Source organism: Sinohyriopsis cumingii, chromosome 9, assembly GCF_028554795.1.
Source record: "Sinohyriopsis cumingii isolate HCF-2022 chromosome 9, ASM2855479v2, whole genome shotgun sequence".
NCBI classification, from domain to species: Eukaryota; Metazoa; Mollusca; class Bivalvia; order Unionida; family Unionidae; genus Sinohyriopsis; species Sinohyriopsis cumingii.
The window spans coordinates 27764159-27836247 of NC_142969.1; positions in this window are offsets into that span (position 1 = coordinate 27764159).

The window sequence follows — 72089 nt, forward strand, 5'->3', positions numbered from 1 at the left end:
GCATGAAAATGATTTTGGCTCCGTTCAAAGTCACTTTAGGACGCTCGGTGCCTTGTTCCGTATAGTATCTGAGAAGAAACTGTCCATCGTATCCGGAAAAATTGTGAGCCATCACTGTGGCATGACGATGACAATCTCGGTAACGTTCGATGTCCTCTTGGCTCCACGTCTTGTCGACGGGGTCTAAGACCCATTGGGCAAAATCGGCTAACGTGTTCGGTCCTCGAAAGATTTTTTCACGTCCTCCAGGAATCTTGCTGCAGTGAGGGCAATGACTGAAGATAGGTTCTTGAATGCACTTCTCGCACGCTCGATGAGCCACGCAGAAATTAGGGATGTGAATGCCAGTCTCTTGCATGCATTCGAAATCGAAAAAGATGAAATTGCCTTTCTTCTTGTGACCGTCCTCTTTCTCTGGTGGGGGTTGGTATTTTTGCACGTAACATTGGTGTTCCAAGTCCACGATGTGGTGACAAATGTGACATTTTTTCTTTCCTCGACATACGTGTGCCTTGGCATTGTTGGTAAGTATGCCTTGTCCACACGTAGAGCACAATCTCAGGAGTTGACAAGCACATTTCTTCTGTGAACCTCGTGTTTTCAAATGTTGTTGGTAACAGGTAGGGCTGACAAACGTGCGCAGACAAGTTGAACAAGGCACTGGTTCTTCGCTCAGACAGGGTGGAGAGGCCAAACATCCTGGGCATTTCGATCCACAATGCTTGTGTTGCTCTCGATTGTTATAACCATAATCACATTTCTCACAATAATAACCGTATCCTAGGAATCCAGTGATACTGGTAATGGTATCGAAATGGTCATCGTGATGATAAACGTGAATGTATTTTCCGTCCTTAAAATCTTGCCCTCGAAACAACAAAGACCCGCGCACTTCTTGAGGGTACACTTTCAAGGTGTATCGTGGAGCTAGGGCATCTTGCAATTTTTGCATCTCAGGTATGCCACAGGGTGTGTCTTTGGACATGCCAGCTTGTCGTAACAGGAGTTCTGCTTCACTTCGTTGTTTGGCTCGATCGGATCGTTGAATAGTTTTCCAGGTTCTTTTCCATTCTACCGTGTCGTTCTTGTTGGCATAGGTTCGTCCCACCACGATGGCACGGGCTAAACACATCTGGTCATGAGGATTGTGAATTTGGACAAGGCTACGCTTAATGCTGCGAAGGTCATTCACCAATAACATCTTTTTGCGTCCGGTTCCTTGAGGAGGAGAGACGTGGGTCATGTCCAATGTGGCTTTTCCATCGGTGATGTCAAACTGGTCATTAGATTGTTGCACGTGTTGAATCTTGTCCATGACTTTGGAAGCGGTCAATTCTGCAGGGGTGCTAAACTCGATCCAAACAGGGGATTTCAAACCGTCGTGTTGTATGGAAAGTCTCAAGCGATCGTCTTCTTTGGGTTGACATTGTCGCTTGAGTGCAGTGAGCAGAGAATCCCACACTCCGGTGATGAACCCTTCTGCTTTCTCTAACGGTACTTCGGACTTGAAATCTTTAAACTTCACCGTGTATTTGTAAGCCGTGGTTCTAAATTTTCTAGAGGAGCGCTTTTCCGTCTCTCGAATGGAATAGTATTTTTCAGGGTTGACTAAGGGTGGTGAACTTGGTTTAGAGGTTTCAAATTCTGGTTCACTCATGTCCTCTTCAAAATCACTGGCATGAATTTGTGCCAAGATTTCAGCCCTGGTTCGAGGCGATAGATCACGTTTCTGCCTCTTACTTTCTTCTTTCTTCTCGAATGAATGGGATCGTTTCATCTTGAAAGCAAAAAGTCAAATGACTCAAGTTCAAACACCATAAACTACTTTATAGTCATAGCAGACCAGCGTATATAAAAGGGTGTGTGTCTTGTCCTTTCACTATTCATTTCACTCTCAAGCCGAGCACAACGATGGAAGAGACTAACCAGATGGAACGTTTCGTCAGAGCTTTGCGAGGGGTCATTAGAAAATTCTCTTCAGACCAGCCTACGGACTACTCTCCTTCCTTTCGAGATAAAAGTCAAGATACTTGCTATATCTGTCAGAAGAAAGGGCATTGGTCTTCAGAGTGTCCAGACCGTCAAAAAACAGGAGCTAAAAAAGACAAAAGTCAAGATACCTGTTATTATTGTAAAGAAAAAGGACATTGGTCTCCAGATTGCCCAAAAAAGAAACAAGAGGAGTCAGAAGAAAAGAAGGATTCTTCAGAAGAAGAGAGGGATTCTTCAGAGGAAGAAAGCAGACAGGTGAAGAAAAAGAAACAGGAGAAGAAAAGAAGAAGGGAAGAAAGTGAGGAGGAAGAAGAGGAAAAGAGTGTGACGGTGAAGAAATTCAAAAAACAGAGAGACTAAACAAGGAGAAAGAAGAAGTCAATGAACTTTTTATTAAAGTGTTGTGTTGTGAATTGTGAATTGGATTGTAAAAAATGGAGAAAAGAATAAATGAATGATATAAGGTAAGAGTCTTTGAGTTATGATTTTAAAATAAGAAGCTACACTCACGCACTCATACACAGGGTAAAATGGGTGGGTTATTTTTTTTTTGAGTTATTGGCAAATTGAAATTGTATTTCTTTTCGAGATATGTGGGTGGCCCTGAAAAGGGCCTTTTTTACGATGTAGGGGTGAGTTTAAGCAATCAACTTTAACTGTCTTATGCCTTTGCCACGGCCAAGGCCTACTTCTGGACTGCGTAATGTTGATGATAATGATTGGGTTGAAATCACTAAGGGTGGTACGGTAGGCTTAGTCACAGGGTTGACGTGTTTAGCTCGGGAAGGTCGTATTCTCTTCGGTCGTGATAAAGAAGTCTGATACATTTGTTTCAGACTTCTTAACTCCGCTAAAATATCCAACAGTACCGTGACCGTTTGATTTTCACCCTCTTGTTTCTTTGCTGCTACTTCTTCTTGCTGTTGTTTTTTTCTTACCTCTTCTTCTTGTTGCTGTTGCTGTAAGAGAAAAGCCTGTTCCGCTTCCTTTTGTCGTTGCATAAATTTCTCCAATTCTTCTTTCTGTCTCTGTCTAAAATTCTCCACTTGCGGTAATGAAGAAGGTAACGAAGGTTCCGGAACAAATTCTTGCGAGGAGAGAAAATCGACAAAATCCCAATTCACCTCTTCTGAAAGTAAGTCCGGGTTCCCTTGGGCGGTCTCCGCTGCTGGTGCACCCCATTGGATCGTTTTCTGAGTTTCCGTCATGTTGAATCACTGTCGCATAGATTGACTGCACACAAGCGCTAGCAGATCTATATTGACTACGTGACGTCACAGACTGCTCTCTTCGGATTGGATGCGGGCTGACTGAATTCTGTAACGCGTGTTCGGATTGGTGAATGAACTCAATCCGTTTCAATCCTACCTGTCCCTATAAATAAGCGCAGTTCAGTGCATTGATTCACCTATTGTAGGAGCCTCAACATGTGGACCGACGTTGAATCTTCAACCCTTGTGTCAACAATGATGTTCAGGACGGACATACTCATGTATGTCCGATCCAAGTGGACCGTTGTCCACAGGACCAGCAGCAGCCTGTGGATAAGAAGAGTCTATATAGAGAGACAAGGTTGCCTCAAGAGGACTCTGATGTATGGCCCTGCTGTAAGACGAAGTTTGAGGACAAGAAGATGTCGCAAATGCCCTTTATGTTAAGGGCATATTAACATAAACCAAAGGCCCTTTTCAGGGCCAGCCATATTTCTCGAAAAGAGATAGTCTTTGAATTGCCTACCCCTTTTTTTATTTTTTATTTTTTTTTAAAAAAAAAATCCCATGTTAATTTCCTTTGTCGCTATATGTTCCCACGATTTTTCTCCATGTTCAAATCCCCTTGTCGCTCAACAGTCCCACGATTTTTCTCCATGTTAATTTCCCTTGTCGCTATATGTTCCCACGATTTTTCTCCATGTTAAATTTCCCTTGTCGCTATATGTTCCCACGATTTTTCTCCATGTTAAATTTCCATTGTCGCTATATGTTCCCAAGGGGTCCTGTAATGCTAATTTTCATTGTCGCTCTATTATCCCACTTAACTACTCACAAGTCTCTCTGTCCTATTCATGGCCTTTTCATAATCAATAAATACTGCATTTAATCTACCCCTACGTTTTTTTTAAAATAATTACAAATTACTATATATATAATACGAATGTAGTATCTGATATGGAACACCTCGATCTAAATCCTGCTTGCTCTTCACCCAGTAATTCGTTTTCCTCCACCCATTCATCTATTCTGTTATTTATAATCGCTGTCAACACTTTGCTTAATACATGCAGTAGACTAATGCCTCTGTGATTGGACGGTTCAGTTGTATCCCCTTTCTTATAAAATTGGTATGCTGACAGCCGTTGATCAATATTCTGGATAATATCCAACATCGAATATTTTATTAAATAATATTGGTAATAGTAGTGTTTTATGTTACTCGTATTTATAAATAAGTCGATAAATAAAGCTTCAATTCCCACAGCTTTGTTATGTTTCAGTTTACTCAGTGTCATGCGTACTTCTTCTTCAGTGATTGTTCTACATAAAATCTCGTGACTTGCTTAAATGATTTCAGTTTCCTGTATCTGGTCAACTGAACTGTAAAAAATTAAATAATTCCGAAAAATATTCATACCAAGTTGCAGACGTGATGCTGTTTTGCATACCAGAACTTGCGTTATTTGCAAGGTGCCAGAAAAGTTGTGTATCATTAGAGTATAATACAGATTAAAGGCTATTTTTTGCTTGTTTTAATTCATATTGCTTTTGCTTGCTTCTTGTAAGCGATTTATACAGTCGTTTTTTAATAAAATTTTTAATCTTCAAGTGATCCACTTGTACGTTTTAATCTTAATTATTTTATATATCTTAAGGTATTGCTTTTGGTTTTATGTGCAATCTGTACCAAACCAGGGCTGACATTTAGCAATTCTTCTTGAAGATGTCACAGCTGGAATTTGCTTCCTATTGAATGTTTTGATTGTGCTTGCTGCATCAAGGTATATATCAGTAATTGTTTCAACGCATTCATTAAGTTTGGTATTGATTATATCATTTATCCATATTTTGAGATAATAGATCTTTTCAATTTTAGATAAAAGATCGACCTTCTTCTTTGTTCCATGTGTATTTATTTGTTTCGTTATTCCCACAGACACGTATAGCCTTTTGCTCTAGTTTACAAATGTAGACAAGGAAAAATATAATGGGCATGTGTATTGATTCAAATCTATCATCGATGTCAAAGGATGATATATTTTTCAAAACACAATCGTCGGCTAAGACACAATATATCATTGAGGCCGAGTTGCCATGGATACATGTAAATTTCCCTGTCCCTTTATCTGATCCACATCTACCATGGCGATTCTCAGTCCAGACATCTGGCACGGTTGTAAAAAAATTATCCATTGTGATTTATCTCCCTTACGTCTTGATTAGCTCAATCATATATTAATTCGTGTTCTGTATAATTAAAGTTTTGAAGTTGGTCAATGATACCATCATATTTGATCAAATCTAGCTCCGTTCCGGTAAAAGCATTAACATCAGCTGCAATTATTATTTTATAGCCAGCATGTTTCATTTTAGGGGAGCTAACTCATTTTCTACCACTACATATATATTTTCTTTTGAATGAGCAAAGGAGTATCCAGGTGACAAATAGACAAAACCAAAACTTAAGTACCACTTCATTATGCTAGCCTTTGACCAAAAATCCAACCAAATAATATTTCTGAAGCACTTTTTCTAGATATATTAAAAAGCTTGAAGAGGGATTAATGAACAAAACCGAGTTCCCCCCTGAATTTCTTTTAGCTGATTGTGATTTAATTCTTACGATATCGAAGGCTTTGTAACCGTTAATAAAAAACTGATCAATAGTTTCGGGCAATGTTTCAACAAAGCCTAGTATATCAAATTTTTCAACATAGTTAATAAAATCAGATCTCTCTTCTCTAGAAAGTTTCTCACTTAAACCAGATATATACCATACCAAACAACCTAGCACAGACGTAGAACCGTTATCCTCATGCACATTTTGTAGGCCTCTAATAGAGTCCTATCTTTTGCATACAAGAACAGCATCATTTCTAACCTCATCAAATACATACGTGTAACCGTCTATTATTAGCATCGTTTCTAACCTCATCAAATACATACGTGTAACCGTTTAGTATTGGCGTCATTTCTAACCCCATCAAATACATACGTGTAACCATTTATTATTAGCATTATTTCTAACCTCATCAAATACATACGTGTATTAGTCTATTATTAGCTTATCATGTTTGTAGAAGGCTTTTTCCCTTGTCCAATGGCTTTTTCAATGTCGGGTGAGATTTGTACGAGCTTTAGCTCACTCTGAATGGAAAATCTTAAGCTACACGTACGTCAACTGGTCTGCTAGCTGCGGATGTGTCTTCATTCTCAGACCTGGTCTCCTCATGGCTGCTTCATGGGCTTCTTTCATTGTTTCTCTATAGAGTCTCAACACGTACTTTTTGTCTTTATAATTTGAAAATTTTACAATCACGTATCTTTAGTTTTTTTTTTTTTTTTATATCTCAGCCTATAGGCTCTTTCAACGTCTATCCTCTCTGAATCTAAACCAAGTGCATCCCTCACATACGCTTTAATCGAATCCTCCCACTTCTCTTCGCGGATTTCAGGCACACCATAAAACATCAGATTCTCTCGACGGGAATACGCCTCTTGTTACTCAAACTTTTGTTCGTTCGCCTGCAATTGTGTTTCCAACACAATAACTTTCTCCGTCAGGTTCTCAAACTTCTTACAAAGGACCATATTCTGATTAGTCAGCAATTCATTTTTGTGTTTCAGCTCATCTAGGGAACATTCAATATATATAAATCGTTCATTAAGTTTCTTACTTCATTTCTTATCTGAGCATTAAATTTCTCAAGCTTAAATCAATTATTTCGGCAGACTCTATAAAAGTATCATCATTCGTGTCTTTTCATTCCCGTTTCATCATACTATTTGCAGTGGCCCGTGAGTTCTGCTGTGTAGTACAGAAACACTAGAGGCCGAATTGGATTTGTCAGATTGGGTTCTCAGAGTTACCCCATCCACGTAAATAATGTGTTTTCCGAGTTTGCCGCCCGTTCCTCGGTAAGATGATGTGGTTTGGCATTATTGACAGGACTGTATGTCGTTTGTGACCCTTGTGGATGTGTTATGCCTCTTTGATTGATTTTTGGAAGTCTCCCCTAGGTCGAGGAGCTGGATGAGTCTCCACTCCATGCACAAATAACAAGAAAAATAATACACATTTCACTGCCACAGATAAACTACTGATCACCAATTTTCTGATTCATGTTAATTCAGGGATTTATGTGGCTGATGAAACACCGAATCCTGCACCTCCACTGCTCCTAACCATTACCTATCTTAAAACTAAACAGATGGCGAACAGTATACTTCAGTTACGCGTAGTGTGACCGGAAGCCGCTTCTGCACGGGCTTGTACATGTATCTAACATTCTTGGTTCACATTTTCCTTCTAAACAGAGTCACCTTTTCAAGCATTCGTCTTAATGTGCACGCATATTTGATATGATAAAGTAGTTATTATCACGTCTACGAAAACTCACCAATGTGTTATCTCTAAAATATGATATCATACAATTTGGGAATTCTAGTGAGCACAATTATCGTGAATGTCACCTCTTGTGTACAGGAACTAAACTAAATAATTAATTAATTAATTAATTAATTAATTAATTTATTAATTAATAATAATAATAATAATAATAATAATAATAATAATAATAATAATAAAATTATTAATCTGAGAGCGTTTTATACACGTTTGACGCTTCTTATCATTGCAAACCACTGGAGGCACTCCTCTACGCTCCTTTAACACCCTTCGCTGTTTGCGATCTGATTTCCTCATTTTCATGAAGACGGATACATAAAGATACGTTAACAACAGCATACTGTAACAACCTCTTACACATCAATGAAAGTGCACGCTATATCGACCAATAAGCGACTGTGCGTGCAAGAGAAACTTTAGTTGCCTCATACAAAAGGTATGAAATGTCATGATGGGTCACAATGGCGGGAACATTTACTCGTTTTCTCAGTCATTAGTGAAGCAGGTTTATGCATATTCATGAAAAACGAAGTAATCTAGCACAGGCAGATACGGGTAAGAAAGAAGCGTAGATGACTATCGTCCGTGGCTTGCGACGATGGATGCGTCCTTCTTTTGATCAACTTTGTTTCACCTCTAATATGGTTCTCCTTGCTGAGCATTGGTGTAAAATGATAAATATCTTTCTTCATTTAAGCAGAGAAAAGCTATAACTATCAATGCGGTAGCCATTTGATTCATTTCACAGATCCACTAGCCATGATTATAGATTTACAGATTTAACAAAGTCAACACCTTCAAGATCTTAATGCTCGAGAAGAAATAGATAGCTATAGAAACGTATAATTATGCATGTAAGCATACATTCATGAGTGTGTAAACTTAGAAAACAGACAAGAAGTGCGGGAATACAATTCAAAATAAACATAAACTTCATGTTGTCTTATTCAGATATTGGGTTTTGGCAGATCATATCCCTGAAAATTTATTCCATCAGGTACATTAACATTATACTAAGGCTAGGAACAAATTGTTTACACCTGCTGTGCAAAACGTTTCATAAGGCCGAAGAAATAGCTACGTTCATGACAAAAGTCCATTCCAGTAAATGAAATTATTAGTTATCGTACCTGTGTATATTTCAAGGGAAGAGGTAATTGACTATACAAATAATGTGGAACAGCAAGCTTGAATGGGTACTTATAACTACGTGAAATTGCCATTATTCTTTTATCATGGGGTTTCGTTTTGGGAGGTTTTTGGTTGATTGGAATCTTTGATAAGTTGTCGGCAGAAATTGGCTTAGGATAAATAGTAAGTGCTAACAAAGTACTGGCATGTGTATAACTTCATGAAATTTATTGAACGTTGTATCAATGTTTTGAAAGCTTTCTCTTTTCTTATCTTTCCTCCCACCTAAATCATTAGTTATCATTTGTTTTGCTCCTTTTAATTACGCCTTCTTGTTCACCTGGATATTAGTCTCTCACTTGCAGCACTTCCTTACCTATATATGTGTATGTATGTATGTATGTATGTATGTATGTATGTATGTATGTATGTATGTATCTATATATATATATATATATATATATATATATATATATATATATATATATATATATATATATATATATATATATATATATATATATATATATATATATATATATATATATATATGTATGTATGTATGTATATATATATATATATATGTATATGTATATATATGTGTATATATATGTATATATATATGTGTGTATATATATATATATATATATATATATATATATATATATATATATATATATATATATATATATATATATATATATATATATATATATATATAAAAATAAATATACATCTGTGTCAGAGGAAGTATAAAATGCAACTGTTGTCTTTTATACCTTTTACACGTGCAGATCCGTCTGTGGGACAGGGTGGTTTAAAGGCGCATAGATATGAAATACAAGTAAGTTTTTTTTTGTCTATTTACTTTTAACTCTCCGTTGCAAGTTGTGATAACCATCGTCTTTTAAACATTCATTTTCAGTTTGACAAAAAGTATATACAAAATTGTAAATAAACAATAGCATGTTCAAAATGGTAAATAAACAAAAATACATATAAAATGGCAAATAAACAAACTGGCTTGTCAATATGCTTGTGTAGAGTTTTATTACCTAGATGCAAAGTGTATAGTTTATAAAAACAAAATAGTACCAGTAACAAAATAATTTCAAAACTGGCATTAACTGAATCAAGTACGACCCCTTTGTGTTTACTAAGATAAACGTTTGTTACCTTAATCTGAAAGCTAGAAATATACATATCAGCAGCGTGGTGTTATTTATGATTTTCATCTATAATTCATGCCAATTAAATGTATAAATGTCAGGTGATGATAAGTGAAGGTATTTTATGAGTCCTGCAAAATTGAAAAACGAAAGGCATGATATTTGATGAGAATGAAAGAATAACAATTTTGCCATGGCAGGTTAACTGAAAAGGGCGATAAGATTGTTATTATATTGGACTGGCTCTTTTTATCTCATGCCGAAAGAAAATTGAAAAATCAACAAAAAATAATCGTACCTCAATTAATGAGAAACGCAGGTTCACAAAATTGTGTGTGTGTGTGTGTGTGTGTGTGTGTGCGTGTGTGTGTGTGTGATTTGGATTTTAACGTAGCTTTAACTATTGTTTAGTCATGTCGCTACGGTGTCTGCATTGTGACAGTTTTATAGCGATGTTTAGCACTGGGGCATCATGCTGAAGACTTGTAGCATGATGTCCCACCCAGTCACATTATCCTGACACCAGGCCGACCAGTCCTAACACTAACCTCTTAATGCTGAGCGTCTAGCGAGGCAGCTGTTAGCACCATTTTGTAAGTCTTTGGGGTTCGAAACCACGACCTCCTGCTTCCGAGGCGGACGCTCTAAACCCTAGGCCACCGGAGCGGTGCTCTAGTACAACTGTTTCCTCATTAGACTGTACTGGTCACTACCGGTTTGACGTTGAATTTTATGTTGTATGTATTAGCCACGATTGTAGAAAAAAAAAAAAAAAAACAAGACTAAAGAATGTAATTAAGGAACGAGCATGCCTAAAGTTCACTGATGAAAGGTCAGAAGTAAGAAGATGTCCTTGTCGTATTCCAGGATATCTTGGTAATCTTGGTAATTATCAGGCTACCCTGATACCCAGTTTTAGTATCAGGACGGGTAAGTGGACGGTTTGTAATTTAAATTGTTGTATCATCACTTTTCCATAGAATTCGCACCTTTGCATGGTCAGGGAATCCGTACTTTTCTATAGAATTCACACCATTGCATTTCCAGAGAATCATTAGGCCTACGTTTGTATAGAATTCACCCCTTTGCGCGGAAAGGGAATCATTAGTTTGGCTAATTGGCTGCATTAATTTTACAGGAATTATAGACGAGTATATCATTTTGAGTTACAGAGTTCTTTTGTGATGAATTATAATTATAATGAGCGCATACTCTTCAGAAATATATAGACTATTCTAAGGAAAGCAAGTTCTCTGCATTCAGTTATTTGGGTACAAAGTTAGCTTTGTTGCAAATATCAAACGTTAAAGGTTTTTCACTAGAATAGTGCTTGACATTATCCCACTGTGTAGAAGTACCTATTAATAACTTGATTATATACAGATATGAACACTCCACTCGGACACAGATGGATTCGTTATATGCAACCCAATATTATAGTCTTTAAAATATTTTCCAATTGTTGACATGTCTCAGCTTTTTCTTGATTTGTTCGTATGAACTACATTATAGATATTTATTTTGTATATCTCTGTAAGTATCTATCTGAATTCATTACATTTCTTTGACAAAATCAAACAAAACAGGTTTGTCGTTACAGGTATCCGCGTAAAAGCTGAAAGGTTAAGATCATTTTATATATATATATATATATATATATATATATATATATATATATATATATATATATATATATATATATATATATATATATATATATATATATATATATATATATATATATATATATATAAATATATATATATCTGACAATGTTGATCACCAATACAATTAGAATATCATCATAATCTTTTTTATTCTTATCACATGGCCAGCATCATCTTCATCGTCGTCGTCGTTGTCGTGGCAGTTATCGACGTCCAGAGTACGAGTAGCTTTAACAAAGGACCTATCAAAAGTGTTTTGGCTGGCTATACATAATCAACAAAGACAAGACTTCATATCTCTTAGTAGACTCATTTCATACGTTAGGTTGTTACGCCTATTTGATCATCAAGCACAAAATGGTATACAAAACCAGAGTTATATGCGGCGTATGTCTCCTTTAATCTCTATATTTGATCACATAGTTCGCTAGTAATTATCAGTTTAGAAGATGACACTCAACATATCTACAATACGACAAAAGGATGCAGGTAGGAGAGATCCATCTGTTATCAAATGATTATCATCGTTTCCTATAGTAATATTCAAACCATTATTCACTTTACACCTCGATTTATTGCTATAGTCCCTCACTCAATGATGACAGTCGTTCCAATTGGCGAATCTTGCACAATGAAGCTCTTATCATCAACTCTTATAAAATAATAAACACAACTTTATACGTCATTGTTGAGTTTTAATAAGGGGAAACGACTATATCATCACGTTGAGGCTGGTTCTGTCAATATGATAGAAAATCTTGAAATCGTGATATTTACACCTGGCATATAGGAGTCTAACCTATCTTTAGTGGCTTAAAGCGCTCGCCTTTATCGAATATTGCCATCTCTCTGGTTCGGCCATTGTGGGTATGTGATAAAACTGCTAGTTGCGTTTCATGGGTCGGTGGTTCTTATCGGGTTTTCCCGGTTTCTTCCTCCACAAATTATACTGGCCGTCATGGATAACCTATCTTGCGCTAAAAGATGGCGTTCAATGTAAAACAAAAGCAAGATAAATGTGTAGGTCCGGAATATGGAATATCCAAAAGACTTCAGTCAATTGCGTAAAGAATTTGATAATTTTCCAGTGCAGCAACACAGAGACTGTCATAAGAAGTCACTTTCATTTTACTTAAGAAATTTGATAAATATGGTCAAGATATTCTCTCTGTAGAATGCGTGAAAATTGGACTCTCTGATAAAAGAGGATCGGTCCACCCATCTTATTTACAAATATTTATGTAATTTCAGGTTTCTCAAAATGAAATTGTTTATCACATTTGAACCATTAACTTACAATATAATGAAATGTTAATTTGCTATAAATTTCAACTATATGCCACTTCGATCCCACTCAACCACCGTCCCTAAAATGGTAAGTTCAATTAGCTTATACATCTCTGAACCCATGACAATATTTCCTAAACCGATTATAGTACAAGTCTCATATCCGAATTACGAAATTCGTCTGAATTTACATTCATATGAAGAAAGGCCAGGAACAAAGAGGATTACCTCGAGCTATCATATTATGGGAATCGTGATTGCAGAATAAGGAATAAGGTAAACATGAGGACAAACGAAAATCAACGTATAATCAAAGTATTTTTGTACACATTTGTGTGTGCTTGTGAGAATTTATGACTTAGTAAATTAGCGTGAGGTATACGCCGGATTTTATCTTTTTTGCCTGCTTTTATGTGCATTTTGTGCATTCATATTGGCTTTCCTCAGAAATTTATAATAATGATTTATTCTTTTTCTCATGTGATACAACTGTTGAAGTCCATGCGTCAATAACGATGTTTACGTTTTAGAAAGTCCATCTAACCCTTGGTTTGGAGTATTAATCTCAGTAGAAGCTGGGCTGTTAAACTTTTAGTTCTATGTTCTGCTGTTTGGAGTTACTTCAAATTACTTGGTTTGGAGTTATTTCAAATTACTTGGATTCAAAAATATTAATTCTGTTGTTTTTTTTTTGGAAAATACGTGTGCTCATATAATATTGTGGAACAAGGATAGATTTTTCATAAAAATGTATTCAGCTACCAGAAACCGGAGTGACAATTTGTATTTCTACAAGGAACTGTACACTTCAATACTACAGATTGCAGCTTACATCATCGTCTTTCATCTTGGATTCTTCGTCTGGATTCGAATGTGAAATCAATATAACATTTGATATTAGGACTACTAAAATTTTATTCTTGGATTATTCTTGGATTATTTTTGGATTTGATTCTATAAAACCGTAAGTTCATATTTTTTCATTTTGATAGAATTTTTCCAGGGAAATAAAATATTATATGTTTTCAAAGCTTGTTGTTTTCACTCTTTCTTGTGTTACTGTTAATTTGAGCCTAAATAAGTGACATAACAGCGGACGATTTGCAAGTTCGATTATTGTAATCATTAATTTTCTTTAAAATCCACGCCTTAGAGAAATACACTTCGTAATGAATAATATAGGCAATTGGCTAAAATACTTTCATAGATAGTTTTTAGTTCTACAATCCTTCTGTGATTGAAGTTTAATAATAATGAGTATAAAAACTCCTCGTAATCGTTTTACTTAATTTTGTGGACACGTTTCTGACATTCAGTACTGAAACAGTAGACGTTTTCTTCACTGACAATGTCAAATATTAAGGGGCTTTTAATAAAATGCTGCTTGATATCATCACCTTCAGAGTATTTTCCAGGTAATGAATGGTTAGATGTGGGTCCAGTAAAACCAAAAGGGACAAAAATAAATCCATTATAAATAGGCATATATTTTAATCTTAAAAATATTGCGCAGTTGCCTAAACTGTGCCTACGTTTACATTTTTGTATATTTCTTGTAAATATCTTTCTAGAGAGCCATTGAAATTGGAATTCAAGTGTGTGATTGCAAGTGCAAGACGTCTTTACGAAAACTTGTAAATAATCCACAATCTTTTCAGCATCTACGATAATGACCACAATCTGTATAACTCAAATCTCACCGTCATTGTTATCGTTGTAATCTGACGGTCAACATCGTCATGTTAGTCGTCTTCATCGTTGTCATCTCCAGTATCGACGCCTGAAGTATGTCGAGTTCATTCTCGCCAGGACTGTAATTAGGAATCGACAAAGACAGGGTTTTTCGCCACCTGGTAGACTCTTTTCACGATTGTTTTTCTGCCTTAATAATTTTATCTTTATCCGTCGACAAGAAAAGATATGTGAGCGGCATATTTATTCCTTATCACGTCGTTTGGTCATTAAGTTATATACCAGTTGTCGTTTTAGTAGATAACACATCAGCTGATACACAATACGACCAAGAAGATCAGATAATTATCATCCTTTCTAGAGATAATAATGCCAACCATTATTAATTATTCATCCGGGTTTATTGCTTCAGACTCGCACTCAGAGATGACAGCTTTCCAGTTGGTTGATTTTACACAATGCCGACTCTTGAAATTTATTCAGTTTTAGTGATTAAACATAAATTTATATGTTGTATTGTATTTTGGTAAAGTGAGACAGCTTTACCATCGGGTTATTGCTGTCTCTGTCTCTGTGAGTTAAGGTCTTGATATTATGATACAAAACCTGGTATCTAGACATCTAATTTAAACGAGAAGGTCAAATATATGGAATATTAATCGGACTGTACTTAGCCGTGAAAAGTAATCCGATAGTTTTGAAGAAAGAAGACCTCTCCAATGCATTGACACGTGGACTTTAGCCAATGCTCATTCTGTCACGTGAAGACATATCTAATATTCTTAAGATATATGATAAATGAGGAAAAGATATTATAAAATTCTCTTTTGAGAAAGATTAACTGCCCGAAAATTGAAAGGCCGGACTATTTCGTCCATGTTTTTTTGCACTTGCAATTTGGATTGTTAGGCTTTTCGAAGCGCAATTGGTACGAGTTTAAGCGTACCTTATTTTAAGTTTAATCCCAACACTGCATACAATTTGGACCAATACCTTATAAGCTATTGGAATGCAAAGTTATTATAGATTTAGGTAAGAAAGAGAGAGAGAGAGAGAGAGAGAGAGAGAGAGAGAGAGAGAGAGAAATCTGGATTATGAACGTAGGTTTTTTTAAAATTTAGTCACATCGCCACGATATCTGCAGTTTATAGTGATGTCTGGCACTGGCGTATCACGCCGCAGACATGTAGCATCATGTCCCACCCAGTGACATTATCCTGACATCGGACCGTCCAGTCCTAACACTAACCTCTTCATGCTGAGCGCCTAGTAAGGCAACTGTTAATACCATTGTATAAGTATTTGGGTATGAATCGGCCGGGGTTCGAACCCACGACTTCCCGCATTCGAGCCGAACGCTCTAACCACTAGGCCATCGGAGTCATCCGTTAGTTGAGCAAAGCACAACATTTTACAAACGCGGATAGACACTTACAAAATACTTTGTTTAAACATCATATATGATTGTTTTTTCTCTTTGTTTACAAAAGTATTTTGAAAGTATAATGTATGTTCCTGGAGAGCATTATATATGTATTCTCTCAATGTAGTACCCGCGAGGGTGTATGGGGTGCCAAGGATGTACAGCACCTCTGACAAGGCGACATGTTGTGCTCCTCGGGGTAATTCGTTTGCTTGGTCTCCACCTGACACCCAGCTATCACCTGTGGCTCCAAGCAGCCATAAGCACGAACATACAACGTTTTGTGGAGATCGCAAAGTATGACAAGTCATAGAAGATGGCATGTCATTCCATTGGAGCCAAGAGGTCGCCAGCTGTGAGGTTTCGTCGTACCACTGGGCCAGACATCTGATGCTGAGAGAGTGGGACTAGCCCATGCAACGACTACTTTTCCACTATAAAATCTTTTCACGCACAGGTTTGTGTGTGCAGGGCCGTAGAGAGCGATCATTGGCCCTGGGGTAATAAACACCCGGGCCTCCCGTAAGTCTTTTTAAAACAAAATATTTATTATATACAATTAAAAAATGTTTTTCGGCACAGTCCCCCTCACGGGAGAGTGCCCTGGACCCGGGGATATACCCCGGTCCCCCCTCTTTCCGGCCCTGTTTCTGTGCAATATTTCTTTCCTTGATCAGGCCATGCGGAGGGCGTGACGGTGAGATAGGTGGAAATGACCATTGGCAATCACAATCATGCACGCAGTCGACCTTATAAATCAAGACTACGGAGGCGTTCGACAACATCCAGGGCGGCTGGGCAGGCTCTTGATGACAGTGATGCATGAGGGAGGGAGCTAGAAAAGGTGACACAAACACAGCCTGCCCTACAGCATCTGAACAGGTTTTCTCAGCTGACAGATCATCAAACAGACGGTCGAATAACTACAGAGAAAAAGAAACAAAACCAGCCCATTCTAGGATTCAGGAACATCCGAACACTTTTGGACAGGGACACCACCACAAGACCCGAGAGAAGGACATGCTTTATCTCAAAGGAACTGGTTTGCTATCGCATCGACATTGCTATAATAAGTGAAAAAAGGCTCACATATGTGTGTATGCTGTAGGAAGCCCGAAAAGGATATATTTTTTGCAAGGGAAAAGATGGAACCGAGGCAAGACTGCATGGAGTTAGTCTTGCTATCAGAACTAGTCTGATGAAGGACATCCCCACCCTCCCAGTTGGTATCAACGTGCACTGCATGAAGCTAGACTTTCTTTTGAGCAAGTCACGTCATATGACCATCATTAACATATACGATCCTACCCTCTTCTGTCTACACCAACCTGTCACAAACTGATTATCCTGGCCTACTAGATCGCCACAGCTGGGAAAGCTAGGATGACTGGCAGGGAGTTCTTGGCCCACATGGTGTGGGGAAGCTAAAGCGCAATGATTTGTGCCTCCTGCGAAAATGTGATGGTACCACGGTACCAATTGTTTTTCCATAGACCTTAATGCTAATGTTTGGGGAAATAAATATATTTTCTATCCTACTTTAGCATGCATGTCACACACTTTTCTAGAGAGCAGTGTTAGATTGTCAATTTGACAATGACAGAACCAGGTACTCCAGTGCATTTAAGAGAGATAACTTCACTGGAACTAGACAGGGGTAAGAGTTATCTAGTCACAGCAGGCACATTTTCAGCCATGTGTACCATATTTTAAAAGAATCATAAAAAATACAAAATATAATCTAAATAGAAATTAACATAAGCTCACATGTTGCCAAGAGGCTACACTTTTTTAAGCCTAACAGAAAGTACAACTCTTACATAATGCACCAATCACAGCTAGTGTTGTTCTTTATTACTGAACGCAATCGTCCCTACACCTTAAGCTCCGCCCACCTGGTCTTGCGCAATTGGTACCGTTATACCTGATGAACGCATGCTGTGCATCGCCAACACTGAAATCCAGCAAGCTCCTGGCTGCATAGCGTCAGCTGACCTTGAAAATGAATGTCAGAGCCACAAAGAAGCAGCCTAGGAGCGTCGCCACATGTCAGCGTAAGTCGCTCACCTACAACGGTTTTCCATCTGTCATAAACTATTCAAGGCAAGACTTGGACTGAAGAGCCATGTCAATTCCCATCGATGCTATCACAGAATCCGTCCTTATCGGACTCGAAGGACTGTCATTGTTATTATTATTATTTAGTACCCATGCGCTTCCACATACATTATCAGATTGATTATCCTATTATTGAAATCGATTTAGCATTCACACTTTGGTATGTCGGCCGTACACTGGAGAACTGTAATTCCGGCCACGTGATACCTTTTAAATAATCTGCCCTTCTGCGAATCACTGATAATGGGATTTGCTAAACAAACTCGGAGCGAAATCACGGTTGTAGAAAGATGGGGCAAAGGTTAAATGCTGTATTTATTCATTCAGGAAGTTTGACAGAAGGGCCGATTATGCCTCGGTGTGTTGTGATGAAGCAGATGGAAACCGTGTGTACATGTGTGTAGACAGCAGGTTGCCTTCAGTGTCACACAACGTTTGGCAACACTTTCGATGCATATAAATGTCCATCCTATCGAAAAATAATTCGTGTAGACTCCAATGACAGTCTCTCTCTACTCGTTTTCTCCGATTCAGACTTTTTTTCCAGTCGGATTTAAAAAGAGAGATCCATGTTTCATCCCATATGATAATCTCATTCAGATGTCTTTAATCATACTCTTCAGATCTGAAGACTAGCTGTTGGGATATTTCTGAAGACTAGTTGTTGGGATATTTCTGAAGACTAGCTGTTGGGATATTTCTGAAGACTAGCTGTTTTGATATTTCTGAAGACTAGTTGTAGGGATATTTCTGAAGACTAGCTGTTGGGATATTTCTGAAGACTAGTTGTAGGGATATTTCTGAAGACTATCTGTTGGGATATTTCTGAAGACTAACTGTTGGGATATTTCTGAAGACTAGCTGTAGGGATATTTCTGAAGACTAGCTGTTGGGATATTTCTGAAGACTAGTTGTAGGGATATTTCTGAAGACTAGCTGTTGGGATATTTCTGAAGACTAGTTGTAGGGATATTTCTGAAGACTAGCTGTTGGGATATTTCTGAAGACTAGTTGTAGGGATATTTCTGAAGACTATCTGTTGGGATATTTCTGAAGACTAGCTGTTGGGATATTTCTGAAGACTAGCTGTTGGAATATTTCTGAAGACTAGCTGTTGGGATATTTCTGCCCGTTTCTGTTTTTTTAGCAGCCATCTTACACAAAGCTTTCTGACTTTCAAAAGATCCTTAACTATGTTAAAAGTATCTGACGAACAATTGCCTGTGACAAAATAAATGGCTTTTACTGTACGTCGAGCCTCTGTATCAATAGTAATTTCATTGCAGCTACCTCCAGCTCATCAACTACAGACCACGAACGTACAGAACGAAGGTCTTCTTCCGTTTATTCGCAACCACAGTTCAACCGATGCAGCCCCATCATACATTTCAGGATATGGGAGAGAATGACATCTGTAAATTTTATCCAAATCGGCCTTGATATACAATAAGACACTAATTTATATAGAAGAGAACACTAATTTATATAGAAGAGAATACTAATTTAATGGCGATGGAGGGAACCACCAATTTACAAAGAAGAGAATACTAATTTATATAGAACAGAACACTAACTTATATAGAACAGAACGCTAACTTATATAGAACAGAACGCTAATTTACATAGAAGAGAACACTAATTTATATAGAACAGAACACTAATTTATATAGAAGAGAATACTAATTTAATGGCGATGGAGGGAACCACCAATTTACAAAGAAGAGAATACTAATTTATATAGAACAGAACACTAACTTATATAGAACAGAACACTAACTTATATAGAACAGAACGCTAACTTATATAGAACAGAACGCTAATTTACATAGAAGAGAACACTAATTTATATAGAACAGAACACTAATTTATATAGAACAGAACACTAATTTATATAGAACAGAACACTAATTTATATAGAACAGAACGCTAATTTATATAGAACAGAACGCTAATTTACATAGAAGAGAATACTAATTTATATAGAACAGAACACTAATTTATATAGAACAGAACACTAATTTATATAGAACAGAACGCTAATTTATATAGAACAGAACGCTAATTTACATAGAAGAGAATACTAATTTAATGGGGGGGAGCCATTAAGTTATATAGAACAGAACATTAATTTATATAGAACAGAACACTAACTTATATAAAACAACTCATTATTTTATATAGAAAGAAAATTAACTTATATGGAAAGAACACTAAGTTATATAGAACAGATCATTAATTTATAAAGAACAGAACATTAGTTTATATGTAAAGAACAGTAACTTATATAGAACATATATATATATATATATATATATATATATATATATATATATATATATATATATATATATAGAACAGAACACTAATTTATATAAAACATAAAAATAATTTATGTAGAACAGAACACTAATTTATATAAAACATAACATTAGTTTTATACAACAGGACACTAACATGTATAAAACAGAAAATTAATTTATATGGAAAGAACACTAAGTTATATAGAACAGATCATTAATTTATAAAGAACAGAACATTAGTTTATATGTAAAGAACAGTAACTTAAATAGAACAGAACATTGATATATATATATATATATATATATATATATATATATATATATATATATATATATATATATAACAGAACACTAATTTATGTAAAACATAAAAATAATTTATGTAGAACAGAACACTAATTTATATGAAACATAACATTAGTTTTATACAACAGGACACTAACATGTATAAAACAGAAAATTAATTTATATGGAAAGAACACTAAGTTATATAGAACATAACATTAATTTATGTCGAACAGAACACCAAATTTATATAGAACAGAACACTCACATACATAAAACAGAACACCAAACTTATATAGAACAGAACACTAACATACATAAAACAGAACACTAATTTATTTAGAACAGAATAATAAGATATATAGAACAGAACACTAGTTTATTACAACAAAGCAAACACTAATTATATAAAACAGAACACTAATTTATATAGAACAGAACACTAATTAGATAGAACAGTGTGATAACTTATATTGAAAGAACACTAAATTATATAGAACATAACATTGATTAATATAGAACAGAAAACTAATTTATATAGAACAGAACACTGATATAAATATAATAGAACACTATTGTGCGTTACACATTTCAGTCTTTGTGACCATATCCAAGAATTTTTGTGGAATAGCTATTATTTAATCAGTTACTGTGACGTATCACGCGTTTTCTTAACAATGGCTTAATTATTGTCAATTTATAAAACGCTTTGATTCAAAACTATTAGATCTTTTAGTATATCCCATTGTGGATTTCTAGATGTATGGTGTGAAAGAACTTAATCATTGTATCCATAGTTAATTGGGATCGGCGTGAATTATCCAATAACATATTAAAGAATAACCCCAACAACAAATCAGTTGGGATGCCAGCTTTTATACACGATCAGCTACAAAAAGGTGCCTCAAACATTTGCCCCAGGAAATTTCCTGTACGCTGAGTCATTTTAAAACTTTAAATATGCGTTGGCTTTAAATTATTTCGTGTTCGTCGCGGTCAGTTACAGGTAAGTTATCACAGCTGATTCGGCGCACAACGAAATTTCCCCGAATTGATAAAGCAGATGGCGCGCTATGTATCCGCCACCTTACTCAATTTTTATCTCTGTTTTGTTGAGCAGTGTCTCTAAATTTCTGTCAAACAAGGACCAAACTTTGGATTTATTAAGTTCATTAGACCAAATAAACTCTACTTTAATAAAACGAAGAGTTAAAGAAAAGTAAAAACAGGTTTAAAAATCCTAACTAACCTCATACTTTTGAAGGAAAAACAAAACACCGGAGTACTATGATGCCATCCGTTCGTCTACCTTTACGCACGTCTGTACAGGTGTACATTGGTACGTGTCATGTCTTCCTACATATTTAGAACTCGACACATGTAACTTATCAACTGTTATCCAATGCCTTTAGATTAATCCAAAAATTATGCGAATTTCGATCATGATCACCGGCATTGAGGGGAATGGGATGGGTGCGATTTAACATAAATATAATTTAACTATATAGTTGTATGCCTCACTTTACTGAGAAATAGCAGGATCCTAGCGTCACCATAGGTCAAACTGACATTCGCGCCCCCTGGTCTTAACATACCGCCACTAACATGGCTCGTGGGACATAACATCGAAATGAGATCCCCACCTTTTAAGCAAATACACACTTACTAGGCATGAATAGGCAACTCATTTCGATGCCGAGATCAACCACTACTCCGAGAGACATAGCTTCTGGGTTATAACTTTAGAACTATTTAGACCCACCTGATACTAAGATGCGTACACTTATTGGGCATGAAAGGCTAAATTGTATCCGTACATTTCACATTGAACCCTTGGTCATTCCGGCCACCATACTTTGGACTTTGCGGCCTAGTAGAAGCATGGAACCAGTTAGATCACTACCCTATAAATATATACAATTAATAGACATCAGAAGACAAAATAATAGTTACAACTGACATTGGTCCCAGGGTCCGTCAATACCCTTCAGGCAAATTTGTCCATTTGTCGTAGCTTAAAAACTATTGAGATTCGCATCCTACAACCTGTTACATACCACTTACTAGGCATGGAAAAAATGTACATACGCCGCTGAAATTTCTCCTTGGAGCAGCTCTACCTGCAGGACCTTCCCAGTAGGTTCATGACGTTGTTGGATTGGAGGCCAGAACAGGCTATCGCGATGATACCTCTAACAAATACAGATTACCAGGATAGACCTTTTTCAGGAAGTTGAATTTGGGGTTTTCCACTCCAATTTTTAACGCATGCGCAATCAACGGAGGGCAACATTTAAGCGATTGTCATTAAAATAGTGTATGTTCGGGAAGAAAGTTTCAAACAAATTTATTAAGGTTTGACATCTGTACACCCTTCACAGGACTAAGTGTGTTTAAAAAGCATGAGCGAATAGTTCAGTAATCTGTCTAAAAGAGAAAATGTAGAGCACACAAAACATCAGAGAGGACCAGAACAGGGGACAGAATTTGTGGACCCTAGGAACAATTATCCAGTAGGCCCCAACGAAGCACAAATGAAAACAACGGTGGACCTCTGACCGTTGTGGTCCCCCGTAATTTGTCCTACTCTGTCCGCGGTCCTGGATAGGACTTACAAAGTTGGATGATCCATTTCTGAAAGGAAAGGGGTGGGTGGACGATTTTCCTATGTGACCAGGATTACAAAATTGTACAAATCTACGTGTATTTAGATGACTCTTCAAGACTAAATACTCGCACAAACATGAGGACTTTCAAATATCTTTGTTGCATGTAATTAATTTCATAGTGGATGGATGCATACAGGTGAACACAGCATTATCAATGCCAACGTAATCAGATCCCAAGCCCAATCCGGGAAGCCACACGAGTTACTCATAGCTGTAAGTACTGTAGCAGCTGGCCGTTGCCAATGTATCGCAGGATGAGTTAACTCATCATTATTATCCATATTTGTTCAAGGAGTTAGCAAACAAAGGAGAGAGAGAGAGAGAGAGGGAGAGAGAGAGAGAGTAAATTCCTTAGCCATTCCAATGTATCATAAGCAGTTTTGGGATTCATATTCATTCCCATGACAAATCTTTTATGAATCTGATTATTATGTGATGTGCCGCCTTTGGTGTTCTTTGTTTGCTGCTAATTAGACAAGTTAACTTGTTTATTTTCGGATTATTCATTACCAAGCAGTCATGGGGGGGTGGGGTGAGGAGTTATGATGAGAGTCACGATGCAGTTACATAAAGCAATATATACTCATTTATTGTTAAAAATACTTGATGAAAACGCACAGTTCAACTCTTATACTTGTGGGCTGGCATATTATTGTTTACTACTATCTGCGGCGATCTAAAATGACACATGTTCTATTCATGTAAGAAGTGTAGGTCACTCGAGTTTCTCTACGTCAAATGCGCATGACCGTACCGGATGCGGCTATGGGACAGGTTTGGCCAGCTAAAATTAGTATCTGAAAATGATCTATAGTGGCAACCGTGATATACTAAATTTGCATCGATGTTCTCTTCGTTTCCAAGCTCATCGTAATAAAGATGATATAATCATCAATTATGAAATCGTTTTCGATTAATTCTTTCAAATATCCACTCTTTCTAAATGAAGGCGCGAGTAACATGTTTATATAGACGGGGAAAGCTGTCAGTTCTGATTTGTTGGTGCAGTCGTTCTACACTTTACTTAGACTTTGAAGTTAGATTGGATCAATCTCTTATAATTAACCACCTTACTATCATCTTACTTTATTATCTTTAATAATACAAGACCTTTCTATGAAAATGTAAAATATGTATAGTCCATACCACATCTTCCGTAGTGCGATTTCTGAAATGCAATATACAATCATACTAGCACGTTTTCTTTAGAGTGATTTTAAGGACAACCATCTACCGCTTATTATCAGCGGTTCCCGTCTTCGGGGGAAAGAAGACAGCAACTTTGATGGAAAGTTTATCTGTCTGTATTTTCCTGGCTTTTGTATTAGTGTTGGTTTTGTCTCAACTAAAACATTGCCGATCTATATGTCATATCAAGAGTGTTCGTTTTATTTTAAACAGGATGATATGTACTACGAATGAAAGCCTATTTGAATTAAACTGCTAAGTTTTCGTCCTTGTTTTAAATAAATGTATTAGGGTATCTTTTCCATCCAATGTCATGAATGAAACTTGAATGATGTAAAGGAAGACATACATATCGACGCATTCATTTACATTTTTTTTCTTTGAGTCAAGTGATTTTTGTGCCTTTCAAAGCTTCGATTTAAATTGATCTTTAAGTTCTGATCTGATACAGTTTAATGCACATATAAACCCGAGTGCTTTTGTTTTCTTGGCCACGTAAATAAAATTATTGCGTGTTGCTTTACTGAGGCCAGTAGACGTTATATCAAACAAAGCACCACAAAGACTGACATTTCTTATACAGACCCAATGAAATCACAGATCGGCCTGAAATTACTTCGTCTGACCAAATGAAATCACAGATTGGCCTGAAATTACTTCGTCTGACCCAATGAAACCACAGATCGGCCTGAAATTACTTCGACTGACCCAATAAAATCCAGTATCGGCTTGGCATAACTTATACTGATTGAATAAAATCAGGTATCGACCTGCCATAACTTGTATTAGTTGAATAAAATCCCATACCACTCTGACCTGACCTGCACGGATTTAAAACAATCCAGAATCCTGACATGACTTTACAGGATTCTATCGACCTGACATTACTTGTTTAATAATAATAAATCGTACCAAGACTTGCATTTAATTCGAAGCAGAGCGCTTTTGAGTGCCGAAAATATGACTATTCTTGACTATATTTCATGCCCAACATTATTTTAATCCAGCCTTGTTTTGTATAAAGTACATCATGATCGATTCGTATGGTTTGTAGATCATTGCTTATAATTCCTTGAATATTATTCTCGTCTATTTAGCTCTGTACAGAGTGGCTTATCTACATCTATGATGTACTGTGACGAGATGTAAATTTTGATACCTTTCTGAGTTTTAGAAATGGTGGGTCTTCTTCTAAGTCTCTGATATACTCAAGCTGTATTTATAACCAGATTATCACATATAAATGCCACACCTGAAAAACTTTGCTTTATTTTAGACCTAAATTTATTCAGAACTAACTGCTGTGTACATGCAGCAAGAGGCCATATCATAAAGCAAACTGACGACCTAGGGAGGATTTCCAATTATCGCATAGTCGGTACACTTTGCCTACAGTGTGTGCAGTTTAATATTTTTGATATTATAACATGTCAACATATCACTTTATGTGATTCTGTTTATTCCAAACAAGCCCATGAAATTATTGTACAGTATTATATTTACTGACTGCGATCGTGAGAAAACATTTTTAATCCCGCCTTCTGGAAGTTTTTGGCGGCCATTTTTCGATTCGATTCACGCGAGATTTGGGGTAAAATGGTCTCGTCTGCCTGAATATGGCCCATTTACCATCATATGAGCTTGTTATGTCACGTATAACATATCATATCATGGGCTTGTTATGTCACGTATAACATATCGTACCATCGGCTTGTTATGTCACGTATAACATATCATACCATGATAATTGGTAAGAAAAGTATAATCTACTTTGAAATGTTACTACTAGTTCAACTTTGTTTAGGACTATGTTTTACGCACAACATATGAAAGGTGCAACGCCTGTCAGAATTCAAGAAATTATTCGTTCTTCTTTTTATCTGAATAGTTTCTACTGAAATAAAAACTATGTGATACAAACAATCTTAAATGGTTAATGATTTAATATTAAATTTGTTCAACTCTATTAATAAATTCAACATTAAAGCATTACCCATTTGAGATCCTCTCTATCACGCACACACACACACACACACACACATGGAGAGAGCAGAAATACTGAAACAAGTTTTGTCCTGAGACCATGTATTTGCAGAGAATCTATTGAGTGTTGTGTATATTACAATAGCAAAATATCAAAAACACACAAGTTGAATTCATTTCATTCCTCGTAATTTCTCATAAAAGCTCTTGTTGTGTCTAAATTATTCGTTTACTCTCACCTTTATATGCACACCCCACCCCCAAGTTATTAGGAAATAGTATGAAGGAAATAAAATTGCACAAAACAAAGTCATTTAATTCATCAATTTATAATTTCTAACCTGATTATTACCATGATATCTCTAACACTGTCAACTTGCTAGTGTTTCAAACCAAACGGGAGTTCTTTTCTTAAATGGCTGACATATTTACCAGTAAGAGTCAATTGTATTCACACAACAGACGTGATGTAGTTTGCAGTCTTCGATAAGATCAAAGTCAGCAAATTTCCGTAACTTCGGGAGTTGCATCCCTTAGAATTTATACAAGAGTTACACAATATATTTGTTCCATTGCTTTTAGAACTATGAAAACTACATATTGGAAATATTGCAGACGACACGATTGTACTGAAAATGGACTGTTATAGAAACCAGAAAATGACAGGGACTAGACTGTCTGGTTCTTTATATCGACAGTTTCCGTTTCCGTTTGGTTTGAAAGGTGAGCAAGATGACAATGTTATAGGCCATCTGGCGACAATCAGGTTAGAAATTATAAATAGACGAATGAAATAGCTAAGTTTGGTGCATTGTTTATATCCATATTTTACTTTTTTCGACATGGGGTGTGTGGGTGTGGGTGAGATCGAGGAGAGAAAGCAAATAATATTATGTCTTAGTGAATCGAGCTGGATTTAATGAAATTTTCAATAGATTCACATTATAAACAGTGAAATAATATCAATTAAAATGATATTATTAAGGCTTACAAGAAACTCAATTCTCGCTTTAGAACATCATCCTAACCATTTCATTATTACAGTTCGAAAATATTTATAGGGAACTCACTTTGAAAGATTTTAAAAATGCAGTTGAGTAAGCCAACGAGTTCTTCAATTGTCATTTACTTGAGGGTGAAAGAAAAATAATAAGTTGGAAGAAGGTAAATGATGGCTGTGATTCTTCTTCTTCTTCTTCTTCTTCTTCTTCTGTGACATCTGCGTTTGGTTTAGAATCCTCTTTAGTTCTTCTGAAAATGCACTAATAAAATTTCTGGCCTTGTGAATGACACGTCATAACACATAATTATCTCTTCCGACGGGGTAAATTCCGCTGAACATTTCTCTTTGTTGGTCCATTAGGGCTGTCATCATAGTTTTCAAAATGTTCTGTTGTCACTTTTACTAAAATTGTCCATCTTATCTATTTTTGATATGCGTGCTCGTCTTTATTAAACTAGACACCTAAGAGGAAATCTAGGCAGCTGTCATCTAGGTTTTCAAAGATAAGAATATATTAAATTTAAACATGATGAAGTCGTTTAACATGACCAGAGCACAATACAGCAGATAAAATATTATTTACCATTTTATTTTAGTAAATTCAATGCTCCATCATTGTGCATAATATGTCATTCGGAACGATTGCTCTATCTGACTGCAGATATGTGGCATTAAATAGAATGGCTGGCAAATTTATTCCTAGAAAATGATTATAGTCAATTTGAGAGCGGAGATGTACCCTCATTTCGTGTATTTAGCGCAGATAATAAAAATGATATCTGTGTTATTGATCAAAAAAGGTTATAAACAGGACATACCACATGTACATCACCTGTTTTGCATGACCATCCGCACTTGTAAGATTGATAAGGGCGAAATGTGTGTGAAGAAAAGAAGTAAAAGAATCAATCGCATCCTTCGGCGAAATCGTGCAACTTCGATTTTTCATTGCACTAATAGTGACTGGAAAACTTTCAGCACAAATAAATCAAATATACAGCTGTTCTCATTTTCGTTATAAAATGTTAAGGATGCATTTATTTTGTGGCTTTGCCCATGACATCTTTTGGTGTCTATTAGAATAGAGGATTATTATGCAATTGTAAGCGTTAACATTTATAGAAGTCCATGAGCTTAATGCAGCATTATTACAAGCATGGGTCCGTCATATTATATATAGAAGGACATCAGTTTCTCTGGAGTCCCTATAGCCAACGTCAAAATAAAGCAAACACCAAAGCCTAACTAAGCCATAATGTCAAAGAGCAGGCAGACAATTAACATTTGTTCATGTATGGTCAGACGTAGCGCAGGCCATAACACTGTACAAACATATGCTGAATGGATGGTAACTGTATGTCTGCATTTCATGTTATGACTGCGTCAGACCTTGCTTGCTCGCAGTTTAACACATTAACCCCTGGAGCTTTTTGTCATTTTCGCCTGAAAATCGAGTAGGAAACACATTTTGAAAGCTATTTCTGAATAGACTCGAAAACACCAAATCCCCAGTCATCTTTCAATAACATACTGCCAAGCTGTATTAGAAACATCGTTTTTCATTGGCTATTTGACTCGCGCATCAGCAGAAGGGTAAAAGTTGGATTTTTTTTTGGGGGGGGGGTTGGGTTTGTGCTAAACGGAGCCATTATTTTTTTGTATCGAGACCACTCTTTATTCCAAATGCCCATCTTATCCTACGTTTTGCAAAGGCTCATCTGTCTGTTTGCAGTTCATACCGGTTTGCCTTAGATCTGAGACTAACAAGTCTAAAATCCGGACACAAAATCGGATCCCGACCACGGGCGAATTTTGGGTTAAAAAAAAGTCGGGTCCAAAAAATGAGGTTTTTTTTATCTGTATTTTGTTGTCCAACTAGATATTCCAGATTATTTGGTATCATTGTAGAGCTACATCTGTCTACCTTTCTATAATACCACCCACTTTAGTGTATCATACATGACCATGACGCTACAGAGCTCGGCAGTAGGCTACTACCTCTTGCCCAGTTAAGTCGTCGCTAGGGGTTAGTGTGTTAAAAGGCTATCTGCAGTGCCAGATTTAGGTGTTCATTGGTCCCAAAGCACTGAATATATGGAATCGGTTCACAATTAATACTTCCAGTTCAGTACCCACGAATGTAGTTCTAGTCTATTTTTAGAACATTTTTTCCTCTCTCATTTTGGTGGTGATAGAAGAGTTTTATTTATGCATTTTTGGTAGGGATTTAAAGGTAACTGTTTATTCTTCATAATATGAGCTCAGGGTGTTGTTGTATGTGTGTATTTCGGCGACAGTGCACAGTGAGTAATAAGGCCTTGGTGATGCTCCGGAAGTGAAATGTGTGTTCTGTGTACATGGTGATGTGTTGACAGTTCAGCATCTAAAAAAAGAGCAGGTCAACCTTTGACGAGAACTTCACCGTGAAGTCATCTTTGAAGGTAGTTTAGATTAGCATATGATTTGTATTGATTGTCACACAGTGGAAAGGTCAGTACTGAGAAACCAATGTAGATAACATATAGTAAAATTAATTGTGTCCTATGTCCTGTCAGGGAAGCATTGATTCAACTTTAAATTGCTATAATATTTTTATTATTAATGATAGACACATGAGATTTTCACATCTTGTGTATATTGACTGTAGCAATCCGAAAATATAATTAAAATTTTAAAAAATTAATTAATTTTTTTTTAAAATTAATTTTAAAAAATTTAAAAATTAAAAAAAAAAAATTCCCTATAAATTCACAGAAATGGTATCAGTAGTGAATGGGGACACTTTACGTACAATGGGAATTAGCATTAAAAACACCCTTGGGACACTTTACGTACAATGGAAATTTAACATGGAGAAAAATCGTGGGACACTTTACGTACAAGGGGAATTAACATGGGAATAAATCGTGGGATACTATACGTACAAGGGGAATTTAACATGGGAATAAATCGTGGGATACTATACGTACAAGGGGAATTTAACATGGGATTTTTTTTTTAAAAAAAAATAAAAAAAATAAAAAATAAAATAAAAAAGGGGTAGGCAATTCAAAGACTATCTCTTTTCGAGAAATATGGCTGGCCCTGAAAAGGGCCTTTGGGTTTTCTTCTTCTTCTAATTTATGTTAATGTATTCATTAACATAAATGGCACCGCATTGGTCTTCTTCTTGTCCTTAGGCTGCGTCTTACTGTTGGTCCGTACATCAGCACTCTTTTCAGGCATCCTTGTCTTTCGACGTAGATCCTACGTATCCACAGGCTGGTGTTTGTCCTGTGGACAACGGTCCACTTGGATCGGACATACATGAGCAAGTCTGTCCGAAACATCATGGAAGACACAAGGGTGGATGACTCAACTGTAGTCCACATCTTGAAGCGACGAGAACAGGTGAATCAATGCATTGAACGGCGCTTATTTATAGGTACAGAAAGGATTGAAACGGATTGAGTTCATTCACCAATCCAAACACGCGTTACAGAATTCAGTCAGCTCTCATCCAATCCGAAGAGAGCAGTCTGTGACGTCACGTAGTCAATATAGATTCGCTAGCGCTTGTGTGCATTCAGTCTATGCGACAGTGATTCAACATGACGGAAACTCAGAAAACGATCCATTGGGGTGCACCAACAGGGGAGACTGCCCAAGGGAACTCGGACTTACTTTCAGAAGAGGTGAATTGGGATTTTGTGGATTTTCTCTCCTCGCAAGAATTTGTTCCGGAACCTTCGTTACCTTCTTCATTACCGCAAGTGGAGAATTTTAGACAGAGACAGAAAGAAGAATTGGAGAAATTTATACAACGACAAAAGGAAGCGGAACAGGCTTTTCTCCTACAGCAACAGCAGCAAGAAGAAGAGGTAAGAAAAAAACAACAGCAAGAAGAAGTAGCAGCAAAGAAACAAGAGGGTGAAAATCAAACGGTCACGGTACTGTTGGACATTTTAGCGGAGTTAAGAAGTCTGAAACAAATGTATCAGACTTCTTTATCACGACCGAAGAGAATACGACCTTCCCGAGCCAAACATGTCAACCCTGTGACTAAGCCTACCGTACCACCCTTAGTGATTTCAACCCAATCATTATCATCATTACGCAGTCCAGAAGTAGGCCTTGGCCGTGGCAAAGGCTTAAGGCAGTTAAAATTGATTGCTTAAACTCACCCCTGCACCATGAAGAAAAAAGGCCCTTTTCAGGGCCACCCACATTTCTCGAAAAGAAATACAATTTCAATTTGCCAATAACTCAAAAAAACTCACCCATGTTACCCTTATAGTACGTGTCTGTGTATGAGTGCGTGAGTGTAGCTTCTTATTTTAAAATCAAAACTCAAAGACTCTTACCTTATATCATTCATTTATTCTTTTCTCCATTTTTACAATCCAATTCACAATTCACAACACAACACTTTAATAATAAGTTCATTGATTTCTTCTTTTCTCCCTTTTTAGTCTCTCTGTTTTTTGAATTTCTTCACCGTTACACTCTTTTCCTCTTCTTCCTCCTCGCTTTCTTCCCTTCTTCTTTTTTTCTCCTGTTTCTTTTTCTTCACCTGTCTTCTTTCTTCCTCAGAAGAATCCCTCTCTTCCTCTGAAGAATCCCTCTCTTCTTCTGAAGAATTCCTCTTTTCTTCTGACTCCTCTTGTTTCTTTTTTGGGCAATCTGGAGACCAATGTCCTTTTTCTTTACAATAATAACAGGTATCTTGACTTTTGTCTTTTTTATCCCCTGTTTTTTTTCTTTTTTGACGGTCTGGACACTCTGAAGACCAATGCCCTTTCTTCTGACAGATATAGCAAGTATCTTGACTTTTATCTCTAAAGGAAGGAGAGTAGTCCGTAGGCTGGTCTGAAGAGAATTTTCTAATGACCCCTCGCAAAGCTCTGACGAAACGTTCCATCTGGTCAGTCTCTTCCATCGTTGTGTTCGGCTTGAGAGTGAAATGAATAGTGAAAGGACAAGACACACACCCTTTTATATACGCTGGTCTGCTATGACTATAAAGTAGTTTATGGTGTTTGAACTTGAGTCATTTGACTTTTTGCTTTCAAGATGAAACGATCCCATTCATTCGAGAAGAAAGAAGAAGAAAGTAAGAGGCAGAAACGTGATCTATCGCCTCGTACCAGGGCTGAAATCTTGGCACAAATTCATGCCAGTGATTTTGAAGAGGACATGAGTGAACCAGAATCCGAACCCTCTAAACCAAGTTCGCCATCCTTAGTCAACCCTGAAAAGTACTATTCCATTCGAGAGACGGAAAAGCGCTCCTCTAGAAAATTTAGAACCACGGCTTACAAATACACGGTGAAGTTTAAAGATTTCAAGGCTGAAGTGCCGTTAGAGAAAGCAGAAGTGTTCATCACTGAGGTGTGGGATTCTTTGCTCACTGCACTCAAGCGACAATGTCAACCCAAAGAAGACGATCGTTTGAGACTTTCCATACAACACGACGGTTTGAAATCCCCTGTTTGGATCGAGTTTAGCACCCCTGCAGAATTGACTGCTTCCAAAGTCATGGACAAGATTCAACACGTACAACAATCTAATGATCAGTTTGACATCACCGATGGTAAAGCCACACTGGACATGACCCACGTCTCTCCTCCTCAAGGGACAGGACGCAAAAAGATGTTATTGGTGGACGACCTTCGCAACACCAAAAAGAGTCTCGTCCGAATTAACAACTCTCATGACCAGATGTGTTTAGCCCGTGCCATCGTGGTGGGACGAACCTATGCCGACAAGAACGACACGGTAGAATGGAAAAGAACCTGGAACACTATTCAACGTTCCCATCGAGCCAAGCAACGAAACGAAGCAGAACTCCTGTTGCAACAAGCTGGCCTGTCCAAAGACACACCCTGTGGCATTCCTGAGATGCAAAAATTGCAAGATGCCCTAGCTCCACGCTACACCTTGAAAGTGCACCCTCAAGAAGTGCGCGGACCTCTGTTGTTTCGAGGCCAAGACTTTAAGGACGGAAAATACATTCATGTCTATTATCACGATGAACATTTCGATACCATTACCAGTATCACCGGATTCCTGAAATACGGTTATTACTGTGAGAAATGTGACCATGGTTATAACAATCGAGAGCAACACAAGCATTGTGGATCGAAATGCACAGGATGTTTGGCCTCTTCACCCTGTCTGAGCGAAGAACCAGTGCCTTGTTCCACTTGTCTGCGCACGTTTGTCAGCCCTACCTGTTACCAACAACATCTGAAAACGCAAGGTTCACAGAAGAAATGCGCTTGTCAACTGCTGAGATTGTGCTCTACGTGTGGACAAGGCATACGTACCAATAGTGTCAAGGCACACGTATGTTCAGGAAAGAAAAAATGTCACATTTGTCACCACATCGTGGACTTGGAACACCAATGTTACGTGCAAAAATACCAACCCCCACCAGAGAAAGAGGACGGTCACAAGAAGAAAGGCAATTTCATCTTTTTCGATTTCGAATGCATGCAAGAAACCGGCATTCACATTCCTAATTTCTGCGTGGCTCATCGAGCGTGCGAGAAGTGCATTCAAGAACCTATCTTCAGTCATTGCCCTCACTGCAGCAAGATACCCGGAGGGCGTGAAAAAATCTTTCGGGGACCCAACACGTTAGCCGATTTTGCCCAATGGGTCTTAGACCCCATCGACAAGACATGGAGCAAAGAGGACATCGAACGTTACCGAGATTGTCATCGCCATGCCACAGTGATGGCTCACAATTTCTCCGGATACGATGGACAGTTTCTTTTGAGGTACTATACGGAACATGGCACCGAACGTCCTAAAGTCACTTTGAACGGAGCCAAAATCATTTTCATGCAAGTGGGACAAGTACAGTTTAAAGATTCGATGAGCTATTTGGCCATGCCTTTGAGTCGAATGCCTAAAACGTTTGGAATGACAGAAATGGCTAAAGGGTACTTTCCACACTTTTTCAATACGGAAGCCAATCAACACGCCGTTCTACCCCATTTACCAGAGGCTCACTATTACGACCCCGACAACATGCGTACCGAACAACGAGAAGCTTTCTACGCTTGGTACCAGGCTCACGCCTCGGACCCTTTCGACTTTCAGGAAGAAATGCTAAAGTATTGTCGTTCCGACGTGGACATTTTACGACGTTGCTGTGGAAAATTTCGAGAACTGTTCATGGAACACGGAGGGGTCGATCCTTTGAAAGAAGCTTGCACCATTGCCAAAGCGTGTTCCTTAGTGTATCGACAACGATTCATGCCTGAAAACACCGTGGCTGTCATCAGTCCTCAAACGACCCACTTTGTCAAACGTCAATACTCGGTCAAAGCCCTACGCTGGTTACATTACTTGTGCGACAAGGAAGACAAGTGGATTCAGCATGCCCGCAACGGAGGGGGCGAAAAGACCATCGGAACGTATTCGGTCGATGGCTGGGACTTAGAAAACCCCAAGATCGTGTACGAGTTTAACGGTTGCTTATTTCACGGATGTCCCGTCTGTTACCCTGACCGTGGCACTAAAAATCAGTTTTTGCAACGAACCATGGAAGACTTGTACCAGGACACTTGTCAGCGACGCCTAAAGTTGGAACAGGAAGGATACCAAGTGGTGGAAATGTGGGAACACGAGTACGATCACCGTATGAAAACCGATCCCGAGTTTAAACGCCTCGTGGAAAGTTACCAGTTCATGGACCCGCTGAACCCGAGGGATAGTTTGTACGGAGGAAGGACCAATGCCACCTGTTTGCTGTACCAAGCCGACGAAGAGAACGGAGAAGAAATCAAATACTTGGATGTGTGTTCGCTGTATCCCTACGTGTGCAATTATTGTCGCTTTCCTGTAGGGCACCCACAATTGCTGACGGAACACATCGACCTGGTCAACATTCGACAATACGAAGGCTTGATCAAGTGCAAAGTTTTGCCTCCCACGAACCTATACCATCCCGTCTTACCTCACCATTGTCAAGGCAAACTGATGTTTCCCTTGTGCCGTACTTGTGCCGAAACGTGCAACCAAGACCAGCCTTGTCAGCACAGCCAGGAAGAACGTGCCTTGACGGGAACCTGGGTCAGCGTAGAATTGTTCAAAGCTATGGACATGGGATACCAATTGTTAGAAGTGTACGAAATTTGCCACTTTCCCAAGACACAACAATACCGCAAGGGTGACCCTACTCAGAAAGGCATTTTCGCCGACTACGTGGATGCCTTTTTGAAACTGAAACAAGAAGCCAGCGGCTATCCTTCCTGGTGTCACACTCCCGAAGACCAAATACAATTCAAAGAGAAATATTACGAACAAGAAGGCATCACTTTAGACCACATCGAGAAAAACGAAGGCAGGAGATCGTTTGCCAAAGTGATGTTAAATTGCTTGTGGGGCAAAATGGCACAACGCCCGTGTTTACCCAAGACGGAATATTTGACAGAACCTTCCCGCTACTTCCAGATGATTCACGACAAAACCAAATACATGAAACACGTGGACGTCGTTCGAGAGAATTTGATCTTGGTCAATTACGAAGAAGATCTGGACTTTGTGCAAGACGACCCTTTTGGAAATGTCATCATTGCGGCTTACGTGACAGCCCATGCTCGCTTAAAATTGTACGAAGCTTTAGAACTGTTAGAAGAACGCGTCCTGTACTTTGACACGGACAGTTGCATTTACATCCATCACCCGATTCAACATCACCCTAACATCGAAGGAGACCGTTTAGGAGCCTGGACAGACGAGCATCCCGACGACAAGATTCTAAGTTTCGTCAGTGGCGGTCCCAAAAATTACGGCTACGAATACCGGGACAAACAAGGAGAAGTGCACACGACGTGCAAAGTGAAAGGACTGACTCTGAATTATCGTACCAGTCGAGTGGTCAACTTTGGGGTATTGAAAGAAGCCTTGCAATCGGGAGAGGATGGAAACTTTAAAGTGACCACTCACCAACCGAACAAGATTGTACGTTTACCCACTCACCACATCGTCAGTCGACCTTTGGAAAAAGTTTATCAAATCGTGTACCAGAAGCGAGTTCGACTTCCCAATCATTTCACCTTACCGTATGGACACGTCGGTATAAAACATTGGTTGTAAGAGGATAGCCACCCACCAGAAAGATGACTTCGCCACAGCAAGAATCGAGTGAGAAACCCGATGAGAACTCCAAGTTCAAACCCTACCATTTTCCAGTCTTCTTACCTGACTATTGTGATTGTGCCCGTCGATTGGACACGTTTCAGAAATGGCCTACGGATAGGGAAGGATTACTTTCTTCGCATGTTTTAGCTAGAACAGGATTTGTCTACTTGGGACCTGAGTCAGGATTGGGATACGAGGTACAGTGTTTTGCTTGCGGACTGAAGTTACGAATGGATCTATGTATCTATAAAGATTCAGCTATTCTGGAACATACTCGATGGTCTCCGCACTGCCCTTACCTTTCTATGGCCTTTCCACCCATCACACTACGGTACAATGTTGACGGTACCTTAGAGACGGTACCTTCCAGAACAAGACATAAAAAACGTAAAAAAGGAAAGATGTACAAGCTGGAGACTGCATTGCGACTAGTATAAAAAGGGGGCTATGGTCAAGATCGATAGTTCATTGTGACTACCAAGACCGAGCGAACAAGATGAATACTTTGAAAAAGACATCGTTCCAGTTTGGGGATTGTAAAAAAGTTGTATCTTCCTCTAGTGTGACTAATACTGGATGGATAAGACCCATGCATTGTGACGGAAAATGTCCGGAAGGAAACTGCGATTGTCCATGTGGTTACCATTGTAATTGCGTAACGGAGTTTGCAGACGAGTGCGATTGTGAGCCTTGCGATGGGACCGATGCTGTACGTTGTGACCTGAGCGATGCCGTAAAGCATCATGGGAACTTTGTTCTCACTACCCCTGTCATGGAAAGTGATGCTGTGCGTGTCAAACCTGAGGGATGCGAAAGCGATGCCGCTCGTCCTCTTGGACATTTTACTGGGTTTCGTTTTAAAGGGGAATGTCGACCTTCACGTTTACCTCCCTACGGATGTCATCCAGCCCTGAGCAAACTCCTGCACATGTCACTCAACCCTCATCGAAACGAACCTGTGAAAAACGAATATTCGTTTCCTGTGCGTTCGTCGGAATACTGCGACTTTGAAAATCGTCTTCAATCGTTCAAAGGAAAATGGCCAAAGTATCTGGGAGGACCGACCCCCGAAGAATTAGCCAGAGCCGGATTTTTCTACTTGGGCGAAGGAGATAAAATCAAGTGCTTCAGTTGTGGTGTGTCACTTCACCACTGGGAACCGCAAGATTCGGCCTACGTTGAACATGCTCGATGGTCACCGAATTGTCATTACTTACCCTTAGTGGGACCGAGACATTGAAGTAACTTCTTACCATAATCATTTGTTCATGGATACTTTACAAGAGAACATTCGTGCTTTGCCTGTGGAGTTGAGAGAACGCATTTACCGAGAGCTGGTCAAAATACAAGTGAAACGTAAAGAACAATTGCATCCGTTACGTCACCGGTGTTTGAACCACTGGTACCTGAAGGCTATACAAGGACTGATTCAATTGAAAGTGTTCCATTGGACAGACATTGATCAACGACCTCCTGGTTATAAAAAGGAATGGTTTGGTATTGACGATTTTATCTACTACATTGTAAACGTACTGCATCGAATTCCAGAGGAAGAGTTAACGAATTACCAACATCTTGAACACAATGTCAACTTGGTGAAAGAGGAAACTTCTGAACGAATTGTAATGTGTAGATTAGTGACTCAACGATTTAAATTCGACACTGAAGTGAAACCATGTTTGTGCAAAGAGTACATTTCTTGTGTCAGACCAAAGAGGATTTAGTATGACCTATTCATGGATACTTTACAAGAGAACATTCGTGCTTTGCCTGTGGAGTTGAGAGAACGCATTTACCGAGAGCTGGTGAAAATACAAGTGAAACGTAAAGAACAATTGCATCCGATACGTCACCAGATCTTTAACCACTGGTACCTGAATGGTATAAGAGAACTGATTCGTCAGAAATTCTTTCAATGGTCAGACCTTGTTCAAAACTTTGAGGTCGCTAATGATCGACATGTTCATGATTATGGTTACTTCGAGATTCACCTACAGCAATACATTGAGGAAGACAAGTTAAAGGATTACCAACATATTTTACGTGGAATCTACTTAGAGGAAGAGGAAACACCTAAACGAACTTTGACGTTTCGGTTACAGTATGCAAGATTTAGATTCCCTACTGGAGAACGAAGATCTCTGGCTAGAAAGTACGTCTATTGCATCCGAAAAAAAGAGACTATAAAAACAGGCTGCCATGCCACGGTTTATGTCACATGTCATCCAACAGATTCCGTGGAAGGAACTCAATGACCATATTCAAACCGTGGATCATTACCATCAATTATTACAAGAACTATATCCATTCAATTTTGGACGACAAGTGGTGTGTGTCTTAGTGACTTGTTTTCTGGGATTTCGTTTACCAGCCGATTCTTTGTGGACTCTTTACGATCAGTACTTGCCACCTCAATGGCCTTAAATGGTCACGAAAAACTCCTTTTGCTCAAAGCCTTGCGTTTTCATCTGGATACTTCTCGACCTCAACAGGAAAAAAAGATTCGTCAACTTTTAGCTACCCAAGACGTGTATGACGATGTGTGTGTAGCTTGTGACTTACATCCCCATTGGACAGATGTTCGTGATTGGAAAAAGGGGGGTTTTGAGGCTTGGACCCAAGAAGTGGCCCAGTATGCACAAGAGTTGTTCAAGGAAAAAAGTTACTTTTCAACCTGTGTTAGTGACGGTGCCAGAAGAACCCGTCACCGAGAACAACCACTCGCTTCAGGACAGGACTGTCATGGACATTCCTGAAAGGTCATTCCGGGAGGACACTTGTGTGACAATACCTCATGTAGAGACTGTAAGAACATTACACACTGTCCCTAGGACATCTTGGTTACCCAAAACATGTTGTACAGACACTTGTTTATATTCCACTTTGATCGCTTTGCTGTGTTTTATATTCCTGTACATCACTATTTGGGTTGTATGTATTTCTGTCTTTCGTGTTCATATTTGAAAAAAACATTCAATAAACGTGTTCTGAAAAAGTATATAAACTCTTGTCTTGTTTGTTTTTCGTGTCACAAGTGACATTTCTCATACCATGGCTACCTCTGCTGTCTCTGCTCCCTCTTCCTCCACTGTCAAAGTCATCGACGAACACTTAGATCGTGCCAGTTGGGAGGCTTTGTATCTTCGCCATCCCTTTAACATGCTCATTGCTGGACCTAGCGGTTCAGGCAAAACCGAATTCGTCAAACGTTTGATCGAACATAAACATCATTTGATCGATCGGCCCCCTCAACGGATCGTGTGGTGTTACAAAGAGTGGCAATCAGCGTACAGCCTCTTGCGAGAAAGTCAAGGCGATTCCATCGTGTTTGTGGAAGGCATTCCTAAAGAAGACGACGGCATCGTCTCTGACTCCCGTCTAACCCATTTGGTCATTTTCGACGACATGTTAGGAGAAGACGAAGAAGAAATTAAACTGTGGTTCACGCGCAAAGGGCATCACCGTAATGCCAGTGTCGTTTACATCACCCAAAATTTGTTTCAACAAAGTAAAGCCCATCGCACCATCAGTCTCAATGCGCATTACGTGGTCTTGTTTAAAAGCCCTCGAGATAAATCGCAAGTGCAAGTCTTAGCCAAACAGTTAGGAACGCCTTGGCTGACTCAGGCGTACGACGATGCCACTCAAACTCCACACGCCTATTTACTCGTCGATTTGAAACCTACGACCCCGAGGATTTGCGATTTCGTACCCACTTGTTTCACCACTGGTGCCAAGACGGAGGGCCTGTCCTGTACACGTCTCCGTCCTCGACTTCATTTCACTCCTCCCATGAAAAAAATCTATAAAAACCTCAGACCCTTTTTCGTCTGTCTCACACAGTGTGAACATGACGTCCCTTCAGTCGCATCTTCCCGTCAAATTGATTCGTGCCTTGTATGGCATCAGTCGAGAAAAAGATCCACAAACACGAGCTCGTGTCTTAGAAGCTAGTCTCAAAGAAGTCTTACGATGGTTCACGGTGACGGCACGTCAATTACTCCAAGGAATCATTCAGATTCCTCATCAAACCCAACGCTTTTTCGATCGAAACAAAGTCGCTTTGGTCCAACTGGCCGATCCCCGCATCGACACTCAACCCAAAAAACAAATCATTTTGAAACCTGGAGGGAGTGGTACTCTAGGAGGGGTCATCATTCGCTCACTCTTAAGATGGGATCCTAATGCCCCCAAAGTTATCCCCAAGACAAAAGTCCAACGAAGCCCCAAGAAGAAAAAGAAAAAGACCAAGTCCCCAAGAAGAATAACTTCTCCAGTGGCAGGACCCTCCTCTTACCAGACACCACCACCATCACCCCGGAAAAAGAAAAGAAGCCCCAAGAAAAAGAAACAGAGAAAAAGTCCTCAAAAAAAGAAAAGTCCACAGAAGAAAACTAGTCGCAAGAGAGGCACTTCGGCCAGGACGCAACCTTACACTCGCAAGCCACGACCTGCCACAACGTCTCCGGCAGCCTCACGTTTGTCCACTTCTCCGTTGATGTCACCAGGAACTGAAGAGTACTTGGAGACGTTGATTACACCAAGAACTTCTCCGTTGATGACCCCCAAAAGAACTTCCCCAGTGGCAGGACCTTCCCATTTAGCCGCAGTGGCTGCTGCTCACAAAGTACCTTCTCCCAAAATCAAAGTCCAAGAAAGATCGGGCATGTTACAAAGTTTACTGGATTTGTCCAAGCAAGAACTGGCTCGATTTAGTCCGTTGCGTACCCCTGCACGACGTGTCATGCCTGTCCTCAAACTGATAAAACGTAAAGACAATCAGTGGCGACGCGTTCCAGTATAAAAAAGGCCTGTGACCGAGTAGGGTATCAGTGTTTTTAGGTGCTCCTAAAGACTCAAAGATGTCACCCTCCAGAAAACCCCAAGGAAAGAAAAGGAAAGGACTACCACCACGTTTAGCCAAACATGGGGACCTGTTATCTGTCCTGTCCAAAGCTTCTCCACCCCTACGAAAAAAACTCATTCAAACGGCCTCCAAAGAGGTCATCGATACCGTGTGCGAATGTTGTTTGAACGTTTTGAAAGGCACGATCCCTTTGTCCAAACACCAGAAACAATGCTTAGGCAAACATCGTCACGTTCTTCGGAAAATGGTTCAAAAGAAAATTCCCATGTTGGGAGGACTGGTGGGAGCAAGATAAAAAGGCCTTCGGAAGTCCCAAGATCTCAGAATTCACCCCTGACAACCCATGGAAGGACGAAAACTAGCTTTAGTGCCTTACAAACGATGGATGCAATACCATCGGTGGCAAGAACAACGCACCCCGCATTTACCTCCCAATCCCAATTTGAGCGAGATGTCCCAGTTACAACACGAATTGCAATCCTTGCTGGATCGCCAAGATTTGTCCGAAACAGAAAAATCGCAAAAGTACGGTCAACTCTTGCAACGACTGCAACTCTTTCACCAGAAAGCTTTAGACGAAACAACTTTACCCACTCTGAAAGATTTTAAGACCTTGATGAAAAGTCCAGCACCATCATCATCATTACCCCCACCACCACTACCATCCCCAAGGGTCACCAGAGATGCTACCCCACAAAGACCTGAGGAAGAAGAGATGCGCGAAGTGTTTCAAACACCGTCAGCAGCTCCCATTTCGAGTAAGATTGCAGCATCCTTGTTGACCCCGTCCCCCACACCCCAACGAGAAGAAATGAAAGCTTGGGTTAAAAAGATGATGTCCACGCCTCCTTCGACAGAAGTGAAAAAGAAAGAAGGGAAACCAGAAGCGAAAAAAGAAAAGAAAACCAAAGCCATTCCATTGCCACCTCCACCACCACCACTACCTTCGACTTCTACTCCCGTAGCCCATCGGACACGTAAATCTGTTTCCAAACCACCCTTTCGACCCACCCAAAGTAGTATCACCGAAGAGTGGGTGACTTATTAACACAGCAAAAAAAATGGAAAAAGTCTTAGCTAGCATTTACTACGATCCCTCGCATCCTGCAGGTTACGCAGGAGTTCAAAAATTGTATCGTGCTGCCAAAACGCGACTGAAAAGTCTCCGTTTACCTCAAGTGCAACGATGGTTACAAGAACAAGCTACCTACACTTTACACAAACCCATTCGACGCAAGTTTGCCAGAAGTCGCACCCGAGTGGAAGGCATCGATCATCAATGGCAAGCCGATTTAGCCGATGTCTCTCATTTGGCCAGCTACAATCGTGGTTACAAATATTTGTTTTGTGTCATCGACGTCTTTTCCAAATTTGCCTGGGTCGTGCCCTTGACTTCCAAATCCAGCAGCGAGTTAGTGCGAGCCCTGCAACGAGTGCTGAAACAAAGCGGTCGTCACCCTCTTCGATGGCAAACGGACAAAGGCACCGAATTTCTGAACCAAGCTTTCCAAAAAGAATTAAAGAAACGTGACATTCATTTTTTTACCACCGAGAATCCCGAAACCAAAGCCAGCATCGTGGAACGTTTTCAACGCACTTTGAAAGAACGCATGTGGAAATATTTTACGCATCACCACACTCTGAAGTACATCGACATCTTACCGCACCTGGTGCAAGCGTACAACCAATCTTACCATCGAAGCATCGGACGTGCCCCGCAAGACGTGACTCCCGACAACGAAGTGCTGGTGTTCGAGCGCCTGTTCGGTACGTCCCCGACGAGGGCTGTCCCCAAGAAAAGTGGAGAGTTGACCGTAGGAGATTGGGTGCGCATTGGCAAAACCAAACGCACTTTCGACAAAGGTTACTTACCTAACTGGACGACCGAATTGTTTCGCGTCACTGGACGAGTACATGGCCGTCATCCTGCCGTCTATAAATTGGAAGACATGAACGGAGAAGTACTCAAAGGAACGTTTTATTTGCCCGAGTTACAACGTGTCACCAAAAAAGAAGACGACGTGTACGACATCGAAAGCATTCTCGAACGCAGAACCCGTAAAGTGGGCAAACGACGTGTCAAAGAAGTCAAAGTACGTTGGAAAGGATATCCACCCAGTTTCGATTCTTGGATCGACGCTTCGCAAGTCATCGACTATAAAAAGAAGAAGTGACCATCATGCCCTTTCACACATCAGACGCAGCTACGTCGACCAGTCCTTCTTCCCCTAGTTCTTCTGTGCAAGATTTACAAAAACAACCCTTGTGGGTGTGGTGTGGAGAACGTGTGCCTAAAACGCAAATCGTCTTTTTCTGCCAAATCTTCGTGGTGTATTGTGTCATCGGGGCAGCCATCGCCAATTTGAGTTTGCAACAAGGAGACAAACAATTGTGGACCATTTTATTGAGCAGTTGCATCGGTTACCTGCTTCCTAATCCCTCCCTGAAATTCTCCTCGAACGGGAACGTTGTGTCCAGTGCCAGTGTCAGTCACCACTCCAATAACAACCACAACCAGAACCCCATTTTGGGCGGAGACACGCCTCTGACATCCACTAACCCCTCGGACAGCCACAGAACTCTGGAATTATGAGTCACCAAAACCAATTTTACTTAACCTTACCCAGTGACAGTTCCATGGAGGTGTTTCCCAACAACACGTTGTGCTGTTACACGGCCAAATTACCTCAGGCCATCCCCTTAGATCACGAAGCCCATTGGGAAGTGGCTTTGGTAGAAATAATTCACCCAACCCAAGTCTTCAATGTCATTGACAATCAAAGTAAATTTACGGTGGAAGTTTATGACGAACCATTGCAAAAGTGGATGAATGAGAATAACAAATATCCCCATAAAACAAAAAACAAAGGCAATGCAAATTGGATGGACTATGAGTTGTTCATTCCCTCGGACTATTATTTTAGTGGTCAACATTTGGTCAGCGCCATAGCCTCCAAGTTTAATGGCGTGTTTGGGGAAGCTTTTAAGACTTTCAAGTCCAAAGCTGTCACCCTGGAATACCACAAAATAGCTCGTCGCTTCCTGATGAAATTTCCTGAGGGGGAAAAAATCATGGGTTTCTATTTTAGTGATGAATTGTTTGACATGTTGGGTGGTGACGTAAAGATGAGGAAGAAAGTAGAACATACACTAAAAGAAAAAACCGTCATTTACAGCAACGATACTTTTGTCAAGTATTTTCGTGCCCCGGTAGAACTGAACCAAGGACTGAATTTGATCTTTGTGTATTCCGATGTGGTGGAATACAACGTGGTGGGACACACCTCCGTGCCGTTACTGCGTGTCATTCCTTTCAAAGTGGATTCTGCCACAATCGCTGACGAGGAAGGTGGAAACACTTACCACGTTCACCGCGAATTTGTCCATCCTCACTATTTGCCGGTCGGCAAGTCGTATTTGGACACGGTCAACATTACTATAAAAGGAGATTTGGGACAAAATATTCCATTCACCAAAGGAAAAGTCACGGTGAAACTCCATTTTCGAAAACGGTTCTCTCACGATTCGTAAGTAAGTCATGTATCCAGTGTACCAAGGGGTTGCTCGACAGCGAGGACACGGTTTAGGAGACATGTTAAAATCGGCCTTTCGTTCGGTGGCTCCAGTCTTGAAACCGATGGTGACACGCGGATTGCACGCCTTGAAAGATGCGGCACTGACGCAAGGCAAAGAATTTCTCCAAAATGTCATCATCGACAAACAAAACCCTAAAGAAGCCTTCATGAGGGCAGGTAAAAATGTCTTGCTGCAAACGGGTAAAGACATTTTAGGCCGACGAGACACACCTATAAATGCCATGCACGCTACCGAGTCAGGCATTCAGCAAGGACAAGGCAGAAAGAGACGACGAAGAAGAAAACACCCTTTCACCAGACTTCAAGCGAGAAAAGCCAAGAAAAGAAGAACCGTTCGAGACTTAGACGTTTTCGATTATTGAAACACAAAACAAAATGATGCACCGAGAGTCTTGCGCCTGTTCCAAGACGGAACTGGATCTGTTTGCCATGCCCCCCACCATGATGACGATGCAAGAATCCCAATGGGTGGAATTTCATCCCGTCTCCTCATTGACAGCCTCAGCTCCCATCGAGTTTGAAATCAAAGGACAGCCCGAAGATTACATCGATCTGAATAGCAGTTACTTGTACTTGAAAGTCCAAGTTCTAGATAAGGATGATGGTGGAGTAGAAGACACTGAGATTATAGCTCCCGTCAACAATTTCATGCATTCCTTGTTCAGCTCAGTGGACTTGTACTTGAACAACAAACTGGTTAGCAGCAGCATGGATACTTACCCTTACCGTGCCTACCTGGAAAATCTCTTGACGTACGGACCAGATGCCAAAAACACCCATCTCAATGCCTGTGTGCTGTGGGTAGATGACGAAGCGGGCAAGTTTAAGATAGCTGACGCAGGTGACAATGACGGCTTTGTGGCAAGACGAAACAGAATCACAGGCAAAAAGAGTTTAGAACTGATGGATCGTTTGCATTTGGACATGTGGTTGCAAGAGAAATATTTGCTAAACGGGGTCAATGTGCGCCTGAGACTGAATCGCAGCAGTGCCACTTTCCATTTGTTGGCTGATGAAACTGCTACTAAAAATGGCAATCCTAAAAGCCAAATCGAACAGGCCAGACTCTACGTACGACGCGTGGAAGTGTTACCTAAAGTGGGAAACGACATCAGTCAGACGTTGAGCAGAACGACCGCCAAGTATCCCATACGACGTGTGGAAGTGAAAACGTTCACCATTTCTTCTGGACTGCAATCCATAACCGAAGATCATCTGTTTCAAGGACAGTTACCCAAACGTTTGATCCTTGGTATGGTCTCGAATGCAGCCTTCAACGGAGCCTTCGCTGAAAATCCTTTCAACTTTCAACACTTCGACGTGTCCAAGATCGAAGTCAGTCGTGATGGCAAGACCTTGTGTACCCGACCTTTCGAACCTAAATTTGGTGACGGGAATTACTTGAGATCGTACTTGTCCCTGTACGAAGCCACCGGCCAGTTAGGAACCAACACCAGTCACGGCATTGAGTATGAGGATTATGCAAAAGGCTATGCTTTGTGGGCGTTCGATTTTACTCCAGACCAAGGCAGCGACGAGGGACATTTCCACCCTATAAAATCTGGCCAAATTCGTGTGGAACTTCAGTTTAGAGAAACACTGAAACAGACAGTGAACGTCATCCTGTATGCAGAATTCGATAATACCATAGAAATCAACAGTTTGAGAGAAGTCATTCTAGATTATTAGAAAGCCATGGAAGACTGTTATCCCTCTTTACCTAGTGGAGAAACTTTGGAGATGGAATGTGAGGAGACCGTGGAAGGAGAAGAATCTCAAGACAAAGACGAAGAAGTGATCATGATGAAGTCGAGATGGCCAGAACAAGAAGCCCATTTAGTCTCCTGTTTTGCCAAACACTTGGTCGACAAAATAACGGAATTGATCAAGAAAAATTGTTATGGATGTCAAAACGATCATCCCAGTCAAATTCAACACGATAAATGCCTGATGTTAAGTCAAGAAGAAAAATTGGACGAGTATCTGGACGAAGCTTGGAGTCTCATCTCGAACAAAGACGTGTTGCACCAGTGGTATAAAGACTTGCGTGAACATTCTTGTCCACCATTAACCACTCAAGAGATCCATCGTATCGAAGCTCTCCTGAATCAGAGTGAGAAAACAGAACGAATAACCGTTTATTCGTCAGACATTTTCAAGCAAAAAGTCAGGATCGAATTGACGACGTATTATTACCTGTGAAGAAGAAAAAAACACACAAATCAATGGATACCTGGGAACTTTATTACCTTTTGAACCACAGTTCGTATACGTCTTCTTGGAATCCTGTCGTCTGTGCTAAAGATGAACTCCCTCATCGCAAACCTAAAGACCATCAAGCTTACGTGATCAACACGGACGACAGTCATCTCCCAGGAACCCACTGGGTAGCCGTCTACTTTCCTCAAGAAGGATGTGTGGAATATTTCGATTCGTACGGATTGCCCCCTTTGGAAAACGATATCATTGACTTTATGAGAAGAAATGCTCAAACCACCCGATTCAATAACGTGAAATTACAAGGCACAGATTCCTTGGTGTGTGGACAGTACTGTGTGTATTTTCTGCATCATCGCAGCCTGGGCTATTCCTTAGAACATTTAGTGACTCATTTCGATCCTCGTTCTTCTGCTAGAAACGATGTGAAAGTAGATCGATGGTTTTGTGACCAGTATGCTTATCTTTTGTCTCAAGCTAGGAAACGTAGTGTCCATCAATGGCCTAATGATTTCCAACAGTGGAAATCACAATTTCATTCACAACGTTGTCAGCCCTGTTCAAATAGTTAGTAATTGAAGAAAAAAATGTTTGATGTTATAGTGTTGGATTATTGTTAAAAATGTTAGAGTTGTTGTTTAGTGTTAAGTGATTTTTGAATAAAAATGTTGTGTTTTGAAAAAATGACTTTGTGGTTTGTTTAGCTATAAGAATGTTGGATTGATGCTCTTTCATTTCTTACTATCCCTCTCATGAACGTTGCGGCTCGAAAACCGTGTGGGGGATGTTTTCCTTCACGTCCGCGCTTTAACTTTAAGAACCGAGTTGTTCCCAGTCTAGCCATCCATTGTCGACTCATCCTCCTAAGAAGATGTGCTCCAAACTAGCTAAGCTCAACGAAGCCTACGTGAATTTGCATAGGGTCAGACACAGTCTGATACCGAAGCCAGAAGAAATAGAGAATGTGAGAATGTTAAAAATCACTGAAGACCTGATAGAAGAGCTCTTCCGAGAAGAAATGAACAGGGAGAAAGAAGAATGGACAGAGAAGTACAGACTTCAGAGACAGCAGCAACAGCAGCAACAACAGCAGCAGCAACCTGAAGCTGACAGAGGCTTTGTCGATTGCCGTATCGACACCAAAGAGTTCTTCTTCTCTTTCCGAAGAAGCAGACCTATCGCCAGAAAGTCTATCCTCAGAGGACATCGCATTCTTAGAAACTAAAAAAAGAATGCCATAGCAAAAAACAAAAAAACAGCCCTTTTCAGGGCTACCCAATACTCTAGAAAAGAAATAACGATCGATTTGCCAGTGTGTAGGTAGAGTAGTGTGAAAATAAACACTAACTCTTTCTTAAAAAATGTGAGGGTATGTGTTTGTGTGATTGTGTTTGTAAGTGATAAAGTAGGTTGGTGTGGATAGTAGATTAAAATGATGTTTTTTTTTTTTTTGGGGTTGCTTGAGGTGTATATTTGGGGTTAGATTGGATTGCTTTGCGTATGTGGATAGTCTATTGAAGTGATGGGTAGCATAAAAAAGTGAGCGAGTGTTTCTTTTAGGTCCGCGCGTTGTTGTTGTTTTTTGGTCATGATCTAGGTAAGATGAATTTTATGTTTTTAGGGGGGATGTTTTCCTTCACGTTCGCGCTTTCAGTATAAATTGAAACTCGTTGGGCAGTCCAGCTACCCTTGTTGATTGATCAACACCAAAAATGAACACGAGACTGGAGAAACTGTTGGAACTTCATGTGCATCTGGAATATGCCAGGCGCATATTAAATGAACTGGCCGCTGAAGCCATTGTCGAGGAGGGAAGGATAAGAGAGGAGGAAAGAAGAAAAAAAGAAGAGGAGGAAAGAAGATATAAAGAAGAGGAGGAGGAAAAGGAGAGAAGAAAAAATTTCAGAATCCCAGAGAGTGAAAATTGCGATTCTGAAGCGACATATCCTGCCTCTGCTCTCTCCCCCCAAAAGGTAAAAAGTAACTGGGGGATAAGATGCGTATGTGGCGCCAGGCCTGGAAGGTGCCACCATTAACCAGGTGCCCATGAAGTTCCAAACAAAACAGCCCTTTTCAGGGCTACCCAATACTCTAGAAAAGAAATAACGATCGATTTGCCAATGTGTGTAGGTAGAGTAGTGTGAATATAAACACTAACTCTTTATTAATAGTGGAAGTGTAAGTGTTTGTGTGTTTGTGTTTGTAAATGATGAAGTAAGTTTGTGTGAATAGTAGATTATGGGTTTCTTTATTGTTTCTTAGAGTATGTGGAGAGTATAGTTAGGGCTTGATTATATGAAATGAGAAAAGTGGGGATGTTTTCCTTCACGTCCGCACGTTGTTGGTCATGATCTAGGTAAGATCAATTTTATGTTTTTAGGGGATGTTTTCCATCACGTCCGCGCTTTTTGTATAAGAACCCACAGTATTCGTGGTTCAAACCATTCTGCAAAGAATAAAAAAAGAAGATGGCTTCAAACCACCTTAACAAAATGGAAAAATTGCAAAACGTCATGGACAATTTAGGAATGTTTGAGCAAATGTTGGTTAACCTAAACGAGGATCACTACTCATATAGTCCCCATAGAGTGAAGATGGAGATAAACAATTTACGAAAAATGAAGGTAATCATTAGTGATCTGTTGAAAGAAATAAAGGAGGAAAAGGAGGATGAAGAGGAAAGGATAAGGATGAGAGAATGGAATGAAAAAATTGAAAAAGAAGAAGAAAATGAAAAGAGGAAGAAAGAAGAGGAGAAAGAGAAGAAGAAAGAAGAGGAGAAGAAAAAAAAGAAAGAGAAGAAGAGTGTAGGAGATAAAATAAGAACTTGGTGGAGGAAAAGAAGAAATTAGAAGAAGAAGAAAACCCAAAGGCCCTTTTCAGGGCCAGCCATATTTCTCGAAAAGAGATAGTCTTTGAATTGCCTACCCCTTTTTTATTTTATTTTTTATTTTTTTTATTTTTTTTTAAAAAAAAAATCCCATGTTAAATTCCCCTTGTACGTATAGTATCCCACGATTTATTCCCATGTTAAATTCCCCTTGTACGTATAGTATCCCACGATTTATTCCCATGTTAATTCCCCTTGTACGTAAAGTGTCCCACGATTTTTCTCCATGTTAAATTTCCATTGTACGTAAAGTGTCCCAAGGGTGTTTTTAATGCTAATTCCCATTGTACGTAAAGTGTCCCCATTCACTACTGGTATCTGTTGGAGATGACACTCATTATTATTAGCAGCAATGTATTCCTACACCATATTGAAGTTGTAATGCAGGATTTTTTTGAAAGCCTGTCAGCAAAAATTTCATTGAATTCTGTAATAGCACATAATAGTGTTTGTAAAATATGGACAGGAAATGTAACAGCCAATGGATTATATGGCCTATTGTCATATAAGGATCCCACAACAAACACGTGGAAGAAAAAACATGTTCACAGACTGGCACTGATGGTGAAGTTGAGAAGTCTGACTATACCAAAGGAGCTAGATGCATCCCATTTATGCCATAATAGTCTGTGTGTGAATGTGGATCATCTGGTTCTAGAGCGTCATTCCATTAATAATAATAGACAGTATTGCAAAGGTTATGGTCGTTGCATTGGCCATGGTGACTATCCTGACTGCATGTTAAAGTTGAAATTGTAATATGGAATAAATTCAGGTATCATGATATATCCTTTACACCCACCCACATCCATATCAATGTATGTCTGGCATGGAAGGAAGGAAGGAAGGAAGGATGGATGGATGGATGGATGGATGGATGTATGTATGTATGTGTTGAGTAACAAGGAGAAAGGAAAGAGTGTGGTCTTTATTTTAGTAGACCATGCTGGTATGACAGTGCTTTCTTAAATACATTCCTTCCTTCCTTCCTTCTTTTGTTCCTTTTATTTATTCATTCATTCATTCATTCATTCATTCATTCATTCATTCATTCATTCATTCAGCTAGTCTAGTAAGTCATGTCTTGTCATGTCATGTTATTTTAATTTTGATTTTTTTAATCTTTATTTATTTTGCTTTTTAATTTCTTTATTTGTGTCTTCATATTCAGAGAAAACTGTTTCGACCTCTCCATAGGTCTCATCAGGTGGTAGTAAGTAACACAACTGCACATAACATGCGTTGTGTTACCTACGGATTTCCCCACTACAGTTTTCCCTTCTGTACAATGTGTTATTCATGGTGTATTTGAGCGCTTTCATTTTGCACATGGAATTAAGATAACTTTTTCTGTCTGCAGTGTCCATTGGCTCCTGCTAAACCTTTGCATAGGAGTGATCGCCCTTGGTATCTAGCAGTCCTTTGCAGTAGTCAGACTTCCTATTGCCTTGCTGTGTCCTGTACCTCAGATGGGCCTGTATCATATTTCCTCGTCTTGTTAGAATACGTTTCCTGGTTTTGGGATGCTTTTGATACAACTGATGGTAAGTGCAGTCTTTATCCATTGTCTCCAGTGATCTCAGAGTCCTTGTTGAAAGTTTACCTCCCAAGTGTGTCACTTTTTTTTTTCAGTGATGATCCCAGGCTGTTATTGAGTCTGTGTATTGTTGAATGCACTCTTGCCTCAAAGTTTCTGGAATAGTTCACATTCTTAGGTAATGAAACACTGATTGATCTGTTCACTGCCTCACATTTCTGTGTGTTTGTGTTCAGTCGCAATCTTTCTACAACATCACAGGAGAGTTTCATTTTCAGAACTTCTAGCAGGATGTTCTTATCATTTTCTGTCATGTTGAGATGAGTCATTTGATGAGGGCCCAGGTATGCTGATCGCATCCACCAGCTGTTAGTACTTCCTCCCCCACAGACCTTTGAATAATGCCGGCATTTGGAGCAGTCCCCTGAATAACAGCGCAGAGTGGCATCCAATACTTGGGGAAGTTGACATTTAATTTTTTTAACATCACCACTATTGTCCTCCATCATTTGTTTGAAGATTAATCCGCAACGTGCTTTAATGTCTTGGCTGAAAATTTTCTGTTTGAGCCTTTTTCCTTCTCTTGTTCTTATTCCTGGAAACATGTTTTCACTAAATATTGCAGAATTACACCGTTTGAACTGTAAACGACCCAAATGGATGGGATCCGACAGTCTTTCTACTTTCCACATTGGATGCAGAATGGTATAAGCATTTTGGAAGCCAGCAGCAGCCTGTGCATCTCCATCTGTTGTTGCATGTCTGATGAGAATCTCTTGCAGAACAAATTTTTGTCCCATTTCTCTTGCCATTTCATACTCTGAATGTGGTGCAACTGGTGACAGATTTGCTGTGCAGTCAACATGGCCTCCTGGACATTTCACATCAAAACCTTTTCCCTTCAGCCATGCTCCAGTCCAACACAGCTTGTTTTCTATTGTAGTTCCCACAATGTATTGCTTCTCTGTAACAGTTTCGCAGGCAATTCCAACAGCTTGTGATGAACTTTGACCAGGTTTCTTTTCATGTCCAAAGCTAATGGCATTGTATCTTGCATCAAAAGCAACATTTATTTGCTCAGGATGCTGAACACCACGCATAACATTAACTTGTCTGACTAGTTTCAGCTTCTCTGTCATGTCCATTTCATTCAGCTCCACAGTTGCTTTGCCTACAAGGTTGGAGGCCCTTTGCATAGATGTTCTGCTAGGTGGCGGAATGTCAGTGGCTGCAAGCAAGTATCTAGCCCTGGTGTTGCCCATTGGTGTATCTTGTAATCCAGCTTGAAACATCATATTTACAGCAGCAGGATTTGGCCCAGGTTTATTTGTTTTTATCTCATCATACAACTTATACTCTGGTGACTTAAAGCTGCAGTTTTTATACATCATAGTATGCTTCCAAGCAAGTCCCCATTTTATTTCATTAGCAATTTGGAACTCTGGTCTACCACATATGTTGACTTGATTGCCATGGCGATGAATGATATCATTCCACATTTCAACATTTTTTTTCATACAGATCATACGTGTCCCATCATGCTCATTCAAATTTGTCTCTTTCAGGTCCAGTTTTGCTTTGGATGATGGTTGTAGAATGTTTGCAGTCCCAGGTGTGCCATTACAGTCTGGTGCCTGAACTGACTTGAGACCCCCATTTGTCGGCTTTGTCACTGCTGTGAGAGAGAACTTGTCTGCATCCATTCTTCTTGTCACTGGAACAGATGCAGCACTGGAACTTGGTAGAGTATTATCAGTCAGATATGTGACTCCTTTGTTATGTGGAATATATCCAGGTTTAAAAAAAGTTGTCTTCCTCTTCTTGTACCCTTTCATGGTTTCAGTTACGATAACTGCATGTAAAATACAAGAATCATCCTCTCTCTCTCACTTATATAGTTAGGAGAAGGCATGCTAGCTTGGTTTCAGAGAACTTCACCAACTCTTCAATACTACTGGAAGCCTGACATCTGAAGACTCCTCCCCTTCATGGGTGGAAATGATGTCATGTACTTGGTTAGACCTAGCTTGCGTATTTAGATGCTACCAGATTTCAGGTGTTACCTTTCATTGACAAGCTTTGGTTTAATTGCTTCACACCTGATAAGGAAAACCATTGATGTTTATGACAAAGGATTGGAGAGACTTTGCTATAGAACAAAATTTGTCAACTTCAGGTTTTAAAATTTCATTAAAATTTAAGTTAAATTTAAATTTTCATATCAAAATATGTATGATTTTTTAAAATTGAATTTTCTAAGAAAGTTAAACAGTCTAGTTTAATTTCTAGTAATTTCCAGATTGGTGTTAGAACTAAAAACTAATTACAGTTTATTTGAAGTGTTTATCTTGATTAGCAAAATCACAATTAAACTTTAAGTTTTGTGCATTTTTGAAATTCGGCCATTTGGATTTGAGTTGTGTCTGTGTTACAGTGGTGTCAGCTAAAAGCCTGTATCTGTCCTATTCATGGATGAAAGTCCTTAAAACTTTGTAGCAGCATTTAAGAGACATTGATTTGATCATGGATGGAAGTTTTATCCATGGAGGTGAAATTGTCTAACCCTGTCAGGAATCGGTTCACAATTAATACTTCCAGTTCAGTACCCACGAATGTAGTTCTAGTCTATTTTTAGAACATTTTTTCCTCTCTCATTTTGGTGGTGATAGAAGAGTTTTATTTATGCATTTTTGGTAGGGATTTAAAGGTAACTGTTTATTCTTCATAATATGAGCTCAGGGTGTTGTTGTATGTGTGTATTTCGGCGACAGTGCACAGTGAGTAATAAGGCCTTGGTGATGCTCCGGAAGTGAAATGTGTGTTCTGTGTACATGGTGATGTGTTGACAGTTCAGCATCTAAAAAAAGAGCAGGTCAACCTTTGACGAGAACTTCACCGTGAAGTCATCTTTGAAGGTAGTTTAGATTAGCATATGATTTGTATTGATTGTCACACAGTGGAAAGGTCAGTACTGAGAAACCAATGTAGATAACATATAGTAAAATTAATTGTGTCCTATGTCCTGTCAGGGAAGCATTGATTCAACTTTAAATTGCTATAATATTTTTATTATTAATGATAGACACATGAGATTTTCACATCTTGTGTATATTGACTGTAGCAATCCGAAAATATAATTAAAATTTTAAAAAATTAATTAATTTTTTTTTAAAATTAATTTTAAAAAATTTAAAAATTAAAAAAAAAAAATTCCCTATAAATTCACAGAAATGGTATCTGTTGGAGATGACACTCATTATTATTAGCAGCAATGTATTCCTACACCATATTGAAGTTGTAATGCAGGATTTTTTTGAAAGCCTGTCAGCAAAAATTTCATTGAATTCTGTAATAGCACATAATAGTGTTTGTAAAATATGGACAGGAAATGTAACAGCCAATGGATTATATGGCCTATTGTCATATAAGGATCCCACAACAAACACGTGGAAGAAAAAACATGTTCACAGACTGGCACTGATGGTGAAGTTGAGAAGTCTGACTATACCAAAGGAGCTAGATGCATCCCATTTATGCCATAATAGTCTGTGTGTGAATGTGGATCATCTGGTTCTAGAGCGTCATTCCATTAATAATAATAGACAGTATTGCAAAGGTTATGGTCGTTGCATTGGCCATGGTGACTATCCTGACTGCATGTTAAAGTTGAAATTGTAATATGGAATAAATTCAGGTATCATGATATATCCTTTACACCCACCCACATCCATATCAATGTATGTCTGGCATGGAAGGAAGGAAGGAAGGATGGATGGATGGATGGATGGATGGATGTATGTATGTGTTGAGTAACAAGGAGAAAGGAAAGAGTGTGGTCTTTATTTTAGTAGACCATGCTGGTATGACAGTGCTTTCTTAAATACATTCCTTCCTTCCTTCCTTCTTTTGTTCCTTTTATTTATTCATTCATTCATTCATTCATTCATTCATTCATTCAGCTAGTCTAGTAAGTCATGTCTTGTCATGTCATGTTATTTTAATTTTGATTTTTTTAATCTTTATTTATTTTGCTTTTTAATTTCTTTATTTGTGTCTTCATATTCAGAGAAAACTGTTTCGACCTCTCCATAGGTCTCATCAGGTGGTAGTAAGTAACACAACTGCACATAACATGCGTTGTGTTACCTACGGATTTCCCCACTACAGTTTTCCCTTCTGTACAATGTGTTATTCATGGTGTATTTGAGCGCTTTCATTTTGCACATGGAATTAAGATAACTTTTTCTGTCTGCAGTGTCCATTGGCTCCTGCTAAACCTTTGCATAGGAGTGATCGCCCTTGGTATCTAGCAGTCCTTTGCAGTAGTCAGACTTCCTATTGCCTTGCTGTGTCCTGTACCTCAGATGGGCCTGTATCATATTTCCTCGTCTTGTTAGAATACGTTTCCTGGTTTTGGGATGCTTTTGATACAACTGATGGTAAGTGCAGTCTTTATCCATTGTCTCCAGTGATCTCAGAGTCCTTGTTGAAAGTTTACCTCCCAAGTGTGTCACTTTTTTTTTTCAGTGATGATCCCAGGCTGTTATTGAGTCTGTGTATTGTTGAATGCACTCTTGCCTCAAAGTTTCTGGAATAGTTCACATTCTTAGGTAATGAAACACTGATTGATCTGTTCACTGCCTCACATTTCTGTGTGTTTGTGTTCAGTCGCAATCTTTCTACAACATCACAGGAGAGTTTCATTTTCAGAACTTCTAGCAGGATGTTCTTATCATTTTCTGTCATGTTGAGATGAGTCATTTGATGAGGGCCCAGGTATGCTGATCGCATCCACCAGCTGTTAGTACTTCCTCCCCCACAGACCTTTGAATAATGCCGGCATTTGGAGCAGTCCCCTGAATAACAGCGCAGAGTGGCATCCAATACTTGGGGAAGTTGACATTTAATTTTTTTAACATCACCACTATTGTCCTCCATCATTTGTTTGAAGATTAATCCGCAACGTGCTTTAATGTCTTGGCTGAAAATTTTCTGTTTGAGCCTTTTTCCTTCTCTTGTTCTTATTCCTGGAAACATGTTTTCACTAAATATTGCAGAATTACACCGTTTGAACTGTAAACGACCCAAATGGATGGGATCCGACAGTCTTTCTACTTTCCACATTGGATGCAGAATGGTATAAGCATTTTGGAAGCCAGCAGCAGCCTGTGCATCTCCATCTGTTGTTGCATGTCTGATGAGAATCTCTTGCAGAACAAATTTTTGTCCCATTTCTCTTGCCATTTCATACTCTGAATGTGGTGCAACTGGTGACAGATTTGCTGTGCAGTCAACATGGCCTCCTGGACATTTCACATCAAAACCTTTTCCCTTCAGCCATGCTCCAGTCCAACACAGCTTGTTTTCTATTGTAGTTCCCACAATGTATTGCTTCTCTGTAACAGTTTCGCAGGCAATTCCAACAGCTTGTGATGAACTTTGACCAGGTTTCTTTTCATGTCCAAAGCTAATGGCATTGTATCTTGCATCAAAAGCAACATTTATTTGCTCAGGATGCTGAACACCACGCATAACATTAACTTGTCTGACTAGTTTCAGCTTCTCTGTCATGTCCATTTCATTCAGCTCCACAGTTGCTTTGCCTACAAGGTTGGAGGCCCTTTGCATAGATGTTCTGCTAGGTGGCGGAATGTCAGTGGCTGCAAGCAAGTATCTAGCCCTGGTGTTGCCCATTGGTGTATCTTGTAATCCAGCTTGAAACATCATATTTACAGCAGCAGGATTTGGCCCAGGTTTATTTGTTTTTATCTCATCATACAACTTATACTCTGGTGACTTAAAGCTGCAGTTTTTACACATCATAGTATGCTTCCAAGCAAGTCCCCATTTTATTTCATTAGCAATTTGGAACTCTGGTCTACCACATATGTTGACTTGATTGCCATGGCGATGAATGATATCATTCCACATTTCAACATTTTTTTTCATACAGATCATACGTGTCCCATCATGCTCATTCAAATTTGTCTCTTTCAGGTCCAGTTTTGCTTTGGATGATGGTTGTAGAATGTTTGCAGTCCCAGGTGTGCCATTACAGTCTGGTGCCTGAACTGACTTGAGACCCCCATTTGTCGGCTTTGTCACTGCTGTGAGAGAGAACTTGTCTGCATCCATTCTTCTTGTCACTGGAACAGATGCAGCACTGGAACTTGGTAGAGTATTATCAGTCAGATATGTGACTCCTTTGTTATGTGGAATATATCCAGGTTTAAAAAAAGTTGTCTTCCTCTTCTTGTACCCTTTCATGGTTTCAGTTACGATAACTGCATGTAAAATACAAGAATCATCCTCTCTCTCTCACTTATATAGTTAGGAGAAGGCATGCTAGCTTGGTTTCAGAGAACTTCACCAACTCTTCAATACTACTGGAAGCCTGACATCTGAAGACTCCTCCCCTTCATGGGTGGAAATGATGTCATGTACTTGGTTAGACCTAGCTTGCGTATTTAGATGCTACCAGATTTCAGGTGTTACCTTTCATTGACAAGCTTTGGTTTAATTGCTTCACACCTGATAAGGAAAACCATTGATGTTTATGACAAAGGATTGGAGAGACTTTGCCATAGAACAAAATTTGTCAACTTCAGGTTTTAAAATTTCATTAAAATGTAAGTTAAATTTAAATTTTCATATCAAAATATGTATGATTTTTTAAAATTGAATTTTCTAAGAAAGTTAAACAGTCTAGTTTAATTTCTAGTAATTTCCAGATTGGTGTTAGAACTAAAAACTAATTACAGTTTATTTGAAGTGTTTATCTTGATTAGCAAAATCACAATTAAACTTTAAGTTTTGTGCATTTTTGAAATTCGGCCATTTGGATTTGAGTTGTGTCTGTGTTACAGTGGTGTCAGCTAAAAGCCTGTATCTGTCCTATTCATGGATGAAAGTCCTTAAAACTTTGTAGCAGCATTTAAGAGACATTGATTTGATCATGGATGGAAGTTTTATCCATGGAGGTGAAATTGTCTAACCCTGTCAGGAATCGGTTCACAATTAATACTTCCAGTTCAGTACCCACGAATGTAGTTCTAGTCTATTTTTAGAACATTTTTTCCTCTCTCATTTTGGTGGTGATAGAAGAGTTTTATTTATGCATTTTTGGTAGGGATTTAAAGGTAACTGTTTATTCTTCATAATATGAGCTCAGGGTGTTGTTGTATGTGTGTATTTCGGCGACAGTGCACAGTGAGTAATAAGGCCTTGGTGATGCTCCGGAAGTGAAATGTGTGTTCTGTGTACATGGTGATGTGTTGACAGTTCAGCATCTAAAAAAAGAGCAGGTCAACCTTTGACGAGAACTTCACCGTGAAGTCATCTTTGAAGGTAGTTTAGATTAGCATATGATTTGTATTGATTGTCACACAGTGGAAAGGTCAGTACTGAGAAACCAATGTAGATAACATATAGTAAAATTAATTGTGTCCTATGTCCATATGGTGCTCCCTTTTCCTACAAAATGTGAATCTCAAAAGGAAAAAAAGCAAACAAAACAAGCAAACAATACTCAAAGCTAAAAAGGCGGGAAAATACCAGCATTGCGTTCATTCCAAATCAAAATACTCCTACATGCATATCGAAATGGTCATATATAAATCATTTAATTTTATTATCAACACTTAATTTGAAACGTTTTACTGGTGCACTTGTTGGGCTTGTGCCCTAAGCACGTGCTTAGTGTGCTTAATGGGTAAGCCGGCCCTGGCTATCCGATATCATTCTGGAAATATGTACCACCCATGCTTTCAAATGCGATAGCAAGATATACTGCTAAGACTAGTTATATTAATATTTAAATAATGTTTTTACATACGTTTTCACTTAATGGCAGTGTTTATGCATCCAAAGAAGATCAACTGAACTGGCTGGGCCTGTGAACAGAAGTCGGAAGCCATTTTATTTCTCAATTACATGCCTTGTTGTATAGTTAAGCAGACTGTGCATCACTCTCGTACGATTTGACCAACAGGTTTCAAAAACCCTGGGTTGTTCCGTATATGGAGGTGCGATCTTCCGTCATGAATGTGTATTATTTACCTTCCATCGTTGTCACTTCTACGTGACGTAATACTATGGGCTGGACTTGATTTCTGTCATTGGAATGAAGAGTGACTATTCTTAGAGGAGTATTTATCACGAGGTCGACATGCGGCTTTGTAGCTTCTTTTGTTTTGATGATGAATTCATGGACGACATGGTATAAGGGTTATTGCTTACATAAAAGGCGATGGGCGACGTAACCCGCCGACCTGACTTTGAATCTCCGTATGTGACGAATTGTAATTCTCTAACGTGTCTGATTTTACATACATCTGTGTTTGTGCAGTAGTAGTAGTAGTTGTTCTTGTTGTTCTTGTTGTTGTAAACAAAGAATTAAACATAGCTGACACTGGTCCAAATAGAAAATATGACTTCCTAAATGGCGCCAATTCTTCGGCTTCTAGTATTTATGTAGTAATGTTCTGAATGTTAAGTTGTATTAATTCTGACGAGCAACAGTTTCTTTTTAAGACGGTCTTGATTCATGATTTTTAAGAACTAGCCATATGCATTCCAAAATTGTGACTTTTTCCCTGTTTGTTAAAATGAATTAAATGATCAAACGTCCTAACACCGCTCCTTAACATCCCAGTATAAAAGCTTGTTTTTTACCCCCCAAATTCATGACCAGAGCTTGAAAGTGATTCCCAGTCTTCGACAAATGGAGTCAGTTAATTAGTTGCAAACGATGTACGCCTCCTGCGGTGAAACTGCCAGTTGTCCTGTTTGCCTGCGTCCTTAAAGCCCATGTAAAGGACTCAGTCACTTATATGGGGGGATATCGGACATAACGGTTATGCTCCGAATGAGATAGTAGTTGCATAAGCGACCGTCATTACCAAATTGTGTCCATTGAAGTATTACGTGCTGAATTCTCGTATTTTTATGAGCAAGAGAAATTAATGGATTATTTAGAGACACGCCGAAATATAATGGACCAAAGACATTCTTGATCTTTGGAGTATGAGGAACGAAGTTAGATGTATCCCGCATACATGCTGTGTCGATAATTTAACTGATTTCATTCCACGAGGATATCGAAAATCAAATTAAGCAATTTGCAAACAGGCTTTGTGGCTTTTTGATGTAGATTGGAATCTAGAAGAGATCCGCTGGAATTCCAAAAGACAACTTGGTACTAACACTTATGCGTTGATTTCAGTTATAAACCGCTCCGGCAGGTCGCGAGTTCGAATCCCGGCTGAGTCATAATGTGACTGGATGGGACATGACGCTAAATGTCTGCTGCATGATACCCCAGTATTCGACATCGCTATAAACGGCCACACCTAAGAAATCGTTGCTATATGACTAAAATTGTTAAAGCTACATTCAATATTTTGATAGTTTCTTTAGAAACACGTGTTTCTTTGAACAGTAAATACGTTGAGGAAGCAGTAATGGAGGTTGTAAAATGTTTCGATCGGCCCTCCCCAGCAAAAATATAAATTTTAACAAAATTCAAATTATAACGAATGCAGGTTATAACAAAGCTATCGGATATGTATACACCTGTCTTTTTAGTTTTGTACCCCATCTGTTCAATGCAAATCTTATCATTTGAGATAAATAAGCTCTACCTATAAGCGAACTAATGCGCGGACGTGTTCAACGAAACTTCTAATCGAAAGACTGATTAATTTAAATTTGTCAATTTTATCATAAAACTAAAATTCTTATTGTATGCAGTTAAATTTTGTTAATCATAATTAATTGGGTGGACGCTACAGCTGTTCATTTTGAGAATTGCTAATGTGATCTGGGAATAAATGATTTGAGCTATTTTGCTTTTTTAAATTTCTAATCTACTGAAAGCTCAAGTGTTTTCAATTAGCAGTCAAAGCTATAAAGCTGAGGTTTTGCAAACTCGAGAGAACGACCACTTGATTGTGGATGATACTCAAATCAGTCCTAAACAGGATCTATACTGGTATCAATTCTTCCATAAGCCGTCTGAAGATATCTGCTTCTCCACTTTTGTATAAAATGTTGCATCACTTCATCCCGATCACGAGACACATATGCTAATACAAATACAAGCTATTTGCACAAATTTCTTTTCGTTTCCATATATTTAAGTTTTTATTTATTAACCTACTTTTTTAAGGCAAGGTAAAATCTTTTTCTTGCATCATTTAATGTACTCAATACTTTCTTTTCAAAATGTTAAGACTCTTCCGTAAAAATGTTACGACTCTTGCACACCGCTCCGGTGGCCTAGTGGTTAGAGCGTCTGCCTCGGATGCGGGAGTTCGCGGGGTCGAATCTCGGCCGAGTCATTCCAAAGAAGAAAAATGGTACTAACAAATACCTCACTAGGCGCTCAGCATTAAGAGGTTAGTATTAGGACTGGTCGGCCTGGTGTCAGGATAATATGACTGGGTTGGACATCATGCTACATGTCTGTGGCATGATACCCCAGTGCTAGACATCATTATACATTGTCACACTGCAGACATTATAGCGATATGATTCTTCCGGCATGTGCTGATATACAAATGAAGACCATCTCCCACTATGCGCTGTTCAACTGATCGTTGTCGTCGTATTGCAACTTCAAAGATGAATATTTTACATTTCCCCTGGTATAATAAAGTTTCAGATTAATCGTGTGTATGTGTGTGTGTGTGTGTGTGTGTGTGTGTGAGAGAGAGAGAGAGAGAGAGAGAGAGAGATAGAGTCTCTCTGTGTGTGTGTGTGTGTGTGTGTGTGCGTGTTGAAGCTAGGTACTTTCAAAACTAGAAATTTAGTTGCAGATTGGTTTTGATGAGGATTCCCTTGTGTTTCGTTCTTTGGATTATCGTATATAATGTCTCCTTAAATTGGCAGGATTATCGTATATAATGTCTCCTTAAGTTGACAGGATTATCGTATATAATGTCTCCTTAAGTTGACAGGATTATCGTATATAATATCTCCTTAAGTTGACAGAATTCACATTCTAGCAGTACAGGGAAGAGAACAGTCAATTCCAGGCTTCCTTTGAATTAGAATATCTGTTGTGCAGCGATTCAAACCGTTAAGGAAATGTCAGTAGATTCATAATAAAATTAAGACTAAATTAAAATCGGAGCATTATTTATTGAAATAAAATGCATATTTCTTAACGATTATGAAAACATTTTGTAACTAGATACCATTTCATGCATTGATATACGAGAGTAGTATAGAAGGGTATGTACCAGGATGAAATGTGGAGTATTTAGAATGTGTTTTTATTTTGCATGCAGGTCTGCGCACTTTAAATTTATGGAAAAGTACTACATTATAGACTTTAGGATTTGGGTCTCTTAACCACGGGTGGATTAGATTTCTGACCAACTTCCATACTACTGCCTGGCAACAACAACAAAAAAGAAATAAATCAAATTAATTTTTTCTCAGCATAAAATAGAACCTAGTTTGAAACATTGTTTTTTTTTTATATAAATAACAGCACAAATCTGTATTGTGATACAGGTGAGATAAACATTTCATAAGCGTAAGATAAAAATAACAACAGCCTACGTATCAATAGAAAAAGAGCTATTGTACAAGTTTGGATTTTATAAAAGTATGGTCCAAGCTAGTCTTGTTACAAAATAACATAGAAAAGAATTCGAATTGATGATTTGACGATTTCCAGCAATAGTAATAATATCCTGATGACTTTTTAAATGGATACAATTTGCAATGTGACGTGATTATTTTCAGAATCAATTAAATTGGACAAGATATAACTGTGTGGTTCGTTTTAGAAATATATTTGACAAGGAAAAAAATATACCAGAGTAAGCGAATACAGTATATAAATTTAATTTTTATTTCCAGATGCTACAACAGCTGCCTGAATGTTATATACATTTAGATAGCGATGCATCAGCTAAAAAAGCAATAACATTGATATCAAGCAGTTTAATTTAATTTTTAAAATCCATTATAGCACAACTAGAGACACCTGAAGGAGAGAAAACAAGTAATACTTAACATATGATTGGACAGACAATATAAGACCGCCATGAAAATTTCGTGGAGCCTACACCTGGTATTGTACTAGCTACAACCATAGATCTAGTACTACTGAATACTGGAGAATATTGTCCTGAATTAGTCTAAAGTACACTATCTTTATTAGCACCTATTAAAATAGGGAAAATGAATTTTGCCCAACTAGACAATATCAGCTTCTGAAAGTGCAATGGATTAAGTACTGCATATATAAAATGTAAAAAAAAAAAGGTATCGGATCTTTCTTTTACAATTTAACTCTTAAGTCCAGGAAGTGAAAATGACCAAGCGGAGCTAGCAGTTTTAAAAGATGCACATCTGGAGTAAGGCCAAACTGTATAGTCTATAACCCATGCTACATCCATCAATCATACACTAAAAAAAGGGAATTAAAGGTTCTTTGAACAATACGTAAGATATACAAGGTCTTTTTTAAATAGCCAGTATAACCATCGAGAAAATCCGACGAAATTCTTTCTCTTTAAAATTCTATAAAATACAAAACTGTAGAACGCCACCTTTACGTCATAGTCCTCTAGATGTATTTACGTCTTAGTCCTCTAGATGTATTTATGTCATAGTCCTCTAGATGTATTTACGTATTAGTCCTCTAGATGTATTTACGTCTTAGTCCTCTAGATGTATTTACGTCATAGTCCTCTAGATGTATTTACGTCTTAGTCCTCTAGATGTATTTACGTCTTAGTCCTCTAGATGTATTTACGTCTTAGTCCTCTAGATGTATTTACGTCATAGTCCTCTAGATGTATTTACGTCTTAGTCCTCTAGATGTATTTACGTGTTAGTCCTCTAGATGTATTTACGTATTAGTCCTCTAGATGTATTTACGTCATAGTCCTCTAGATGTATTTACGTCTTAGTCCTCTAGATGTATTTACGTATTAATCCTCTAGATGCTTTGTTAACATAGATTATCAGAATAGCAAGTAAGAAACCTACTAACGAACCGCTCCAGTGGCCTAGTGGTTAGAGCGTCCGCCTCGGATGCGGGAGATCGTAGGTTCGACCATACCAAAGACTTACAAAAATGGTACTAACAGCTGCCTCGCTTGGCGCTCAGCATTAAGAGGTTAGTGCTAGGACTGGTCGACCTGGTGTCAGGATAATGTGACTGGGTGGGACATAATGCTACATGTCTGCGGCATGATACCCCAGTGCTAGACATCACGATAAACTGTCACACTGCAGACTTTGTAGCGATATGACTGAAAAATTGTTAAAGCTACGTTGAAAATCCAAACCACACACACACAAACACACACACACACACACACACACACACACACACACACACACACACGCTCCTACTAAAGATGAACAAGTGCAATAACATCTTCGGTAAGGAAGAACACAGTGCTTCCAGGAAGGAAGAAAATATTTACGTCTTAGTCCTCTAGATGTATTTACGTCTTAGTCCTCTAGATGTATTTACGTCTTAGTCCTCTAGATGTATTTACGTCTTAGTCCTCTAGATGTATTTACGTATTAGTCCTCTAGATGTATTTACGTCTTAGTCCTCTAGATGTATTTACGTCTTAGTCCTCTAGATGTATTTACGTCTTAGTCCTCTAGATGTATTTACGTCTTAGTCCTCTAGATGTATTTACGTCATAGTCCTCTAGATGTATTTACGTCATAGTCCTCTAGATGTATTTACGTCATAGTCCTCTAGATGTATTTACGTCATAGTCCTCTAGATGTATTTACGTCTTAGTCCTCTAGATGTATTTACGTCATAGTCCTCTAGATGTATTTACGTCATAGTTCTCTAGATGTATTTACGTCATAGTCCTCTAGATGTATTTACGTCTTAGTCCTCTAGATGTATTTACGTCTTAGTCCTCTAGATGTATTTACGTCATAGTCCTCTAGATGTATTTACGTCATAGTCCTCTAGATGTATTTACGTCTTAGTCCTCTAGATGTATTTACGTATTAGTCCTCTAGATGTATTTACGTATTAGTCCTCTAGATGTATTTACGTCATAGTCCTCTAGATGTATTTACGTCTTAGTCCTCTAGATGTATTTACGTATTAATCCTCTAGATGCTTTGTTGACATAGATCATCAGAATAGCAAGTAAGAAACCTACTAACGAACCGCTCCAGTGGCCTAGTGGTTAGAGCGTCCGCCTCGGATGCGGGAGGTCGTAGGTTCGACCATACCAAAGACTTACAAAATGGTACTAACAGCTGCCTCGCTTGGCGCTCAGCATTAAGAGGTTAGTGCTAGGACTGGTCGACCTGGTGTCAGGATAATGTGACTGGGTGGGACATAATGCTACATGTCTGCGGCATGATACCCCAGTGCTAGACATCACGATAAACTGTCACACTGCAGACTTTGTAGCGATATGACTGAAAAATTGTTAAAGCTACGTTGAAAATCCAAACCACACACACACAAACACACACACACACACACACACACACACACACACACACACGCTCCTACTAAAGATGAACAAGTGCAATAACATCTTCGGTAAGGAAGAACACAGTGCTTCCAGGAAGGAAGAAAATAATGTTACTGACACGGTCAAAGTGACCTGGATAAACAGATCTTAACAGGTGTCAAGACTATAGATACTTTAGTATACATTTATGTAAGCAATGAAAAAGTGTATTCAATAACAGGCTTAAAACGAACTCTGATAGAAAAGGTTATCTGTAAGATTATTTACACCGGATGAAAGTTGTATCATTGACCAGAGTTGATAAAATCAAACAGTTGAAAACAAAACGATGAGAAGGTGAGGGTATATATGTAGCTTCCCGATCAATGGCAATTAATATTTAGAAGAAAAAGTACTATTTTATGTCACGTATATACTATCGTTCATACTAAGTAGCTTTTCATCTAAAACAAACCCTAAAGAACAAAGAGAAAGCTTCTAGTATTGACTTTTTGATAGTTAATTACACAGCGACTAAACTATCACATGTTGCTGTTCGATATTCTATGACTATCTTACACCTGTTACACTCTACGACAAGCAATATACATTTATACCTAATTCTTACTTAAATACAGCTTTAACATTGTTTAAGTATAGATTTAAAGTCTCGTTACAATCATGGGTGAGTTGTCAATTGATGAATGTTCATTATTAGTTAAAATAAAGTGACAATTAAGATTTCGGTTCATCGTCTAGTACCGAAATAGACTGCATGATTGAAAAATCCACACATAACTGTAGGTTGATTGAATGCAGAAGTGAACAAAATGGACAACATAAATCCTTACAAGTAAACTCACATTCGTTACATTATTTGTTTGAAGACGCTACGCTTTTTGGATTCCACCGCTCTGCGAAGTTTATACATTACTTAGACCTCTAAAATGTTCACTATATCAATCAGGGCAATATCATATTAACGAAAATAACAACGTCTAATAATTTCGTATGAAAACCGCCGTAAATGTAAACTGATACACAATTTAAAGAACAATCTTCATTTGTAAAAAAATGTCTGATCATTTCGTATGAAAACCGCCGTAAATGTAAACTGATGCACAATTTAAAGAATTATATATACAATCTTCATTTGTAAAAAAAATATGTTCTAAATGTGTTGTAAAATTTCGGAACTTCATTTCATCGATTAAGTAATGGAGACGCTACTAACGTTGGCATGGAGATATAAATTCATGTAAATAGATTGTCTTGCATTAAAAATAAAATTATGAAAGAGAAATATGAGATGCTTGTGAATAAATATTTTGAAATAAACAACCGGTGAATAGTTTAGACATTTCCAAATCCTTAACTTTTGTCTACTTTTAAATAATCCATCTTGCATGTGGTTTTTCATATATAATGTCTCGTGGATTGTTTTGATATTGATACCATAACCCTGTTTCCTCTTTGTCCTAAAATATATGTTGTAGCCAATTCTTAAATCATTTATTATTTTTGATTGTACCTAATTTATTCATATGCCTTTTTGTACTCAATACTAATTTCAAAGTGATGATTTTGCTGATGGTATGTTAGGTTTATCTCAATATGTTCAACGTTTAAAATTAATAATTAAATGTTTATTGCTATCTCTGAAGTAATCTTCAAACTTTTCATACCTTTTCAGTTCAAAATCGTCACCTACTTCAGCGACGTATTGTTTAAAAGCACAATAAAGTCTATCTACTACATAAAACAATTTTAGCTAATTGATTTAGCTGTGAAATTGAAATATCCCAGCTAGAAAAATTATTCCGATTATGGAAGACATAAATGGCAGTAACTCTATACCAATGAAAATCGAAACGTATCGAAAGGAATTTGATAAACATATAGCAAATGAAACATACAAATGAAAAAAAGGTAAATATTTAACTGAAAATGAGCTAGAAGAAATAAATGCTATAAAAGTCAGGAAGACGTATTTAATCTTCAAAAGCTAGATCTGGTAAACTTTCCAAAGCATGGTCTGATTTTCACTGCAATATCATTGCTTTTTACGGTAAGTACAAGTTTTGTAAAGCCAAACATGTTTTCGATTCATCTCTGTTTTGGCTTCAATCTACATTTCCAAATAGTTCGCACTATTTTTATTATCGGAAGTCATCTAACAATTTATCTTTGTTCCATTTCATATGTTTCTTGATCTACGTTACAAAATAAATGGAATGTGTGAAAGACAAAAACAAACAAACATAAAACAAGATGACAGCAAGGTAAGCAATAAACCAGTGAAAACCAAAAGGTCACACTTAGATATGATATTGAAAGACAACTTGGTAAATGTTTACCGCAATAAAAAAAAGAAAGCAATAAACCACAGTGTAAATAAACACAGTAGACACAAAAGAAAAACAAATACAAATTCGAATGTTGAAAGAAAAAGAACATGGAACTTTGAAAACTGCAGTGGATAATGTCACAAGATGTTGAAATCACACTTCAAGAAATAAATAAAGCTCTAACAGCGTCATCCAATTTTCAATAGATGTTAATTTTGTCAAATTAGAAAAGGCTTTAACATACTTTTGAAAAAGATGTTGGTGTTAAATGTAGCAACAAATAATATGCACATATTCAAATACAAGACATTATTTCAAAGAACGTTAAGTCTTAGTTAACGAGTGCCTTCGTTTTTGATAGATAAATAAGAACTGTAAGTGATCCAAAAATTGGACAGTTCACTTTGCAACGTTTAACTCTACTTTTGCTGCCGCATATAACGTGCTTTAGAGTTACAAATGGTCCAATATTAACAATGGGTGTTGAATACGTTTTATAGTTAATCATTCTATTTTCACTTAATCAGTTCACAATTAACTCCTGGTAGCAATTTGACATTTTCCTGACAAAACTGCTACAACATACATGTTACCTTGCTAACTTTCTGTCTACATAAATCTTACGTGTAGTAAGACAAAACATTATAAACACAATTTACGATGCAGAACTAAGCTCTGCTTTAATTGTTACCTACAGAAGGTGTGTCTGAAAATGCTACTGAAGTATACAATTTGTCCGCAATAAACTTATCCCGATAAAATTGTGTACCTAAACACTCACAAAATTAAAATAAATTAAGTCCAACAAATACCAACCATAAAGACTTTATGTTAACTTTACGAGTGATTAGGTAAAATTTACACATTGATAAATACCCAACCAGAAAGAATTTATGTTAACTTTGCGAGTGCTTAGGTAAAATTTACACATTGATAAATACTAAACCATAAAGACTTTATGATAACTTTGCGAGTGATTAGGTAAAATGTACACATTGATAAATACCCAACCATGATCATTTAATCCTATATGAAACAGTTACGTCAACTGTAACCACATTGGACAGTATCGATGATATTGTTGAGGACTGACAAGGTACGATACTTTGTGACAACACGGGATAAGCCTAGCGATAGGTAACAATAAATAACATATAATATAAGGCCTACCTCGCCTCCTGACACAGCTCTGCCATCAAATGAAAAGAAAACATTAAGGGTAACAGTTTTTCATAAACGTGTACAACAAATACCACAACATAAAAGGAAGAAATGAAAATAAAACCTGAATGAATAATCCAAATTAGAAGAAAATAAGTACAGTAGTCCTTAGACAACATACATCGCTCGCTAAAAGCAAGAGTTTTGTTACAATGAATGGTCACAATGAAGAAAGAAATCTAGTGTACAAATCCAATTGATAACAGCAAGGGATAATTACATGCCTCATACAGAAAATGGATTTTCTGCTGGCTACTACAATATTTACGACGAATTCAAAAACAAATATTCTTTTACTAAATCAGTGGCACGAATGAAACAATGATTGATTTATTCCTGATTATAAAAACCTAATATTCTATGATTATTGCAGCCCAGAACCTAAAATGTATATGAAAAAGGCCCAAGACGCCCTATTAAGGAATGGTAATAAAGAAGTATGTATTAAAGTTGAATATTTGACACACGACTCAAAAGTTCAAACAACTCCAAGTAAAAATTATACAGTGAAGTAAGCAAGTACAATTAAAATGTGCCAGATTCATACAAGCATCCACTGAACCTGAAAGAGTCGGTGAGTTTGAAAGCAAGACAGTCACACATTTTTATGGACGAAATCAATAACACCAGAAATTACTATAACGTTTCTAGATCCTATTGCAATTGAAACATTTTAGATATATAATTTGTTTCTGATATTGATAATCTAAATTACAAGCAATTACGAGGAGTACAAAAGTCAGATCTAATCTCAGCATCAGGGATGAAGATAAAAAATGACAGACTTTCAAGGTATACTGGAAACATTTGCCTTGCAAAGTAAATACAGTGTAAGGTATGAGTAAAAATTCCTTTAGAGGTCCTTGGGAATTCATACTTTTATTTCTTTTCAACATACGCTGATGAAGGCAATGACGCACAATGTCAAACGATTAACACTATCGTCTCTCCAGCAAGAGCCACATTACCTGTTGAGCAGCTACTCAAGAAACATCTGATGCGACTAACAAAATATTGCTGCAAAACACAACTTGAAATTCAAATTCATAACGCTTTAGATGATGCCTTTAAATATGTCACCTTGTAGAGTAAACAAAATTAAAATAAAATAAAGTTCATTGAATAATGTGCCAGTGTCAAAGATAGTAATATCTCATAGTTGCAAACATCGATTAATGATACCAGAAAGAAAGGCTTCAGACATGCAGGATCTGTTCAGTCAGATATCCAATACTTTCTCTGGAGGTATATATGTGTGCAAAACTTTACATATCTGTTTCTACAGGAATTGACCCTTAAAATTTATTATGTTTCAGGTAGTTTATTTCAACCTGTTGCGGTAGCTGAATATATTGGAATTTACTAAAATTATCATGTAAAGCACGTGTTAAATCGCTACACGAAAGCAATCCTACACTTGCTTATAAAAGGACTAGAAATCTTAAAGATTTCCTAATTAATTCTAAACTAGAAAAAATTATTATAGAAAAAGGGATCACCACAAAAATGTAATAGACCTAGATGTTGGTAATGTTCTTTTATTAATGAAAATACTTCTTTCTTTTGTAATAATACGAAAGAAACATTCAAAACGCATTGTGATACTAATTGTGCAACATCACGTTATTTATTTGATCACGTGCAAAAAATATGGCATCAAATATATTCGACAAACCAGTCAACAAATATCTAAACCAATGAACCAACATAGATTAGACAGAAAACAATTATATTGATCAATCATTTCATCACATGTTGCCGCACATTTTAACGACAGCTCCAATACTTTGTATGATTTCCCCTTTCAACCTATTGTTAAAGCTGATTCTGAGGTGGAACGTCTGTTAAAAGAAACCTATTGGATTCACCGTCTTAATATGGTATTTCCAGGCCCGGCCATAGGATGTGAGGGACCCAAGAGCAAGCGATGAGCACGGGGCCCCAAGCAAAACAGTTGCATTGCGGAGTTCATTTCCTGAAAGCACGGGTCCAAAGGCGATTGCTTCGTTCGCTTTGCCTAGGGACGGGCCTGGATATATACAAAAGGTCTAAATTCCAAAACTCTATAGAACATTAAATAATCATTTTTTAAAAAATATTATGTGTTATGTTATTTAATTATGTTAAGACTTGTATTTGAATTATGTCCCCTTTTTTGCAAGTATTTAAGAATATTTTTTATATTATTCTAAACTAAAGAATAACTTAAATAGTGAAAATATATTCTAATATCATCAAAATAAGCTAATTCATTAAGAAAGAAGAGCATTATACAATAAATTGT